Genomic DNA, 72,089 nt, shown 5'->3' with positions numbered 1-72,089 from the left:
GTTGATTTCGGGTGGTTAACGGATCATTTTGGACTTAGGAGAGATTGCAGATTTCTGGTGTTCTTCAGTTCTGATTTCCTTCTTCGCATTCACGAGGAGAGTCTCGCGTTCGCAAAGAGGAATTGGAGGCATGAGAGATTTTGTGCTTCGCGTTCGCGATGCATTGAGGTACTTGATCTACGCGTTCGCGATTAAGGTCCCGCGTTCGCGTAGAGGTATTGGCCAACTGGGTCCCTAGGACCTTTTAGCCTACGCGTTCGCGACGTTGGTCCCGTGTTCGCGTAGGGTCGAGCTAAGTGGTCTTCACTTTCGCGACAAGGGCATCGCGTTTGCGATGAAGGATTTTGGACTGAAGCAATTTTATGCTTCACGAATGTGAGGGTGTCGCCGCATTCTCGAAGAAGGGATGTTTGGGCAGTATTAACGTTTCCAAAAACGAGGGTTGGCCATTTTTATCAAAACTTGAGATAGGGAGCTTGGATTTGGACGAGATTTTGAGGGATTTTCAGAGACATCGATTGGGTAATGATTCTTCACTTGTTTTTGGTTATATCCCACTAATCTATCATTAATTCCATCCTTTAATTTCGGATTTGGGTTGAAAAATGGGAGAAGTTCTTCAACTAAGTTTTTGAGTTTTGATTGGGATTTTATTATCGGATTTGGATAATTTTGGTACGAGTGAACTCGTGAGTGAATGGTGTTCATATTTTGTGACTTTTACCCGATTCTGAGATGTGGGCCCGGGGTGGCATTTTGGGATGATTTTCTAATTTCTTGCTTTAGCTTAGATTTCATTAATTAGATTAGATTCTTATTGTTGTATTTATGGTATGTAATTAATTTTGGCTAGATTTGGGCCATTCAGAGTCGGATATTCGTGGAAAAGCATTGTTATCGATTGATTGAGCTTGGTTCGAGGTAAGTGGCTTACCTAACCTTGTGTGGGAAAAATCCCCTTAGGATTTGGTACTTTTGTGATATGTGAGCGCCGTGTACGTGAGGTGACGAGTACGTAAACGGGCTATTTGCTGTAAAACCCGATTTATTTTACTGAGTAGTAATATGTTTTTCCTTTAATTTGAGTTATACCGTTTAAATGAGTATTAGTCTGTTTCCATTCTTCATTGAGCTATTCCAATATGTGTAGTTATCCTGTTTAGTCTAATATCACATGTCTACGTGCTTTAACTACTTATTTGAACTATATGAAGTATGCTTTGTTGTTTTCCTGCTTTTTCTTGTTCTTTATCAGTATAACTGTAGAAATCTTGCTGTTAACTGTTGTAGTTATCGGTTTGAGCTGTGTGTTTACTTTTGAGACTACGAGGCGGTTCCTCGGGAGTTCTCCCTACATATTTACTTTGATACTATGAGGCGGTTCCTCGGGAGTTCTCCCTGCACATTTACTTTTGAGACTACGAGGCGGTACATTGGGAGTTCTCCCTGCACATTTACTTTTGAGATTACGAGGTGGTACATCTGGAGTTCTCCCTGTTTATTTACTTTTGAGACTACGAAGCGGTACCTCGGGAGTTCTCCCTGCACATTTACTTTTGAGATTACGAGGCGGTACCTCGGGAGATCTCTTTGTTTCTTTACTTCGGGACTACGAGACGGTATCTCGGGAGATCCCCTGCTATTTACCCCTGTGTTGTACTGCTATTTTTGTTGTGTTTTCCTTTTGTTAAATTCCAGTATCTTAATATATTGTTATATTCCCCTGCTTTAATTATTATATACCAGTGGGCCTAACCTGACCTCGTCACTACTCGACCGAGGTTAGGCTCGGAACTTACTAGGTACCGTTGTGGTGTACTCATGCTACTCTTCTGCATATGTTTTTGTGTGCAGATCCAGGTACTTCTTATCAGCCCTACTATTAAATGAGAGTTCTTGCTGCTATACAGAGACTTCAAGGTACATCTACCGTATCCGCAGACCTAGAAGTCCCCCTCTATTCTCCCCTATGTCAAACATTTCCTGCATTCTTTTTATTAGACTTTGGTGTATAGAGATGCTATTTTTCTTCTATCGCTTGTCACTTACGATGTTTCGAGTTTTGGGAAGACTGTGTATTTATAGAGTATTGGTTATTGTACATGCCGAGCGACATTGTTACTAGTTATTCAGTTATCCACTATTGTTGGTTGCCAAGTTTTACTTTCGTTTTGTTATTTTCCAAAATTTGTTAAGCTTACCTAGTTGTAGAGACTAGGTGACGTCACGACGTTATATGGAGGGAGTTTGGGTCGTGACAAGTTGGTATCAAAACTCTAGGTTCATAGGTGTCGTGAGTCTCAAGCTGGTTTATTAGAGACTCGCGGATCGGTACGGAGACGTCTGTACTTATCTTCGGGAGGCTATGGAACTGTTAGGAAAAATTACACTTCTTTGATTCCTTGTCGTGCGAAATTTTTGACTTCGAAATTCTAAACTTCTGTATTCTATTCTCTCACAGATGGTGAGGACACATACAAGCGGATCTGATGACCAGGCACCCGCGCCCCTACTAGAGTCGTGAAAGGTCGGGGCCGAGGTAGATGCCGAGGACATCCATGCGGTGCAGCCAGAGCACCCGCACGAGCTGCTACAGAGGAGCCCCCAGTAGCTCCAGCTGGAGGGCAGACACCTGAGATACCTGTTGCTGCACCAGCCCTCCAAAAGACTCTAGCCCAGTTTCTGAGCATGTTCAACACCTTAGTTCAGGTTGGATTGATTCCACTTGCTCCTGCCACATATCAGGCAGGGGAGGTGCACAGACTCCCGTCGCCAGTACCCCAGACTAGCGAGTTCAGGTAGACCAAGATCCAGAGATCATACCAGTACAACCGGTAGCTCCAGTTCAGCTCAAGGTTAGGGCAGTAGTTTCTGAGGCGGAGCAGCTCAGACTTGAGAGGTACAAGAAGTACCACCCTCCTACCTTCAGTGGATTGGCGTCAGAGGATGCCCAGGGTTTTCTGGAGAAGTTTCACCATATTCTCCGTACTATGGGTGTAGCTAAATCAAGTGGGGTTTCCTTTACTGCATTCCAGCTTAGAGGAGCAGCCTATCAGTGGTGGCATGCTTATGAGTTGAGTAGTCCAGCTGAGGCAGCTTCACTTACATGGACTCGATTCTCAGACATGTTTTTGAGAGAGTATGTCCCTCAGAGCCTCAGGGATGCATGACGCGTGGAGTTTGAGCAGCTATGCCAGGGTGCTATGACTACGTCAGAGTATGCACTTCGTTTCAGTGATTTGGCCTGACATGCACCGCCCTTGGTTGCCACAGTTTGAGAGAGGGTTCGTCAGTTTATTGAGGGACTCCACCTCAGTATCAGGATTAGTATGGTTAGGGAGTTGGAGATAGATATTTCTTACCAGCAGGTTGTGAGCATTGCTAGGAGATTGGAGGGCATACTCGCTCGGGATAAAGAGGAGAGGGAGGCTAAGAGGTCTCGAGAGTCTGGCACTTACAGTGCTACTCGTGCCCCAGTTGTAGTTCGCCATGGTAGGGGCTATGGGATTCGCCCCGTTCATTCAGTTCTTCCAGCCGCCAGTGGTATTTTGGTCCCTTATAGGCCCCAAGAGCCTTATTATGCACCGCTAGTGTCTAGTGTGCCTCCTGCACGGGGTGCTTTTAGCGATCAGTCCAGCAGACCTGGCCCGAGCCAGTCACAATAGCCACGCTCTCCAAGAGCTTGTTTTGAGTGTGGCGACACTCGCCATATGGTGAGGGATTGCCCCAGACTTATGAGGGTGCACCTCAACAGACTTCTCAGTCACCACGTGCTCCACCGAGTCATCAGGCTATGATTCCAGCACCAGCTACTGCCCCACCTGCTCAGCCAGCTTGAGGTGGAGGTAGGGGAGGTCGAGGTTGCCCTAGAGGGGGAGGCCAGGCCAGATATTATGCTTTCCCAGCTCGTACAGAGGCAGTTGCTTCTGACTATGTCATTACAGGTATTGTTCTGGTCTGTCATAGAGACGCGTCAGTCTTATTTGATCTAGGCTCTACATATTGCTATGTTTCCTCTTATGTTTCCCCGTATTTGGGCGTATCTCGGGATTCCTTGAGTTCCCATGTTTATGTGTCTACTCCTGTAGGAGATTCTCTTATTGTGGACCGCGTGTATCGGTCGTGTTTTATTGCTCTTAGTGGTTTTGAGACCAGAGTCGATTTATTATTGCTCAGTATGGTAGATTTTGATGTTATCTTGGGCATGGACTGGTTGTCGCCACACTATGCTATTCTTGATTGTCACGCTAAGACCGTGATGATGGCTATGCCAGGTCTACCACAATTAGAGTGGAGAGGTACCTTAGAGTATACTCCCAGCAGAGTTATTTCATTTCTTAAAGATCAACAAATGGTTGAGAAGGGGTGTGACGCGTATCTAGCTTATGTGAGAGATTTCAGTATTGATGCCCCACAGTTGAGTCAGTCCCAGTAGTGAGGGACTTTCCAGATGTGTTTCCATCTAATCTTCCAGGCATGCCGCCCCGCAAAGATATTGATTTTGGCATTGATTTGTTGTCGGGCACTCAACCCATCTATATTCCTCCGCATCGTATGGCTCCTCCTGAGTTGAAGGATCAGTTACAGGAGTTGCTTGATAAGGGCTTCATTCAGCCCAGTGTGTCACCTTAGGGTACTCCTGTCTTGTTTGTGAAGAAGAAGGATGGTTCTATGCGTATGTGCATTGATTATCGCCAGCTGAACAAAGTTACAGTGAAGAACAGGTATCCATTACCTCATATTGATGATTTATTTGATCAGCTACAGGGTGCCAGGGTGTTTTCCATGATTGATTTACGTTCCGGCTATCATCAGTTGAAGATTCGGGAGCCAGATATCACGAAGACTGATTTTAGGACTCGGTATGGTCACTACGAGTTCCTTGTGATATCATTTGGGCTGACCAATACCCCCACAGCTTTTATGCACTTGATGCACAGTGTGTTCTGGCCTTATCTTGACTTTTTTGTCATTGTGTTTATTGACGACATTCTGGTGTACTCCCGGACTCGGGAGGATCATGAGCAGCATCCTGAGGACTGTGCTTCAGACCTTAAGAGAAAAGAAGTTATATGCAAAATTTTCAAATTGTGAGTTTTGGCTAGACTCAGTGGCATTCTTGGGTCATGTAGTATCGAGTGATGGGATCAAGGTGGATCTAAAGAAGGTGGAAGCAGTTCAGAGTTGGCCTAGACTGTCAGCTACAAAGATCCAGAGTTTTCTTGGTTTAGCAGGGTATTACCGTCGTTTTGTAGAGGGATTCCCATCTATTGCAACACCTATGACCAGGCTGACCCATAAGGGTGCTCCATTCAAGTGGATAGATGAGTGTGAAGAGAGCTTTCAGAAGCTCAAGACAACTTTGACTATAGCCCAATATTGGTATTGCCTACAAGTTCGGGGTCTTATACTGTATATTGTGATGCATCGCGGATTGGTCTCGGTGCGGCGTTGATGCAGGATGGTAGGGTGATTGCCTACGCATCCAGACAGCTAAAGGTGCATGAAAAGAACTATCCTGTCCACGACCTTGAGTTAACAGCTATTGTTCATGCCTTGAAGATTTGGCGGCACCATTTGTACAGTGTCCCTTGTGAGATCTACACCGATCACCGGAGTTTGCAGAATCTCTTCAAATAGAAGGATCTTAACTTGCATCAGCGGAGGTGGTGGAAGCTACTTAAGGACTATGATATCACCATTTTGTACTATCCGGGGAAGGCCAATGTGGTGGTCGATGCTTTGAGTCGCAAGGCAGAGAGTTTAGCATATCTACCAGCAGTAGAGAGACCATTGGTGTTGGATATTCAGGCCTTAGCCAGCTAGTTTGTGAGATTGGATATTTCTGAGTCGAGTCGAGTATTGGCTTGTGTGGTCTCTCGGTCTTCTCTTTATGATCGTATCAGGGAGCGTCAGTATGATAACCCCCATCTACTTGTCCTTAAGGACACGGTTCAACATGGTGATGCTAAGAAGGTCACTATTGGGGATGATGGTGCATTGAGGATGCAGGGCAGGCTATGTGTTCCCAATGTAGTTGGGTTGCGTAAGTTGATTCTCCAGGAGGCTCATAGTTCGCGGTACTCCATTCATCCGGGTGCCGCGATAAAGTACTAGGACTTGAGGCAACATTACTGGTGGAGGAGGATGAAAAAGGACATAGTGGAGTATGTAGCTCGGTGTCTAAATAGCCAGCAGGTAAAGTATGAGCATCAACGACCAGGTGGGTTATTTCAGAAGTTAGAGATTCCGGAGTAGAAATAGGAGCGGATCACTATGGATTTCGTGGTTGGACTTCCACGGACCCAGCGGAAGTTTGATGCAGTTTGGGTGATTGTGGATAGGCTGACCAAGTCAGCTCATTTCATTCCTGTGATGACTACCTATTCTTCCGAGCAGCTGGCTCGAATTTATATCCGCGAGATCATCAGGCTTCATGGCGTATCAGTATCTATCATCTCTGACTGGGGTACGCAGTTTACATCACGGTTCTGGAGGGCCATACAACATGAGTTGGGTACTCGAGTGTAGCTGAGCACAACATTTCACCCTCAGATGGACGGACAGTCCGGGCACACTATTCAGATATTAGAGGATATGCTCTATGCGTGTGTGATAGATTTTGGAGGTTCTTGGGATCAGTTCTTGCCACTTGCGGAGTTTGCCTACAATAACAGTTATCAGTCGAGCATCCAGATTGTACCGTATGAGGCTCTGTATGGTAGGCGGTGTCGGTCTCCAGTGGGTTGGTTTGAGCCGGTCGAGGCTAGATTATTGGGTACAGACTTGGTTCAGGATGCCCTGGATAAGGTGAAGGTTATTTAGGATCGACTTCGCACAGCTCAGTCCAGACAGAAGAGCTATGCGGATCGGAAGGTTTGCGATGTTGTATTCATGGTTGGAGAGCGGGTCTTGCTCCGGGTTTCACCTATGAAGAGCGTTATGAAGTTCGGGAAGAAGGGCAAGCCGATCCGAAGGTTTATTGGTTCCTTTGAGGTGTTGCGGCGTGTTGGGGAGGTTGCTTATGAACTTGCCTTACCTCCCAAGCTAGCAGGAGTTCATCCGGTATTCCATATTTCTATGCTCCGGAAGTATCACGGTGATCCGTCTCATGTGCTGGATTTCAGCTCAGTCCAGTTGGACAAGGATCTATCTTATGTTAAGGAGCCAGTGGCTATTTTGGATAGGCAGGTTCGAAAGCTGAGGTCAAAGAGCATTGCTTCCATGAAGGTTCAGTGGAGGGGTCAGCCGGTTGAGGAGGCAACTTGGGAGACCGAGCATGATATGCGCAGCCGCTATCCTCATCTTTTCATCACTGTTGGTATGTCTCTATGCTCGTCCGAGGATGAACGGTTATTTTAAGAGGGGGAGGATGTAACAATCCGGCTGGTCATTTTGAGTGTATTAGCCCCGATCCCCTATTTACTGCTTTTCCCGTATCTTTTTCTGCTTATGTGACTTGCCAGGAGGTTGTTTTTGTGGTTTCAGAGTGAATTGGGACACTTAGTCCCTAAATGGAAGCTTAAGTCTTAGGATTTTGACTGTAGTTGGAACTGTGTAAAGACGACTCCGGAATGGAGTTTCGTTGGTTCCGTTAGCTCCGTTGGGTGATTTTGGACTTAGGAGCGTGTTCGGATTGTGTTTTGGGCGTCTGTAGCTAAAATAGGCTTAAAATGGCGAAAGTTGAATTTTTGGGAAGTTTAACCGGAAGTGGACTTTTTGATATCGGGGTCGGATTCCGATTCTGGAAGTTGGAGTAGGTCCGTAATGTCAATTATGACTTGTGTGAAAAATTTGAGGTCAATCGGACGTGATTTGATATGCTTCGGCATCGGTTGCAGAAGTTTGAAGTTTCAAAGTTCATTAAGTTTGAATTGGAGGGTGATTCATATTTTTATTGTTGTTTGATGTGATTTGAAGGCTCGACTAAGTTCATATGGTATTTTAGGACTTGTAGGTATGTTTGGTTGAGGTCCCGGGGGCCCCGGGTTGATTTCGGGTGGTTAACGGATCATTTTAGACTTAGGAAAGATTGTAGATTTCTGGTGTTCTTCAGTTCTGGTTTCCTTCTTCACGTTCGCGAGGAGAGTCTCGCATTCGCGAAGAGGAACTGGAGGCAGGCGAGATTTTGTACTTCGCGTTGGTGATAGAGGTTCCGCGTTCGCAAAGCACTGAGGTACTTGGTCTACGCGTTCGCGATGGAGGTCTCGCATTCGCGTAGAGGTATTGGCCAACTGGGTCCCCAGGCCCTTTTTGCCTATGCGTTTGCGACGTTGGTCCCACATTTGCGTAGGGTCGAGCTGAGTGGTCTTTGCGTTCGCGACAAGGGCATCGCATTCGCGATGAAGGATTTTGGACTGAAGCAATTTTGTGCTTCACAAACGCGAGGGTGTAGTCGTGTTCGCGAAGAAGGGATGTCTGGGCAGTATTAAAGTTTCCAAAAACGAGGGTTGGCCCTTTTTTTTTTATCAAAACTTGAGATAGGGGGCTCGAATGTGGACGAGATTTTGAGGGATTTTCAGAGACATCGATTGGGTAATGATTCTTCACTTGTTTTTGGTTATATCCCACTAATCTATCATTAATTCCATCCTTTAATTTTGGATTTGGGTTGTAAAATGGGAGAAGTTCTTCAACTAAGTTTTTGAGTTTTGATTGAAATTTTGATATCGGATTTGGATAATTTTGGTACGAGTGAACTCGTGAGTGAATGGGTGTTCATATTTTGTGACTTTTACCCGATTCTGTGACGTGGGCCCGGGGAGGCTTTTTGGGGCGATTTTCTAATTTCATGTTTTAGCTTTGATTTCATTAATTAGATTAGTTTCTTATAGTTGTATTTATGGTATGTAATTGATTTTGGCTAGATTTGGGCCATTCAGAGTCGGATATTCATGGAAAAGGCATTGTTACCGATTGATTAAGCTTGGTTCGAGGTAAGTGGCTTGCCTAACCTTGTGTGGGGGAAATCCCCTTAGGATTTGATACTGTTGTGATATGTAAGCGCCGTGTACGTGAGGTGACGAGTACGTACACGGGCTATTTTTTGTAAAACCCGATTTATTTTATTGAGTAGTAATCTATTTTTCCTTTAATTTGAGTTATACCATTTAAATGATTATTAGTTTGTTTTCATTCTTAATTGAGCTATTCCAATATGTGTAGTTATCCTGTTTAGTCTAATATCACATGTCTACGTGCTTTAACTGCTTATTTGAACTCTGTGAAGCATGCCTAGTTGTTTTTCTGCTTTTCCTTGTTCTTTATCAGTATAACTGTAGAAATCTTGCTGTTAATTGTTGTATTTATCGGTTTGAGCTGTGTGTTTACTTTTGAGACTATGAGGCAGTTCCTCGGGAGTTCTCCCTGCACATATACTTTTGAGACTACGAGGTGGCACCTTGGGAGTTCTCCCTGCACATTTACTTTTGAGACTACGAGGTGGTACCTTGGGAGTTCTCCCTGCACATTTACTTTTGAGACTACGAGGCAGTACCTCGGGAGTTCTCCATGCATATTTACTTTTGAGACTACGAGGCGGTACCTCGGGAGTTCTCCCTGCACATTTACTTTTGAGATTAAAAGGTGGTACCTTGAGAGATCTCTTTGCTTCTTTACTTCAGGACTACGAGACGGTATCTCGGGAGATCCCCTGTTGTTTACCCCTGTGTTGTACTGTTATTTTTGTTGTGTTTTCCTTTGGTTAAATTCTAGTCTCTTAATATACTGTTATATTCCCCTGCTTTAATTATTATATACCAATGGGCCTGACCTAACCTCATCACTACTCGACCAAGGCTAGGCTTGGCACTTACTGAGTACCGTTGTGGTGTACTCGTGCTACTCTTCTACATATATTTTTGTGTGCAGATCCAGATACTTCTTATCAGCCCCGCTATTAGCTGAGAGTGCTTGCTATTGTACGGAGATTTCAAGGTATATCTGCCGCATCCGTAGACCTAGGAGTCCCCCTCGATTCTCCTTTATGTCAAACACTTCATGTATTCCTTTTATTAGACTCTGGTGTATAGAGATGCTATTTTCCTTCTGTAGCTTGTGACTTACGATGTTCCAGGTTTTGGGAAGACTGTGTATTTATAGAGTATTGGTTATTGTACATGCCGAGCGACATTGTTACTAGTTATTCAGTTATCCACTGCTGTTGGTTGCCAAGTTTTACTTTCGTTTTGTTATTTTTCGAAATTTGTTAGGCTTACCTAGTCGTAGAGACTAGGTGCCGTCACGACGTTATACAAAGTGAGTTTGGGTAGCAACAAAGTCAACTTATGGTCAAACTTAGGAATTCTTTAAACCTTTAGATTTCTAGTTTTCAACAAATTGCGTTAATTCAAGTTAGGGGCTTTCGAATTTGATTCTGGGCATACGCCCAAGTCCGAAATCACGATATGGACCCACCGGGACCGTCAAAACTCTGATCCAGGTCCGTTTACACAAAACATTGACGGTAGTCAAGTCAAATGAGTTTTAAAGGAACGATTTCACATTTTCATCAATTTTCTCATTAAAACCTTCCAGAAAAAGGACACGAACTACACATGCAAATCGAGGAAGGCTAAACGGATCTATCCGAGGTCTCGGAGCACAGAAATGAAGTGTAAAACTATAAATGACCTATCGGATCATCACACACCTTGTCTATCAGAGATGTGTTTGTCATGTACTGTCTTGTGAATGGAAAGGCAATTAACTGGTTTGCTTGGGTACGTCAACACATGCTTGAAAGCATCATGGATGTTTCCTCTTCTGCTAACAACTTGCCTTGTGGTTTATTAATCTCTCATATTTTGCAAGTTATGAAAGAAGATTTGTCTCCCTATGCCCCTAAGACTATCTGCAGTGCCTATGACAAGACTGCCTTTGCTATGATGGGGTACACTCTGGTTGAGGGAGCTTGGTTCAAGAAGGACAAGATACCAAAATTCACTCCTCAACAAGGCACTTGAGGCATTAAGTCTGAAGTAAGCAAATCCTCTTCCTTAGACCAATTGCTACTGATGCAGAAAAATATTGTAGGTATCAAGGAATTGCTAACTTCTATGCAGGAATATGTGGTCAAGATTAGGGAAGTGACAAAGGAAGCTGGAGCAGATGTGGCCAGATTAAGGATCACCCTTCAAGCCACAAAGAGGCAAGGGATCCGGGATGTGCAGGATGTCACTGAGAAGCTGGCCAAAGTCACCAAGGAGATTGATGCCTCTTATGATAGCTTCTTCACCAAAGTGATCAACACTTTGAAGTATTTCCTTCGGAGGAACTAGTTGTCTAGGCTGTTTAAATGATCTTTTCTTTATTTTTTGATGTTTGATAAAACTTTTCTTTTGGTCGTGTTTGGATGGGCATACAGTCGACTATACCCACTTTTGCCTGCTATAATTGTTAGATGTATATAATTATGCATGCTTTATTATTAACTATTATTATTAGCTGTTATCCTCTGTATCTCTTCTTGCTCTTTTTGATTGATGTCAAAGAGAGAGAATAAAAATAGTATAAAGACACGGGGAGAGTGCAAACAAGGGCACAAAGACAGGGGAAGCAGACGTACACATTTTGAAAGGGAAGTGTCCCCTAAATTAGTCAAACTCTTTTTGGTTTATTGTCATCATCAAAAAGGGGGAGATTGTTAGGTTTAGAATTTTAATGATGATCAATAACAAAAAACCTTGACTAATGCAATTCCACTTGTGTGCAGATTCGCAACGGCTTTGAAGAATGCAAGGAAGGAAACAAAATCTTCTAAGCACATCAAAGGGAGCCAACAACTATGATATTCAAACTCTATATCAAATGGATACCAGGATGGAAAGAGAATCAATTAAACAAGAAACAAGGAAGGAAAGAAAATCAAACAACCAAAGGATTCTCGAGCATACTAGGAAGGAAAGAAAACTAATCAAGAGAAATCCGCGGAAGTACTTAAGAGATGTTTATTAGAAAGATGAAGGAGACAAACTACAATTAAGAATGAATCTGGCCATACCTCACACACTAGATTCATGAGGTCATCTTTAGGTCCTACTGTTAGAAGATTATGCCTCACAAGGAAAAGTCCTCCAATCAATGATCTTCCGCAATCCCAGAAAAGAGGATTCAGAAGCTTTATCGAGCACTATTAAAGAAGAGGAGGAAGGACAAGAAAGTTCACGCAACTTAACACCTGTTTTTATACATTTCTAGTTTTTAGTACAAACACTATATTCATGAGTTTACAAGTGTCACAGAATATAGGAAGAGTTAGAAAACAAAACAAGAGTTGTATCAAGTTTAGACAAACACTATTGCTGAATATCGTTGGTGGTGAACGAACTAGAATCACTACTGTTGTAACGACTTACTGAAGCTCTAAGAGAACCCTTGTGACCTAAGGAAACTGGATGTAGGTACCACACCGGTACTGAACCAATATAAAACTCATGTGCCTTCATTATTTTTATTCTGCACAATTTACTTTTGCTGCAAATCGAACCTGCTGGAAAAGTTTAGTCGACTAATTCCTTTCTTAGTCAACTAAGTTTTTAAATTGGTTACAATTCATCCCCTCTTGTACTTTCAATACACCTATTAAGTTTTTGATATATAAACGTAGTGCTGGTAAATAATTATAGTATTGATATAATGCATCGCGCCGTTAACAAGCGGCAGGGGCCCATATCGTATAAACTTTTAGAAGTCGGAAATATCTATAAACCCGTTGCCGACGGAGGGGATCAGAGATTTGGTGTGCTTATAACGCCTCAATCATGAATAGATAATTTTTTATCTAGGGTTTTGATGGAACCTTTTGTAAGATAAATTCTCGTTATTTTTTTTATATAATTGAACCGTTAGATTTCTCTATTTGTTCAACTACGTGTTTACTGCTGTTGATTGAATGGCCATCTATTGACTGTGCCTATTTAGTATGTATTGCTTGAGAGAGGGTACATATTTAGGTAGTTGTTGAACAACATTACTCCTAACATATGTGAGAGATCAATACGGAGAGGTTAAAGGCGGGATTAGAGATAACAAAATCTTGGTGCAATCGTAGTGAGAGGGAATTAGTGCCAGCTAGCATAGTTCAAAAGAATATGTCTAGTAAATTGTGGTAGTTTCTCAAGAGAGAATTACGATACCCGAAGTACTCACGATCGGTAGAGAATACTTAGGAGAAATTATAAAAGACGTAGCGGGAAGGATTCCGACAATTGGGAAATCATAACTCTAGACCTCCTTAATCTTTTCTCCAACTCGTAGTATCTTTAGTTGTTAATCTACTACTTAAATTTGTTAGTTAATTAGATATAAGAATCTTAATATTTATAACTTAGGAATTGTTCGAGCTTGTCTTCTGTGTGATATTGAACAGTTATAGTGAAACCTTAGTTCTTTGTGGGATTCGACTCCAGACTTTTAGACCGGGTTATATTTGCAGCGACCGCTTATCCTTTGTAGGACTATAGTTGGGCATGATCAAATTTTGGTGTCGTTGCCGGGGAACTAACGATGTAGTTGTAGTTGTATATATTGCTAGGTTTCAAGTTTGAACTTTTATTTTGTTCTGTTTTGTTTTGTTTTTTTAATTTTATTTTATTTGACTTGTTGATTTGAGAGACATGACATCTTGAAATTATGAGAGTTTTTTTGTTGGTAATTCTACTTTTGATCCTCCTTATGCATTTTGTGGAGGAAACCACCCATGACAAAATTATCAAAATATTTCCGAGAGCGAGTTATATGCACCAACTCAATCTTATGTGTGGAATGTGTGTGATATGTGTGGTGGTCAAGATGGTCACTTTAATGGTTTTACTTATATTTCTTATCCTCCCCCCACTTCTTATTATGATGGCTCTACTTGTGAAGTTAATAGGAACAAAGAACCTAGGGATGCGGACTTGAAGGAGATCAAGGATATGTTAAAGTGCCTTCTGGAACAAAATAATGAGAAACAACTGCAGATAGAAAGGCAAGAGGCAACTACTCGCAACTTGGTGGCTCAAGTGAGTCAAGTTGTCGAAGCTTTTAATGCTCAACAAGCCAATATTGGTGATAATATCCAAGAAAAGCGTAAATTCGAGGTGCTATTGGAGGAGGTCAGAGTAGAACATCAACAACCTAGCAAAATACAATTTGAGGATGTCGATGTTGAAGACGTGAGACTAGAGTCAGCCAAGGACATTGCGGATATAAATTTTATTGACTCTAGTATCATTGATATTGAGGATGTTGAAAGTCCTGAAGTTCATGTGTTTGAGCGCATTGGTACTCACTCCAAACAGTTTTCCACATTGTGTTTGGATGATGATATGGAAATAGAGTCATCCGAGTCGATGGGGGAGTCAAGGAATGAGGAACAAGATGCCTACATTCTGAGATTTTTCTTGCTAGAAAGACAGGACTATATACCTTATCTAAAATCCAAGAAGTGTAGAATAGTACAATGGTTGCTTAGACCAATTAGATTTGTACCGTCCTAGGAGCATAATCATAAGCTTGAATCAAAACTTGGGGTTCAATTCATAAGCTCGAGGTGGAGGCAAAAAGTAGTTCACTTCGTGCCGCGACGTTAAATCAGGCGCTTGTTGGGAGGCAACTCAACTTTACATCTTTCTTTTATTTTTATTTTTTTTACTTTATTATTTATGTAGTGTCATTTTTATTTTGTAGGAGCATGAAATGCAAAGCCATTGGAAGGATGGAACAACAAGACAAATGGTTAGAACTAAGTGTGGGGTGCCCGCACAAAGAAAAATACCCGGGGAGAAGTCTGAGTACCCCATGAGCTGCTAGTGATTCGGCCTTTGGCCTACCTAGGAGTTTCTTTTACACTCTTATTATTTATGTCATGCATTGGGACAATGCATAATTTTAAGTATGGGGTGAGAAGATTGTCTGGGTGACTTTCTATACTATTTTAGTTATGCTAGTTTAATTGATAATTTTTTTAGAAATATTTTTTGGACTTTTCCCAATGATAGATCTCCTAGACAGTTTTCTTGAGGGATTTAAGTCTAAATAAAAAATACAAAAAAATAGAAAAAAAAATACAAAAAACATGTCTTTTATTTTCCTTAGGTAGTAATAATCACCCGTGATTTTTCTTAGTGGCTCAGTTCTTTTCCATGAGATGTAACTTGAACCGGGTAGTAGTTTTAATTTTTATTTTATTATTTTTACTTGTAGAGTAGTATGTAGGAAATAAAGGAGAAGAACCGATGTGATTTGCATCCTTTGACTTGTTTGATGGTTATATACTTAGGTTCTGGCATGCGTTTCACCTTCATTTAGTTTTAAATATATGATGATGCCTTGGTAAAAATGAATAGCACGTGGTATAACTCCTATGTCTCGGTTGCTTGACTTGTGTTCACTTTGTGCTTTATGCTTAATATATTTCTTGGCTTTGTGAATACTTGTTTGAGTGAGAGTCCGAATGAAACCGTCCTTAGTGAGTCATGTGCCATGTGTGAAGTGAGTTCTTTGTATAGTCCATGTTATTTTATTTGAGTCTAGAACTTGCCCGGAATATTAATTAAAGCAAAATCCTAAGTGTTGCTCGGTTTGAAAAGTGATATTAGGCTTTCCTTGATCTTTTTGAGTTTTGTTGCTTATCACAAATAAAATCACCCCTAGTTACCCTTTTGAGCCTATAAACCTTTCTTTTGGCACCCGCATTACAAGCCTATTCCCTTTTATTATTAATTGAATCATCTTGATCCTTAGACCTCTTAAAGTACTTGAATTGCAAAGAGAGCGCTAGAATGAGGAAACTTGGGGTAGCTTTTGAGTGGAACCAATAGAAGGAAGAAATGTGCACTTGTGCTTTAAATAAAATCCACTAGCGGCAAGGCAAAAATACAAAAAAAAAAAGAAAAAAAGAAAGAAAAAAAAGAGAAGAATAATTGAATAAATAAAGGCTTCTTATTTTTGCTAGTGGATGTGATATGAAGCCGTGCGTAAAGAAAAAGAAAAAATATTCTGGGGTGAGCTATCTTGTGATGATTGAAGTGGATTGAAGGAATTTTGCGCTTAAAGTTGAATACGTGATGTGTTAAAGTGCTTAGGAGGGTTAGCCACTATATCCTAAATATATCCTACCCGTTCCTTATCTCATATTATAACCATAATAAAGTCCTAGTTGATTTCGGACCGAGCAGGCCTACATTAGTAGAGGTTTACATAATGGGCAAGCCTATTGTACCTTTTGCGTGCAAGTGACTTCTTTGAGAGAGTGAGTGATTTCTCTTCATAAGTGTGAGTCCTTAAAATATATTCGATTATGTGATTTGGATGTGTGGACTGCTTACTCTTTGTTTTATTATGAGGGCATATGGTTTCGCAAAGGGTTAGGTAACATTATTAGATCTCTATGTTAGATTAAGTATTCAAGCCTCAGGTGCATTGTGACATTGAGTTAGTTTCGAGGATAGGATTGTTATACTCGTGTTGTTCACATGTTAGATATGTTAAAATTGGGCATAAGTATGGAAAGTGTGTTTGACTACATATGCTAGAGCTTAATTATTGCTATCAACCATGGTCATAGGTGTAATGTGTTGTGAATGTGTAACGACCCGGCCGGTTGTTTTGAGTATTACAGCCTCGTTTTCCCATTTACTGCTACATTTATGGTTTACAGTTGTTGTATGACTTGCCGGGGTAATAGGTTCGGGTCCGGTGAGGTTTTGAAATGAATTGAAACATTTAGTCTCCAAGATGAAAACTTAAGTTGAAAAGATTGACCGCATGTTGACTTATGTGTAAACGACCCCGAAATAGAGTTTTGATGATTCCAATAGCTCCGCATGGTGATTTTGGACTTAGGAGCGTGTACGAAAAATTATTTGGAAGTCCGTAGTTAAATTAGGCTTGAAATGGCTAAAATAAAATTTAAGCTTGGAAGTTTGACCGGGGAGTTGACTTTTTGATATCGGAGTCGGAATCTGATTTTGAAAATTTCAATAGGTCTGTTATGTCATTTATGACTTGTGTGAAAAAATTTGAGGTCAATCGGATATGATTTGATAGGTGTCGGCATCGAATGTAGAAGTTGAAAAATTCAAAGTTCATTAAGCTTGAATTGGGGTATGATTCGTGGTTTTAGCGTTGTTTGATGTGATTTGAGGCCTCGACTAAGTTCGTATAATATTTTAGGACTTTTTGGTATATTTGGTTGAGGTCCCTGGGGCCTCGGGTGAGTTTTGGATGATGAACAGATCAAATTTGAACTTGAGGAAATGTTGGAATTTTTCTGTTGCTAGTGTCTTCGCACTTGCGCATGAGGGACCGCAGGTGCGAGCTCGCAGAAGCGAGCTTGGGAGCGCAGAAGCAGAAAAGGGAGAGTGGGCAGTGGCCATAGGTACGAGGGAGAATTTCTGCAAAAGCGAGTCTGCAGAAGCGGAAGCACATTCGAAGAAGCGGGAGGCAGTGGAGCCTTGGCAAACTGCAGAAGCGGTAGATTCTACGCAAAAGTAGAACCGCAAATGCGGTTAAATGTCCCGTAGAAGCGAGAACACTGGACATGCTACAAAAATAGAAGGGTCCGACATTTTTGTCATTTGGGAGTTCAAACACACGGTTTGGGGTGATTTGTCAGAGGGATTTCATGGGAAAACTTGAGGTAAGTCACTTGTGATCATTGTTAGTCAATAATATTGGATTATCATTGAGTATTTCGAATAAATTACGTATTTTTGAGGTGAAATTAGAGGATTTGAGATTAGGGATTTGAAAATGAGATCTAGGGATTTTAAGGTCAAGTTCTCAGAATTTGGTAAATTTGGTATGGTTGGACTCGTGGTTGAAGGGGAGTTCATATTTTATAACTTTTATCGGGTTCCGAGTCGTGGGCTCCACTGGCAATTTTGAGTGTAACTTCTGATTTTTGTGGGAAAAAAATTAGTATTTTGATATGGAATTAATTCCTATAATTTGTGTGGACTGAATCAAATTAATTGTGACTAGATTCGACCCGTTCAGAAGTTGATACGCGCATAATGGAATTTCTAGGGCATTGTTTAGCTTGCTTGACATTGGATTCGTCTTGTTCGAGGTAAGTAACTCTTCTAATCTTGGAGCTGAGGGTATGAACCCTGACTATACGTGTTATGTGTTTGGTGTTGAGGTGACGCACATGCTAGGTGACGGGCATGTGGGTGTGCACCGTGTGAATTGTGACTCTGTTACTTCTGTGGTACTGTGTAGTTACCTGAACCTATCTGAAATCATGAAATCTCTACGTACTAGAGTTATCGAGCTGTGATTCATATTAGAAACCATATCTAGGCTACATGCTTATTCTGTTGGGACCTACTGAGGTCATTACTGTTGTTGAGTTATTTGCTTACATTGCAATGTCATACTCAGTCATATTCATTCATTGCATATCATATCTCAGTCTCTGTTGTTATTTATTGATACATCATATCATCATTTTTGGGCTAATTCATGTCATTGTGAGCCCGAGAGAATGGAGAGGTTGATGACTGAGTGAAGCCAAGGGCCTGATTTTGAGATATTGATACTATAGCACGTGAGTTGTCTGTGCGGATTTTTAGCGCTTGGGCTGAAGGAGCCCCCCCGGAGTCTGCACACACCCCCATTGTGCGCAATTGATTTATATTGAGGGATGGATCTTCCCTGGACATGGATCTTATCCGAAGCATTTATACTTGGGGATGGATCTTCCCCACGGGCTGGATTAGCCCTACTTAGTATTGAGTGACTGATGGTCAGTTTATATATATATTCCGGGATGGATCTTCCCTGGGCCGGATTGGCCATATACAGTACTGAGTGATTGAGCATGATGAGTTGGATGTGTGAGACAGTGAGATTGAGTACTTTGAGAGTGTAAGTACATGAGTTCATCTCTGAGATACATTGCATTGGCATGCACACATGACATACAGGCATAGAGATGTATCTTCCTCATGTTGTACGGTATCACGTTATTCATGACTTCTCACACTTATTAGCATATGGATATAGTGATGCATTTTACACTGGCTATCTGGAAAGAAAATGAAACATCTTATTTATTGTTGAAAGGAATTTTGGAAAAATTACTGTTTTCAAACTTACCCATATTTTTGGCAACTTCGATAAACGATTTGAGTTTTTACTGATATACTTGAAAGGCAGAACTATTTTCATAAATCATGATTTAGCTGAGCATTCTATCTCTAAGTTAGTTCTATATTTCCTTGCTTTACGTTGTTATGGAGTTTTGTTGGCTATTGGTGTTGGACCCGACCTTTGTTCCAGCTCGTCATTACTTTCAACCTAAGGTTAGGTTTGTTAAATGAGTTGTATTTTTTCGACGATAAAATGGCAATTCTTAAAGGCTGAATCAGTTGTTAGCAAATGTATACAGGTTCTGAGTTCTTCATCTGAAGTTACAAGCATCCCTTTTCTTGTATTTAGTTTGATATCAACCCATATTTTTAGTGAATATTTGGTTGAATCAAAATCTGTAACTACACTAATTTTTTTCAGAAAAGTATTGAATGATACTTGTTTATTAAGCAGAACAAGTTTTGTATCATGATCCAAGTATTTGTAATCAAAAATCCACCTCCTATTGAAAGTAATAACAAGGCAAATCGAACTCATCCTGCAGAATGAAAACTTCATCATGTTTAGTGTCAAGTATTAGGAAAATAAACAAAATAACTTCAGCAAAAGTTTTAGCAAATGAACTAAATAACTTCAGCATGCATTAAATAAAATTCATTAGAGAATTACATACTGTAGCACAAAAATTTCAGCACGTTTGTCCTAAAATTATAGCAAATGAACTAAACAATTTCAGCATTTTTCCGCTGAAATTTCGGAAAAAGCTCATGAAAAAACTGTTGAATGAACTAAATAACCTCAGCATATGTTGGTATGAAGTTTTAGAAAATGAACTAAATAACTTCAGCATGCATTAAATAAAATTCATTAGAAAATTACATACTGCAGGACAAAAACTTCAGCACGTTCGTCCTGAAATTTTAGCAAATAAACTAAACAACTTCAGCATTTTTTCGCTGAAGTTTCGGAAAAAGCTCATGACAAAACTGTTGAATGAACTAAATAACCTCAGCATATTTTGGTATGAAGTTTTAGAAAATGAACTAAATAACTTCAGCAAGAATTAAATAAAATTCATTAGAAAATTACATACTGCAGGACAAAATCCTCAGCACGTTCGTCCTGAAGTTTTAGCAAATGAACTAAACAATTTCAGTATTTCTCCGCTAAAGTTTCGGAAAAAGCTCATGACAAAACTGTAATTTTTTCCATAATACTACAAAACTTCAGCATTATTGATATAAAGTTTTAGCAAGTGAACTAATTAACTTCAGCATCCACTATCATAAATATTTAGCTTCAACGTGAAACAACTTCACGCTAAATTAGGTTTAACATGAAAAATCTTCATGCTACAGTAGTATGAAATTTTAGCTTGTATTTGATTGAAACTTTTGAATTCAACGTGAAACAACTTTATTCTATATCTTTCATGCAAAGTTTTTGAAGATCTACAAGCGAAAACTTCATGTTTCATTCGTCAAACAACTTCATGCAATCGTGATTAAATTAGCATAAGTGAAAAAATCTATATGCGTTGATAGAATTAAAACTTAAAAAGCATGATGAATTACAAAAATAATTGCAGAAACGTATCATGAAGATCAATCAGTTTCAAAAACTAATTTGAATTCTGAAGATGAATTGCAATACTTACAATGTATTTTGTAATTTTGAATTCGGAATTTGAATCTGGTTCAACTTTCTGGTTATGACAGAGATCGTGATTATGGTAGATGTGAGAAGAGATCTGAGGAGGAACGGAGTGATGGAGGAGAACGGTAAATCGATTAATGCGTGATTCGTCTTTTATATCTTTTGTCAGGAGTATAATTGTCATATTATTACAGATTTTTTGTCAGCTGGCTACCAAATCAATAATTTTTAAAAATAGGGTACATGTTAAAAGGTGACACAAATATAAATACGGCTGCAAATCCCCCTCAGATTTCTCTCTCTACTTCTTTGTCATACTCCTTGAAAAGCCTTGCCCTTGAAGCATGCATCGTCATTCGCTCCATTATAATTGGCATAAGCTCTTCAAAGCTCAAATAATCTTAAACAAACTGATTTAGTTTGATCCGAATCTGGGCAAAAGGACCGCCTATATAACCAGTGTGCTTTTCAGTTACAAGTTAATTAGTTAATTACTCCTTTTTATATTCCATAACTGAAATCTCTATGTAAACCTCATTTGTTTTCCTTTAGTTCACTTTCCTATGCAGTAAATGAGTTATTAAAATGAGAGAAAAAATCTTTAAAAAGCAGAAAAAAGATAAATAAGATCCTTGGCCAAAGAGATGTGCCAAGTCATCTTTTCTATTCCCTCATATATATATATATATATATATATATATATATATATATATATATATATATATATATATATATATATATAGATTGGGTACCAAGTATTGAATGCTCTTTCGGAGTACCTTCTAATCATCAACACTTCCAATAGGTTAGGCATCCCGGTGTCATTGTGAAACACATCGAAAGTTCTAAAGTATCATTTCACTGTGCGTATGCTGACGATTCTTCCATAAATTACAAGAATCAAAAGGAAGAATTAGAAAGCTTAATCAAGATTATGCAAGGCTTAATATTTGTGACTTGACTTGTTCCCCTTCCCTAGTTACTAGGAGTTGGAATCAAGGGTCAACATACCTTATCAAAAAAGAGGGTCAAATAACTGCCACCCAAAACCAGAGGTTCATGCAATTCCTATATTGTGTAGAACTAAGAGTATCAAAGAAAAGTGTGGAACAGGAATTTTTAATAGTGTGAAACATAAAAAGGAAAGCAAAAGCACATCCTTGGCACAGAAAATCAGGCTGTATATACTCAAGGGAAGAACGTCTGCAGGACATCAAACTCAAGTTTCTAGCAAAAAAGCTAATGATTCAGATACTTGCATTGCAGATTGCAGCATAATGTTATACACCTGAAATAATTGGCAATTCTCCTATATAGATGGATTGAAGCACTAAAATATGAACAAGCAAGAGAAACTTCAATACAGTAATCTAAAAGAACTACTCCACACATTCATAAGAAAGTGCACGATTTCTAATTTGGCCTGCAATGGATGCCTTTTACAATGATAAATATTCTGCATTTCACACCCAAGGAACTAAGAAGTATGCTAAAAACTGCCAAAAAGGAATCTGCAATGCTAGTAAAAAGGAGAAGGCCCAGCAACCTCCTTCAACGATATAAAGCACAATTCACATGTTAGGTCACTCATTCTCCAGAAATATCTTTCTCTACAATCTAAGGAAATATACTGAAGTCAAGAAGGATGTCTCATGCAACTAACAAGCAAAATGAAGCAACTGTAAGTGCAAAAAGATTGGGCTCATGTATGTTCATCAAGGCATAACAATGAATTTATCTACTTGACAATATCAACGATATACAAATCAATCAAATCTTGTTACAGGACGAAGTACAAAAACAAAATTGAGATCATCTAAAATTGCATATTGAACATATTGTTTTACACTTGTTATTTCTTCATAAACCAGTGAATTGAAAATGAAATGAAGTATGAGGAGTGGAAGTCCTCAAAGATACTTACAGGGGCATCAACTCAAAGGACTAAACCTTGTACTGCAGCAGGCTTGGAAGACTGATGCTCCGTGAAATTAGAAGCTTTTGGAGAATCAGATAAATGAACCTGTGCAAAATCAGTGACCATTTTCTGTCTCTGCTCATCCTCAGTCATTCCCACTTTCTCTTTTGTCTTCTGGCCCACTTCCCCTGCTGTTTTAGCAACTTTACTAAAAGCGCATGTTACCCAAGTAGCCCCAGTGAGAACATACCGGTTTTTCGTAATGGCCGATCCAGCGCTACTAACGTTTTGCTCTACTACAGCAAATGCTGATTTTGCTTTTTCAGAAACCTGGAGTTTCTGATCCACTTCTCGGACTTTCTCATTAACAATGGAAGTACCAATGCTTATCTTCTCAGTGAGACCAATTTTTTGGTTTAAAGAGGCCACTTTAGCACTTGCACTTGAAGTCAACTGGTGCTTCTCATCAAAAGACTTTGCTTTGCCCACAGCATCTTTACCTAAGATATAACCTTTTGCGAGCATGCTGCTAACATCTTCTGCTTTCTGAAAAGCAGATTCTGAATCACCAGCAGTTTTCTTTCCTGTTGGCTGCAGAGGGTCGTCATCATATAAGAAAAGTGTGTGTTTTCATGTTCAAAGACATTGCAATATGTATGATTCTTTTTACCGGGGGCGCTGTAGCAGCACCAGGAGAAAGCTGGTAAACTGGATCCAAAGTCACTGTAACAGACATATCAACTATTGTTGCTCCCTGAAATAAATACGAAGACGCTAGTGAGAACTCTTTCATGTTTCTATATTTACAGACATTCAATGCCTACAAGAATGAGCACATTAAAAGGGGAATATGATAGTCATAAGGACTAGAATTCTTTTCTCATTAACTCACCACAGAAACTCTCTTTCTTTGCTTCAAGTAGAGTTTATGCCATATCAGAAATTTGGAGCCCTTATAAAGGAATTTGCAGGAAAAGATTTGAAAGGAAATGAAATCAGCCAATCTGAAGAAAACATGTTTTATCGCATGAGAATTACATCATAACTGTCGATACCCTCTTTAAGAAGAGTTTTTGACATATAAACTTCAAATATTATAAGGTAAAGGTCAACATTGAGGATACATGGCAATGTTCTGAAATAAAGTACCTTTGACATAATTAATGGAGTACTTCATTTGCATCGTAGTCATATAATATTGTAATTCAAAGAAATTATTTTCGTTTTAGCAAAACTACCAAAGGTATTCCCAAGTGATCAACGAAGCAGGACCGGAAGTCGTGATAGACCAGTATTCGTATTCCACGAAAGGCAAAGAAGTTAATTGATTTCTTTCAATCCGCCTAAACTTTTGTATGCAAAGTTACCCAATACTTGTAAAGGTACCTAGTGTAATCGAGGTGTACCCAGCCACTAGTGGTCAATGAAGTGGGTTGAGAACCATGATGTCTCAGGTTCAAATCTCAACGGAGGCAAAAATACTAGGTGATTTCTTCCCATCTGTTCAAGCCTTGGTGGACAAAATTACCTGGTGCTTGTTGCTAGTGGGATGTCAGTTGGTCCGGAAACCACAGTTAGCAAAAAATAAAAAAAATAATAATAGAAGCCAGCTTGGAAACCGGCAAGTTTCTTAGTTTCCAAATAAGTGATACCCTTTCTTTAGAGTCCGCTAGGTCAATTAAGTTGCCTAAATCTCTTCCTTATCTGCTGCTCTTTATCTGCCTTGCTTCATCTTCGGCTTATTGCAATGTTACATTCAATACCTTCTGATCCTAGATAGTCCAACCTAACCTAGAAAGGGAATAAACATGACATGGCCTTTCATTTTACCATGCATACCTGTATGGACTCTAAGCTGACTTGACAGTTAAAACCAAGGGCGGATCCAATCCTTTGGTACCGGGTTCATCTGAACCCAATACTTTCGACGTGGCACATAAATTTATGTGTAAAAATTTACTAAAATTGCAACAAATAGTAGATATGAACCCATAACTTTAAAATATAATAAGTTCAATGCTAAAAATCTTAAAGGTTGAACACATAGAGTTTAAATCCTGAATCCATCTCTGGTTAAACGTCCAGCTTATTGTTCAATCTATTTTTGCCTAAGTGCTAGTTCATGTTTAGCCCTCTCAGTATCTTCCCTAGAACTACAAAGGATAGAGAAATTTTTGCAAGTATCTGACATCTTCTAGTGATCACCTGATGGTGAGACATCATAAGAACCCAAACTATGATTCTTTGATATCAAGATAGATCATGAATGATTTTAATAGACTACCGCCGTCTTATAAATTTACTTTTCAGCCTTTGCAACTTCAGCCTTATATCTAACATATTTAAACAATACTATACACAGACTTCCAACAGCCTGTGACAAAGTTTCATTTCCCCTATCTCCAATAACACTTACATGATAAGTTTTCTTGGGAACACTAATATGATGAGTTAGCCAAACTCACTCCTAGAGTCTTTCAATGGAGAGTTTGCACTAAAATCATCTGCCCTATCAATCAAACTATCATTCTTAAATAAGCCCTAAGGGAGCACCTGAACTTCTGCAGTGAAAAGTGAAATGCTACATCAATGCCCGGTTATATACTAGCATGAATTTCAAGATTTTAAATTAACTTGATAAATGAAAAAAATTAAAATTTTCCTCATAAAAAACATATACATACAATAAGCTCAATCACATAAAAAAAGTTTCTAATAATTGCGTTAGCTAGAGTTGTTCCATAAAATCTTAATATAGTCAAAACAATGTAACAAAAGTGGTCAGCAAACAGCATATGAACAAGAGTAAGCAAGAGACTATAATGAAGGTTTGTTACTAGTAATGAACTGTTTTTGCAGTAAAAAGTACCATCTCAGTCACATGCTCAAATGACAGTAATATGCCGGGACAATACAGTAAAGAAGATAAACATGAATGCTACAACAACAACTATGCCTCAATACTACTTGATATAAATTAATATAGAAGGCAACATTGTTGCAACCATTAATATCAGATTTCAGATTATCAGTTCAATATCCCAGGCCCACATAAGCATAGTCCAAAGAGTAAGGGAAACAAATTGAAAATTTTGACAGATTAGAGAACGAGGATAACTGAAAGAAGAACTGCAGTGTCAGCTCCCTGAGAATCCTTGAATGTAACATATGCAGTTTGGCTTCGTTCAATATCACTACAAAGTAAAAAGTTGGGGTTAATGACAAACTGAAAGAATTAGCTCAAAGAAAATGGTAAACAATCTCAAGGGCTAACCTTTGCATCTCAACATATTCAATATCACCAGAGAACGAAAAGAATTCCTTGATATCCCACTCTGATGCTCCTAAGGAGACATTGCTAACTTTAACAGTTTTCACCTGCTCAGGAACAAGCAAGCTGTCAAGCGTTTGGGAAGACAGTACCATTTTCACCATTTCAGTTAAACCTCATTATCAAGAAGGCATACTTGGACAACATCTTATCATCATTTAAAACAAATAAAAAGAGCAACATCTTAAATATCAAAGGATCATGCAAAGATGCGTACGGATTAATTTCAAATAGATTTGAGACACATGTTCCATTAGGAATGAGATATAATTAGAGAGGCAACAACTCGAAACTTATCGAAAATGTTTGAGCCATTTAAATTTGGTTAATTTGATTCTAATTCAATTATAAGTTTTAGGCCCTGTTATTTTGACCCCTTTTTGGTAAATTATTTATCATTGTACTATCCCAACTCCACTGCTCCAGTTCAATATTTATCTGTCCTTATCCATTTTTCTTTTTTGAGAAACTATCCTGATCCATATATTTTCTGCTTGACATAGTTAGAAATATAATTCAGTGATAGTTTACGCTCTTTCACACCAAAAGGAAAAGTAATGTTTGCTGAAGGAGTTATTCTACAAGAATGTTATGAAATTGCAATTAGATTATCAAATCAGCCTTTTTTTAACAGGATTATAAGATCAACTTCTCTTCAGTATCCTACATGTGAAGATGCCCTTGAACTAAAAGATGTTGTATATCCACTCATGATGTAGCATGGAGATTTTGCTTCAGAAGATATTCTAAAGTAAGTTCACTCCCCGGGGATCTAGTGGCTTCCAGCTTCTTTTAGTCCCCTTAGTCACAAAACTTCACATAATTGATGCGAAAATCTAGAAAATTTATATGAAAGTCGCAAAGTCTGTATCATACTACGCTATCTCAGATCTAAAGATTGATCCTCTTATCCACTCCCCCCCCCCCCCCGAAGAAAAAAAAAGGAACACATATATTTATACCAGATTCCTCGTAATAACATAAAGAGCACTGATTTGGTCTTAAAGCAACCAAGTTATCCCCAGTTGGAACAAGAAAATGCTCATCACCATATTCTTAATCCAAACAATAATTTGTTTTTATGCAAGTTCAATTGTTATGAGCAAGAATTATTGCTTTTCATGATTTCTTAATTAGAGGATTCATCAAATTATAACAATTTTTTATGCGAGCCGAATGTCAAAAAATAAATTATATACAAGTACTGGAATGACAGAGCCTCAAATAGAGTTGAATGGGGTGTGGGTGTGTGGGGGTGTGTATATATATATATATATACAGAGAGAGAGAGAGCCGACTCGAGCCGAGGGTCTGCCGGAAATAGCCTCTCCTCTGCCTTCTTAAAGGTAAGGGTAAGGTCTGCGTACACACTACCTTCCCCAGACCCCGCTTGTGGGATTGCACTGGGTTTATTATTGTAGTTGTTGTATATTTAGTCGACTCCAATAGTTTGAGATTCATGCTTAATCAATTAATTGATATGATTCCTCAATTAATAAAACACAAAATGTGGCGCATATAATCCACAAGTCGGATAGTAAACAAAATTTGTTCAAATTCATAGTCCATAAGACTAGCATTTGACAGATAAAATTATTCAATTAGTCAACCTTTTAATTAACCACAAATTTTATACGTTTTATACCTATAACAGCAAAACCGCCAACAATACGTTTATACTCCATTTGATCACTTCATCGAAGATGAAGTCACACAAATCAATTAAAACATGAATAAAAATGAATAAATATCAAGAGAAAGGTAAATCAGTTAAATGAACCTACAATTCAAGTAAATTCAAGTTGATTATTTAGCTAGTCAACTTTTTGAATGAAATCACAAACTTTTACACCTATTACAGCAAAAATGTCAGACAATGACGTTGTAATCCTTTCGATCTCTTCATTCATGGAGACTTCAAAACAAATCAAGAACAATAAGCGAATAGCTTAAATATCAAAGAAAGGTAAAACAGTTAAATTGGCCTATAATTCAAGCAAAATGATATATCAAAAATACTCAAACTCAGAGCTCAAAGATCATTACTCATAGCTGAATTTCAACAGGATCAATCAATAGAAAAAAACATTGAAATCTATCAAATCAGAGGAATAAACAACAGAAATTCAATTCAAAACTTCGAAAAAATCCGCAAGTGAAATGCTCAAAATGTAGCTTCTACTCACCGACATTGCAAACGTTCGAAGAGAGGTCGAAAAAATCAGACGGCGAAGAGAATGAATTGCAACTGAGCAAAGAGAAGAGAGGATTTTGGAATTGAGGGTTGACAGGGTTTACAAAATGGAGAGCCGGCGATAATTTACGGCGTTGACGGAGTTATTATGTGTACTGTGTACATAATTCGACCAGTAGCATGTATTTGCTGACATAATGCTGATTTCCGATTTGTTTATTTATTTTTACTTTTTTTCTAGAATTGTGATTTTTTTTGTCATTACAGGTCGACACGTAAATATTGGGCGGTAACCTTGTTCAAATTTGACGCCACGACTTTAACTTTACGGGAATGCGAAGGAATTATTTTGACTACTATTTTCGGCTCATTTTAGCTGTTCGGACACCTTTAGAGAAAAAAATTAGAATAATTTTACGGGGGGAAAACATAACTATGACATATTCACATAGTTTCAGAGAATTGATCAAGGCACATAGCGATTATAGTAAGAATGTGCTTTCAAGGATTCAAGCTGATCAACTAAAAAAATATGTTCTAGAAGATGAAACTGTCGAAATTCTTTAGTTATTTAGGTTGAGTCAATTGTTTATTAATTGTAATCCAATTTGCTTTTGAAAGGTGTATTGCTAGGTTATCAAATCTGAAGAGTTTGTTTAGTTTTCTAGACTATGGTTTATAATCTTGGAAGGGTAGCTACAATAGGATTACTTGTAGGTAGTGGTGGCAAAGTGGATAAAAAAATAGTTATTTATCCATATTATTTACTAAAAAAAGGGTTGGATAATGAACTTTTTAAAATTGGATCAAATTTGGATAAGAACCATATTATCCAGTTAAAAAATAAATTATCAATAGATAACCAATGAGTTTAACTTTTACATTTGCAAAGACTCAAATTTGATGTTTCTCAAGTTTGAAAGACTAGGAATTCTTCCAAAATTGATCATATTCAAGAATCCATGGATAATATAAATATTCATATTATCCGCCGGTTAACCCATTTTCTATCCATATCAAATATGGGTCGGGTCGAATATTTTATCCGCTTTTGCATTACTCATTTTTTGTTCGACGATATCCGATCCGACCCGCCCATTTAGTACCCCTACTTATAGGGGTTAAGGTACTAGAGTTAGTCCCTTTTGATTATTAAATTGTAACCTAAAACAACTCTCTTAACTTATTAAAGTTTTGAGGCAAATCTTACGAGGGTAAATTGTGATTTTTACTCCCTCGAGCAAGGAGGTTTTTCACGTAAAATTGCTTATGTACCTTAAATTTTGTATTGAATAGTTAAGTCAAAGAACTAAATTTCTGAAAGAACCAAATTTTTTGACACGCAAAAATCCGGAAAGACACAGTTCACTCTCCCTTCCCCTAGTCTAGGTACGTCAAAAAATAACAAGCCCCCATCCCCCTTATGAAATTAGAAAACTCAATATTTAATTTTAGATGCAAAGTGTATTTGTAAAATTAATTATTTTTTTTAAAAAAATTAATGAGATGTTTCAACGAATTATCAATTCTCAAAAGTATTACCATATCCATGTGCAATATAATTAAATTAATAGTATATCAATGATAGTTATCTTCCAAAAACGCACACTAGTTCTGCAAAAAACTAAATTAATACTGAGTAATTTGAAGTTGACAGAACGTTTTGGGCCCATTGCCCCATTTTACAGTTAAATAAAGGGCCATTATTTCTCCAAAACAGAATGTTCCTTATCACATTATCATTTTCAAAATTCTTTTGAAGTATTTGCATAAGTCATAAATTCTTTTTCCTATTTTCATTTCAATTTTCAAAATCTTCTCTCGTATTTTCAAGTGCACTCATGTAAAAAGAGTAATAGAAAAGGTCCATTCCATCCTAAGTTGAAGTGACTGCCTCAAGAACATAAAACCTTCAAGAACATATTTGTCATGACCCAAAATCCCGCCTTAAGATCGGGATGACGCCTAGCCGCGCCATACATGCTAAGCAAGCCAACCACATTCCACAAAAAGTATAGCCAAATTTCTTTAATTAACAAAGTTATATTATAACTAAAGAAAGAAATAGTCTCAAAGCAGTAACAATAACACGACCAATACAATACAACCACCAAAACTAGGTGGCACAAGTACACGAGCAACTACAATAATAGAACGAGTATGTATACGTAATAAAGTTGTCTGAAATACAAATAGACAGGAAATAATAAAAGAACAGGGCTCGGGCACTGCAAAATGAACCCATGAAGTGTAGCTCACCTTGAGTCTCCGTGATAAAACCTAAGCTCAGCTGGAGGCTCCGCTAGCACCAACCTGAGGATCTGCACAAAAGATGTGCAGAAATATAGTATGAGTATATCATAATCGGTACCCAGTAAGTATCAAGTCTAACCTCGAAGAAGTAGTGGCAAGGCTAGATGCATGAGAATACTTACAACACAAATAATAGAACTTAGAACTAAAATAATAGATAATGTCACGAATAACAAGAATCAAGGATTTCAACAGTCGAAGAGTATAAAGCATGCTTTTCCAGTGCAATAAATAATCATAACACGGCTCAAATATGATATTAACATATAACATGATCAAATAACGGAGCCGAGGCTCCCAGGTAGCATATAGAGATATCATGCAACAATTAGCAGCTAAATGAATACTTGTGAATGTGTCAAATATATCTATGCATACTCAAGCGGTACAAGATATATGTACCACGATACAAAATTCATATATCATCATAACCCGCTACAAAATCCATGTATCGACCACGCTCACAGGACCCAAAGTAATATAGATAATAACCTGACTTCGAAGGGACGGATCTAAATCCAAGCGCAAAGAGGAGCCTATAGCTCACTCATAATCAAGTATTCAATCATCATGTTTTGTGTGCAATGACTGTATCTCACCCACAAGCCTTACCCTTCGTGCCAAAATTATCAATCCAGCTCAAGTATCCATAAAAAGAAATATATGCATGCATTCAAGGATTATAGATAAACGATGCACAAGGACTTAATAAACATTATACGGATATGTGCTCATGTAATTTCTATATGACTATAGATGGTTTAAGCAATTCAACATGTCAAGAATAAGTTCTCATACCTTCACAAATAATCATAAACCTAGGCATGATCTCTAACATGAATAAAAGTGTGAACATAGTCATATAAGCTAAACAAAACCATGAATCAAATAGCACATAATCAAAACAAGGCATAAAGTATTCCAATTCTACCCGGGTCATGATGTAAATATGGTAAGTGTAAATACACTCGCCACCACGTATATATACCACCCCAATATCTTAAACACATAATATTCAAGTTAAATCCTAGGGATTTCCCTCTTAACAAGGTTAGCCAAGAGACTTACCTCTACCCGGTAGGCTTTAACCTTCCAAAGTAGCCTTCCCTCTCAAATCAACCACTGAACGAGTCAAAACTAATCAAATACAACTGAATAGTGTCAAACAAAGACATTCGAACCAAACAATAAAGTTTGGATATTTAATCAAATTCCCAAAAGTTAACAAAAGTCAACCGATCCCACATGGTCAAAACCCAAGTCAAGGGGTAGATATCAGCTACCCACAACCCCACGAGTCCAAATATGTGATTAGATTTCAAAACCGAATCCAAATCGACTCCCAAATCTCCAATTTATACTCTCCAAAATTGTAGTAAACCCCCCCAAGTTTCACGTTCAAATCCCATAATTTATGTGTAGTAATCCATAGGGAAACGCGATATAATATCACAATCAAGTAGAAATCACTTACCCTTAAAGAGGTGACGAAATTCTCCCCAAATATCGCCTCTAGCGGAGCTCCTAAACTCAAAATAGTGAAAATAACTCATACCCTTGAAAAATAACTTCCGCCCAGCGACTTCCGTATCTGCGGATAAAACAGTTGCTTCTGTGACGTCGCATTAGCGGCAAAACCATCGCAGATGCGAAACTCACTTAAACAACTGCACCTCCTCTTCTCTGATACTTCTCCGCATCTGTGGTCTCGTTGGTGCCCTCCCCATGTGCATTTGCGCTACTAAGTCCGCATCTACGGACTCCCCTGCCCAGGCCAACTTGCGCTTCTGCGCACTACTCGCCGCATCTGCGACCTCGCACCTGCGCCCAATTTTCCGCAGGTACGACACACCAAAACTCTGCCAAAAACCAACAATGCCAAAAATAAGGGAAAATGGTCTGAAACCACCCTGAATAACACCTCGAGCCCCCTGGGACCCTGTCTAATTATGCCAAAAAGTTCCAATACCTAATCCAAACTTGTCTAAGGGATCGAAACACCACAAATAACATTCAAACCAAGAATCGATGATCAAAATCACTCTCTTAAAATCAAGAGCTTCCAACTTGCAACCAAGCGTCCTATTCAAGTCTAACCAATCCGGATTCCAACTAAACTTTGCACACACGTTCTAAATAACATAACTAACATATTCCAATCCTTAGTCAACTCTTACAACTTAAACTTTCAAAATGAAACTAAGTGTCTCAATTCACTCGCAAACCTTCCTGAAGCCAAACTAACCACCCCAAGCCACAAAATCACAAACACACATACATAAAGCATCAAATAAGGAAACGAGGCTCAAATACAACAAAATGACCGCCCGAGTCATTACATTCTACCCCTCTTAAGCAAATGTCCATTCTCGACAGATTTTCGAAACATACTCGGAGTGCCAAAAAGATGAGAATATCTGCTCCGTATATCATGCTTGATATCTTAAGTCGCTTCCTCAACTGACTGACCTCTCCACTGAACCTTTACCGATGTAATATCTTTCGACCGTAACTTCTGAACCTGCCTATCTAAAGTGGCCACTGGTTCCTCCTCATAAGCCAAGTTTTCATTCAACCGAACCGAACAGAAATCTAACACATATGATTGATCCTCATGATACTTTCGAAGCATGAAAATATAAAACATCGGATGAACTCCTGATCATACTACACTTCTGCACATTGCGTGCAGATATTGGATGTTGATGTTGCGGAGACTGACGGGAGTTGGATTTGAAGATGTACCCATGTTCCGGTTGTAGCTGCCTCTTGTTCATGGTAGCCTTAGATTATAAAGATCTGTATATGTATATTTCGAACAGATGATGTATTTATTTCATACTTGCTTTGTGAATTCTAATCTTAGAAGCGCATGATTTGTACTACCAGTCCTTGGGGAATGTATAAGATTTAGATATTTTCTTTTACTTAATTGTCTTGTTAAATTTCATTGAAATTGGATAGTTGATAACTGGCTTACCTAGCGGGTTGGGTTAGGTTCCATCACGACTAATTGGATTTTATGTCGTGACAAGGTGGTATTAGAGCTCTAGGTTTATAGGTTCTACAAGTCATGAGCAAGTGTCTAGTAGAGTCTTGCGAATCGGTATGATGACGTCCATACTTATCTTCGAGAGGCTACAGGGCATTTAGGATAATCTCCCATCTTTCTTTCCTTATCGTGCGGCATTGATTCAGCTTTAAACATAACTCTTTGGATTCTTTCCACCCATTCGTATGTACATATGAGTGCTCAGTATCAGTTATGCATCGACAACTTGCAATTCCATGGACGAGGTGCGAGATATGATTTTTGTGTTTATGATACGCCAATATGGAGGACTTGAGACCGGATTATGACTGTGGCTTGAGCACGGGGATTTCGATTGTGTGAGCACGTGTTTCTGGACTTTTAAGTCCGGTAATGTCCTTATGAGTGGAATTTGTGGCTCGATGAGCAGTGGAATGGCTTTGTGATGAGTATGATATGACCGCAGGATGCGTTAAGATGATTTGAATGTGGCGAGAAGTGTTTCCTTGAAATGTAAAGAAGGGTTCATTGGGTGCTTGATTTTTGTTTTGATGTGACGTACAGTCTGGAGTATGAATGTTTTGAAGGATCTTTCACGTTGTTAAATTTTGGGACAAATTAAATTCTTATGTCTTGTTAATGAGTTTCGACTCAGAAAGATTAAGTAATTGCATAGTAATTGTGACTGCGAAAAGGTATAACAAGATACAATTTGAGGCTAAACAGGTGGGTTATCCCCTGCGGAGTAATCTACGTAGGTGTTCCTTATAATGTGAGTGGAGAGTTTCTTTTCTGCCAGCGAGGCGTATGTGTTGAGATTTGAATTTGAAGCTGGTTGAGAAAATTGACTTGAGTGTCAAGAGAATGAATGCGAGCTTAGCGGACGATTGAAGTATTTTTATGGCTAGTGTTGTATGAGTTTGAGAAGAATTTTTGTTGAACTGATTGCGGTATTATGGCAGTAATAGAGTATGGGTATTGTGAGTTATCAAGTGCTTTAATCTATGGCTTTGAGCCAAGTGGGGGAGCCTGCTATTGACTCCTCAATTCATGGTTATATGTTAAATTTTTGTTTTGGTCTGAGGCATACTTGTGAATTAGTTATGACTTGCAGAGGTTGAGATCGAGGATGATTCGAGTACTGAAATTCCTAAATATGGGTTATATTGCACTTTATGAGTATATGAAAATCATGGGATGAGTGAGTTGTTATTTGTTAATGATGTAGTGCGCACGGAGTATGAATTTGATCGGTGGTGTTAAGGCAGGGTCACCTCTTTGGGTGTTGATGTGCTAATGGGGCACGTGTCTTTAAGCCCGTTTGGGCGGTACAATTTAGATTTGAGCAAAGTGGGTGACTCTCGATAAGGTGCTAATGGATTCAGAAATGTATAAGTGACAATTGAAATTTTTTTGGATTCGTATATCGCTAGAATCGGTTATTTACATTGGATGGTGTCGGGACTTGCGGTAATTCTATATGACTATGGGTTCTACATTCCAGTATAAGAAAGGTAAACGAATAATTTTAAATTCACATACGGTATTTTCAGAGTGGGCGTTTCGGTTGTGGTACTTATGGGGGTGCTTAAGAAGAATACAGTAACTTATGGGCCTTAAAGCGATGTGATTTTTATGTTAGGATATCTTGTAGTGAGCTTTGGGTAAGGATCGTAGTGTTCTGACAAGGAAAAGTGTCAACTTGAGGGTAATTCAGAAGAAACTCAGAGAAAATAGGACAACTGGGTAGTAGGCTAGACCAGTATGGTAATGGAATGATCGGTTATTTTGGGCAATTATTATGTGTTGAGGCTCTACAGATGTTGTGGTGACCTGCGTGGCTTGGTAGAGATAGGGAGATTCAGCTCTAATAGCTGGGTTATGTACAAATGGGTTTTGAAGAGTTCTTGATGGTTTCTATCATGGCTCGAACCAGATATTTTTCTAACTAACTGGGTATGTAATTTATTGGTGACTCAGAGTTGATAATGAGATTCTCGTACTTTTCACATGATGCCATGATAGAGGTAGTGTGTTGTGCGGGGTTAAGCTTTACATGTACAAGATGGCAGTTCAGTCTTGAAGGGAAGGTCACGAAGCTTGGGCAGAATGGTCAGTTTTAGTTATTTAGACGAATGTTATAATTGCTCGGTAATTTTGGAGAAGGGTGCGCATTTCAGAAGGGGCATTGTGTTTTGACTTACGGATGTTCATAGGTATTGCAGTACTCACATGGTTGATAGACTGCTGATATTCAAATTATTGCTATGTGGCACGGAATAATTATGGAAGTATTCCTCGTGGGATGATCGTGCATGAAAGATGTGTTAGTCATTAGAATGCTAGAATTGGGATCAGTTATGATGATTCATGTGTCCTATGAATTTGGAAACTGGGAGTTCTCAGAAGCATATTGTTTCAGGGTTGCGACTTGTTTGAGGTGAGTATTTTATTTAAACTCAGTGGAGGCACTAGTTGCGTTAATTATTTGTGATAGCTACGCGCTATGAGTGTGTATATAGGTGAGGTGTGAGCCTATGTGCGGGCATTGGGGCAAGTATTCATACTCGGAAGAATGCTTAGGCTATGATATGCCTACAGTTGACTGTTAAGCATAAAGTTATAATGTTTCTCGTATTCGTACCTTTGTGGAGAACTATCTGGGCTATACTTGAGGTTATAAAGAAGCTAATTCCCTGAGATAACTTGGTAGTTACTATTTCTGCGTTAACTTGCCGATTTGAGTTGTGATAGAAGACTTTGCATATGCCTATACTATGGCGTGTTATTTATACCAGTCCAGGATAATGAGACTCTTATTTCATTATCATATACATGTGTACTTGTTTAATTGTTCCTATATGATATGCTGGGACTGGAGGACTATCACCATACCGTGCGGTTGATGTTAATGTGAGCTCTAGAAAAGTTGGTTACTGTTGTTAGATTCATGTGTCTTGGTTCTACTATATATGATGAGCTTATAGCATTGCAGTTATGGTGGTGCTTGATGAACTTGCAATACGGTTCTCTTCTTTGAGACATTTTCCATTTTTGGGTACCCGGATTGTGCAGTTGTGGCTTGAGTTATATTGGTGTGGCGTGTCTGTGGGATAGTTGTGTTTAATAATATATGGTCATTGAAGCTAGAATGGGTACTATCAGGTTTGGTTACAGTATATTTGGGAGGATGACATTGAAAGTCGGCTAAGAAAGTGACTATGGTTCTGGTTGGGGCGAGAGAGCTCCATGACTTGTTGATCTAATAAGGGGTTATGAGATTTCCGTGTGTTTCTTTTATTATCAACAGTGTACGGAGGTTTTGGAACGAGGTTTGGCTTGATATGTGGTTTAATACTAGTACCAGATTAGTTTGGAGTAGTTACTGTGATCGAGAATGGTGTTGCGAGCATGCGAGTTATGTAGTATGTTATGTGATAATATTTGGGGTTGTGGTTATGGCTTGGTACCACTTGTTCAAACTCATACAGCGTGTAGATGTAAGATTCGTGTCTTGAAAAGAAATTCTAAATGTTGGAAATTGAATTCCAAGGTTTATGGGCTAAGGTTAAATTAATGACTTTCAATTATGTTATGTTGTTAGGCCTATACAAGTTACACAGAATAGGGTGGCATGGGATCACCCCCGGGTACGTGCGTGGTAAGATGGAATAGAGATTTGATGGCTTGGAAACAACTCTTGGCACGTTCGAGGACGAACGTATGTTTAAGTGGGGGAGAATGTAACGACCCGACCGGTTGTTTTGTGTATTACAGCCCCGTTCCCCCATTTACTCCTCAATTTATGCTTTACATTTGTTGTATGACTTGTCGGGGTAATAGGTTCGGGTCCGGTGAGGTTTTGAAATGAATTGAGATACTTAGTCTCCAAGATGAAAACTTAAGTCGAAAAGATTGACCGAATGTTGACTTATGTGTAAATGACCCTGGAATAGAGTTTTGATGATTCCAATAGCTCTGCATGGTGATTTTGGACTTAGGAGCGTGTCCGAAAAATTATTTGGAAGTTCGTAGTTAAATTAGGCTTGAAATGGCTAAAATAAAAATTTAAGCTTGGAAGTTTGACTGGGGAGTTAACTTTTTGATATCAGGGTCGGAATCTGATTCTAGAAATTTGAATAGGTCTGTTATGTCGTTTATGACTTGTGCGTAAAATTTGAGGTCAATCGGACATGATTTGATAGGTTTCGGTATCGAATGTAGAAGTTGAAAAGTTCAAAGTTCATTAAGCTTGAATTGGGTTATGATTCGTGGTTTTAGAGTTGTTTGATGTGATTTGAGGCCTCGACTAAGTTCGTATAACATTTTAGGACTTATTGGTATATTTGGTTGAGGTCCCGGGGGCCTCGGGTGAGTTACAGATGATTAACGGATCAAATTCGGACTTGAGGAAATGCTGGAATTTTTTTGTTACTGGTGTCTTCGCACCTGCGCATGAGGGACCGCAGGTGCGAGTTCGCAAAAGCGAGCCTGAGAGAGCAGAAGCGGAAAAGGGAGAGTGGGCAGTGGCTGCAGGTGCGAGGGAAAATTTCCTCACCTGCATGATCGCAGATGCGGACGAGAAGTCACAGGAGCGCTGGTGACCGCAGAAGAAGACTGCTTCTCGCAAAAGTGAGTCAGCAGAAGCGGGAGGTAGTGGAGCCTTGGCAAACCACAGAAGCGGTAGATTCTCCACAAAAGCGGAACCACAAATGCAGTTAAATGTACTGCAGAAACGAGAACACTGGACAGGCTACAAAAACAGAAGGGTCCGACGTTTTTGTCATTTTCGAGTTCATACACATGGTTTGGGGTGATTTGTCAGAGGGATTTCATGAGAAAACTTGAGGTAAGTCACTTATGATCATTTAGTCAATAATATTGGATTATCATTGAGTATTTCGAATAGATTACGTGTTTTTGAGGTGAAATTAGAGGATTTGAGACTAGGGATTTGAAAATGAGATCTAGGGATTTTAAGGTCAAATTCTCAGAATTTGGTAAATTTGGTATGGTTGGACTCGTGGTTGAAGGGGAGTTCATATTTTGTAACTTTTATTGGGTTCCGAGTCGTGGGCTCCACTGGCGATTTTGAGTGTAACTTCTGATTTTTGTTGGAAAAAATTAGTATTTTAATATGGAATTAATTCCTATAATTTTTGTGGACTGAATCAAATTAATTGTGACTAGATTCGAGCCGTTCAGAAGTTGATACGTGCAGAATGGAATTTCTGGGGCATTGTTTAGCTTGCTCGACATTGGATTCGGCTTGTTTGAGGTAAATAACTCTTCTAATCTTGGAGCTGAGGGTATGAACCCTGACTATACGTGTTATGTGTTTGGTGTTGAGGTGACGCATATGCTAGGTGACGGGCGTGTGGGCGTGCACTGTGTGAATTGTGACTCCGTTACTTCTGTGGTACTGTGTAGTTACCTGAACCTATCTGAAATCATGAAATCTCTACGTATTAGAGTTATCGAGCTGTGATTCATATTAGAAACCATATCTAGGCTACATGCTTATTCTGTTGGGACCTACTGAGGTCATTACTGTTGTTGAGTTATTTGCTTACATTGCAATGTCATACTCAGTCATATTCATTCATTGCATATCATATCTCAGTCTCTGTTGTTATTTATTGATACATCATATCATCATTTTTGGGCTAATTCATTTCATTGTGAGCCCGAGAGACTGGAGAGGTTGATGACTGATTGAGGCTGAGGGCCTGATTTTGAGATATTGATACTATAGCACGTGAGTTGTCCGTACGAATTTTTAGCACTTGGGCTGAAGGAGCCCCTCCGGAGTCTGCACACACCCCTAGTGAGCGCGATTGATTTATATTGAGGGATGGATCTTCCCTGGACATGGATCTTGTCCGAAGCATTTATACCTAGGGATGGATCTTCCCCACGGGCTAGATTGGCCATACTCAATACTAAGTGACTGATGGTCAGTTGATGTATATATTCCGAGATGGATCTTCCCTTGGCCGAATTGGCCATATACAGTACTGAGTGATTGAGCATGATGAGTTGGAAGTGTGAGACAGTGATAGTGAGTACTCTAAGAGTGTGAGTACACGAGTTCATCTCTGAGATATATTGCATTGACATGCACACATGACATACAAGCATAAAGATGTATCTTCCCCATGTTGTACGGTTTCACGTTATTCATGATTTCTCACACTTATTGGCATATGGACATAGTGATGCATTTTACACTGGCTATCTGGAAAAAAAATGGAACATCTTATTTATTGTTGAAAGGATTTTTGGAAAAATTACTGTTTTCAAACTTAGTCATATTTTTGGCAACTTCGGTAAACGATTTGGGTTTTTACTGATATACTTGAAAGGCAGAACTATTTTCAGAAATCATGATTTAGCTGAGCATTCTATATCTAGGTTACTTCTTTATTTCCTTGCTTTACGTTGTTATGGACTGTTGTTGGCTATTTGTGTTAGACCTGACCTTTGTTCCAACTCGTCACTACTTTCAACCTAAGGTTATGTTTGTTACTTATTGAGTACATGGGGTAGGTTATACTCATACTACACTTCTGCACCTTGCGTGCAGATGTTGGCTGCTGATGTTGCTGTGTTACCGACGGGAGATGGATTTGAAGATGTACCTGCGTTTCGGTTGTAGCTGCCTCTTGTTCATGGTAGCCTTAGATTATAAAGATCTGCTTATGTACATTTCGAATAGATAATGTATTTATTTCATACTAGTTTTGTGAATTCTAATCTTAGAAGCTCATGATTTGTACTACCAGTCCTTGGGGAATGTATAAGATTTAGATATTTTCTTTTACTTAATTGTCTTGTTAAATATCATTGGAATTGGATAGTTGATAACTGACTTACCTAGCAGGTTGGATTAGATGCCATCACGACTAGTTGGATTTTGGGTCGTGACAGAATGCATGGCTTGTTGGGTCCTTGAAGAGGAAGTGTTTAGTTGGTTGACTCGATGGCGAGAAACATTTAAGTGTGGGGTATTGATGTGCTATAATTCCATATATTTTGATGTTATTTACCCTACTTGCTTGTTGTTTGGATGATAATTTGTGCGACAATAGAGCTTAATAGAGCTTATTTTACGTGTAGGAATGCTTGGACATGAATTGGAGAAAAGTTGCACGAAATGGTACCTCACAGCTACAAAATAGATCAATAAAAGAAGACGTGCAAGGCAATGAAAAGTCATGGCCATAGACAGTACAAGGCATTGTCTAGGGCACTGTCATTGGCGCCCCAGACAGTGCCTTACACAGAAACATTAGCGCCATAGACAGTGCCTCGCGCATAAATATTGGTGCCCCAGACAGTGCCTCGCGCCGACGATGCTATCCGAGCCAATTTTATTTCCTCTTTAGTTTTGATTGTGGACACGTTAACCCTGCCTTATAAATACCTCTTAAAGTTATTTTTTAGAGAAGAGGACGTTTTTAGAGAGGGGATTCGATCCAAGGAGGCAAGAACACGCTAGGAGCAAGGAGGAGAATTCTTCTACGAATTTTTCACTTCCTTCTTCCTATTTTCATTATTGGTTATATGAACTATAATATTGTAATTTTGCATTCTATTATGAATAGCTAATTTTTTATATAGGGTTTTGATGGAACCTTTTGTAAGATAAATTCTTGTTATGTTTTTATATAATTGAACTGTTAGATTTCTCTACTTGTTCAACTACGTGTTTCCTGCTATTGATTGAATGGCCATCAATTGACTGTGCCTATTTAGTGATTGCTTGAGAGAGGGTACTTATTTAGGTAGTTTTTGAACAATATCACTCCTAAGTATGTGAGAGGTCAATACAGAGAGTTTAAAGGCGGGATTAGAGATAACAAAACCTTAGTGCAATCGTAGTGAGCGGTGAATTAGTGCCAGCTAGTGTAGTTCGAGAGAATATGTCTAGTAAATTGTGATAGTTACTCGATAGAGAATAACAACACCCGAAGTACTCACGATCGGTAGAGAATACTTAGGAGAAATTATAAAAGACATAGCGGGAAGGATTCCGACAATTACGAAAATCATAACTCTAGACCTCCTTAATCTTTTTTCCAACTCGTAATATCTTTAGTTGTTAATCTACTACTTTAATTTATTAGTTAATGTAGTATCTTTAGTTGTTAATCTACTACTTTAATTTGTTAGGTAATTAGATATAAGAATCTTAATATTTATAACTTAGGAATTGTTCGAGCTTGTCTTCTGAGTGATATTGAACAGTTATAGTGAAACCGTAGTTCTCTGTGAGATTTGAATCCGGACTTTTAGACTGGATTATATTTGCAGCGACCGCTTATCCTTTTTAGGACTAGAGTTGGGCATGATCAAATAATAATCAAAACAAAACCCATGGATTGATAGAACATATTCTTGAATAATAACCATTGTTTATACATGGTTATACAAAGCGGATACATCATTAATTTTACATTATAAATATAATGTATATGTAATGTATAACAGTGTATAAAAGTCTATATATATAGTGTATAAGTTTATAAAAGTGTATACATACTTTTATACATCATATTATATAGATTTTAAAAATGAAGTACAAAAATTGAAGAGGGGTTCTATGGTAGCTCGGGGAAGAAAGTAAAACAATAACATTGAAAGGCATTTGAATTCATGAAATTCAATGTAAACATATGTTGACTATTCTAGATGTAAAAATTTATTGGGCTATATATGCTCAGGATAAACTTTTTGTTTGGGATATACATATGGGTAAGTAGCCCTATTTGGTCTTCCCCATTTAATTTGTACCCACTTTTTATAAAATGTTTAATTGGTATCTAAAATACAGACAACTTTACGTCTTTTTCCTTTTCTCCTCCTCCTCCTCCTCCTCCTTCTTCTTAGTGGCTGTGAAAACAAAGGTGACAGTGAATATATGTGGTGTTTGTGAGCAGGTTTTAAGGTGGTTTATAATTCTTTACAATAATGAGTTGTTGTGGTGCTAGGGTTTCTTCTTATTCATGTCTTTTCCTTTTCCTCCTCCTCCTCCTCCTCCTCCTTTTTCTTCTTCTTCTTCTTCTTCTTAGTGGCTGTAAAAACAAAGGAGACAATGAATATATGTGGTGTCTGTAAGCAGGTTTTAAGGTGGGTTATGATTCTTTACAATAATGAGTTGTTGTGGTGCTAGAGTTTTTAATTCTTCTTCTTCCTCCTCCTCCTCCTCCTCCTCTTCCTCTTCCTCTTCCTCTTCCTCTTCCTCTTCCTCTTCTTCTTCTTCTTCTTCTTCTTCTTCTTCTTCTTCTTCTTCTTCTTCTTCTTCTTCTTAACAAAGGTGACAGTGAATATATGTGGTGTTTGTGAGCAGGTTTTAAGGTGGTTTATGATTCTTTACAATAATGAGTTGTTGTGGTGCTAGGGTTTCTTCTTATTCACATCTTTTCCTTTTCCTCCTCCTCCTCCTTCTTCTTCTTCTTCTTCTTAGTGGCTGTGAAAACAAAGGTGACAGTGAATATATGCGGTGTCTGTAAGCAGGTTTTAAGGTGGTTTATGATTCTTTACAATAATGAGTTGTTGTGGTGCTAGGGTTTCTTCTTCCTCCTCTTCTTCTTCTTCTTCTTTTTCTTTTTCTTTTTCTTTTTCCTCTTCCTCTTCCTCTTCCTCTTCCTCTTCGTCTTCTTCTTCTTCTTCTTCTTCTACTTCCTTCTCCTCTTCCCCCTCTTCCTCTTCCTCTTTTTCTTCCTCTTCTTCTTCTTCTTCTTTTTCTTCTTCTTCTTCTTCTTCTTCTTCCCCCTCCTCATCCTCTTCATCTTCCTCCTCCTCCTCCTCCTTCTTCTTCTTCTTCTTCTTCTTCTTCTTCTTCTTCTTCTTCTTCTTCTTCTTCTTCTTCTTCTTCTTCTCCCCCTCCTTCTCCTCCTCCCCCTCCTTCTTCTTCTCCTTCTTCGTCTTCTTCTTCTTCTTCGCAAAATGGGTTTTGTTAGATTTGTTGTTTTATGGATAAATTGATGATTGAGGTTTGTTGTTTATAGTACTTGGAGGTTATGTTTTAAATTAAGCTCATTTGGAGCATATTTAAGTGTTGAATCGTGCATTGGTTGAAATTCGAAGAACACGTTTATGTTTCTGGGCAATTTGTACTTTAGACCTATTTGTCCGTAAGTGTATGAAAATATTGGTTATACTTCAAACCTATTTGGCCTTAAGTATATTTTTTTCACTTTAAACCTATTTGGCCTCAAGTGCATGAAAATATTTATTGCACTTCAGACCTATTTGGCCTTAAGTGCATTTTAAGTGCATTTTTTTTTATACTTTAGACTTAATTGGTGTTAAGTGAATTACACTTGAGATCCAACAAGTCTAATGTTGATACTAAAGTAGGTAGACTTGCAAATTTTTGTGCAAAGTGGGTATAACTTCAATAGTCCAAAATCAGGTATAGAAGCACACTACTAAAAATCTGCTAAAAACCGACCAACTATTTCCGACCAACGTTGGTCGGTCAAAAAATGCGACCAAAAACCGTCCAGGTTGGACGCAAACTGGGAAAAAAAACATTTATATTTTTTTTAAACAAAATACCGACCAACGTTGGTCGGTAAATTGGTCAATAGCTGGTCAGACAAGAAAATTTTGGATTACCGACCAACGTTGGTCGGTAATTTGGATCCAATTTTTTAAATTTTAATAATTATTTTATTATTCTTAAATATTTTATAATATTTAAGAATTTATATTTAAAATTACCGACCAACGTTGGTCGGTTAAAGATTTTAAATTTTTTTTTAAAAAAAACCGACCAAAGTTGGTCGGTTTTTGGTCAAACGGTCAGCACTTAATGTACCGACCAAAATTACCGACCAACTTTGGTCGGTAATTCTAAAATCAGAGAAGTGAAAAACAGGGGAAACCCCCATTTCTCTAAATTTTTTCCCTCTTCTTCCTTCCCTTCTCTCCTTCTCCCAGCCCCTCCCCCTCACCGTCCAGGCCTCCCCTCGCCGTCCAGCCCTCACCCTCGCCGTCGCCGTCGCCTCTGCCACTGCCACTGCCGCCCCTCGATCTCCTTCTCCATCTCCTACAAATTCTAGGTTTGAATTACAACCCATTTATTTATTATTTCTAGGTTTTGTTAATTAGTTATGAATTAGTTTCAATTGATTAGTGTTTTAATTATTTGAACATTGCATTTTATTGAGGATTAGGGTTTAGGTCTTTTTTTAATTAGTTTTATTAACTAATTAGTTTTGTTAATTAGTCAATTATTTATGAATTAGTTTAGTTTAGGGTATGGGTTGAATTTCTTTAGTTTAGTTAGTTTATGTTTAAACTCGTAGGATATGAATTAAAATTTTAGTTTTTAGGATTTGTTCTTGTGAATTAAACTTTTAGGATATGATTTGAACTTTTAAGATATGAATTGGACCTTTTGGATATGAATTGAACTTTTAGGATATAAATTGGTGTAATTAGAAAAAAATAATTATCTTGAATTAACTAAAAAAGATATAATTAATTTATAATTGTAGAATAAATTAATTTGTTCTTGTGAATCGAACTTTTAGGGTATGGGTTGAATTTCTTTAGTTTAGTTAGTTTATGTTTAAACTCGTAGGATATGAATTGAAATTTTAGTTTTTAGGATTTGTTCTTGTGAATTGAACTTTTAGGATATGATTTGAACTTTTAAGATATGAATTGGACCTTTTGGATATGAATTGAACTTTTAGGATATAAATTGGTGTAATTAGGAAAAAATAATTATCTTGAATTAACTAAAAAAGATATAATTAATTTATAATTGTAGAATAAATTAATTTATTCTTGTTTTATTTGTATAGATGGAACATCGTACTTGGATGTACAATAGAAATTATCCTAATCGGCGGGGATTGCGGGAGGATTTTATAGAAGGGGTTGATGACTTTATTAGACATGCAATGTCACTTCCACCATACCAAAGTGAAGGAGTAATTAGGTGCCCTTGTGTCAGGTGCGATTGTATGAAGTTTAAAAAATCGGAGGAAGTTAAGCTTCATCTTTATAGGAAGGGGTTTATAGAGAATTACTTTGTGTGGACTAATCATGGAGAGATCGATGGTAGCCGTGGAATATTTAATAACATGGTTGTTGGTGAAAGTAGTAGGTCGGTGGAGAATACAAATCTTGATTCTAGAATTCAGGATGTGGTTGCGGATACTTTTAGGGGTGAGCCCAATGAAAATGTTGAACAAACTCCTAATGATGACACAAAACGTTTTTATGAACAGTTAGAGGAAGCTAGTCGTCCACTACGTGAAGGAAGTCCGCACTCTGAGCTGTCTGTTGTAGTTAGATTACTAAGTATCAAATCTAATTGGAATATTTCTCAAGCAGCCATGGACTATTTCATTGACCTTATGAGTGAACTAGTTGACCCTAATATCAACTTACCTGGTGATTTCTATAAGGCGAAGAGATTGGTTTCTATGTTAGGACTTTCGTCAATGAGAATTGATTGTTGTGAAGATGGTTGCATGTTATATTATAAAGATGATGCAACTTTATACAGTTGTAAATTTTGCGAAAAGCCTCGTTTCAAGAGGCTTTCCAGCAGGAATATGGTCGCTGTCAAGGCAATGCATTATTTACCTCTTATACCTAGGTTAAAGAGGCTATATGCGTCGATGAGTTCTGCTCCTCATATGAGATGGCATTTTGAAAATAGAAGACCACCTGGTGTTATGTGTCATCCTTCAGATGGAGAAGCTTGGAAGCACTTTGATAGGACATATCCAGATTTTGCTAGTGAACCAAGGAACATTCGGTTAGGTCTGTGTGCCGATGGCTTCACGCCTTTTTCTATATCTGCGACACCATATTCATGTTGGCCTGTCTTTCTTACACCTTATAATCTACCACCTGAGTTGTGTATGACTAGTCCATATATATTCTTAAATTGTATTATCCCCGGTCCACGTAATCCAAAAAGTTTGATTGATGTATATTTGCAACCTTTGATTGATGAGCTAAAACAATTGTGGTATGATGGTGTTGAAACATATGACATATCAACCAAGCAGAATTTTAATATGCGTGCTAATTTAATGTGGACTATTAATGATTTTCCTGCGTATGGAATGTTGTCTGGGTGGATGACTGCTGGGAAGCTAGCTTGTCCTTACTGCATGAAAAATAGTAAAGCGTTCACTTTGAAACATGGCCGAAAGCAATCATGGTTTGATTGTCACCGTCAATTCTTGCCTGATGATCATGAGTTTAGAAGGATGAAAAATGCATTCAAAAAGAATAAAGTGGAATATGATTCTCCACCTCCGATACTTTCAGGTGAGGAAATTTGGGAGAGGGTCCAGAACTTCAGTAAAGTTACTGAGGCTCCACCTTATAGATTTCCCGGATATGGTGTTAATCATAATTGGACGAAACAGAGTATATTTTGGGAGTTGCCTTATTGGAAGGATAATCTTCTCCGACACAACCTTGATGTCATGTATATTGAGAAGAATTATTTTGATAATTTGTTCAACACAGTGATGGATGTTAAAGGTAAGACAAAAGATAACCCGAAGGCTAGAATGGACTTACAAGAATATTGCAGGCGGCCTGAATTATACTTGCAGACAGCAAACAATGGTAAGGTGTTCAAGCCCAAAGCAAGTTACACATTCACTTTGGAGGAAAGACGACAAATTTGTGATTGGGTTATGAAATTAAAGATGCCTGAGGGTTATGCGTCGAATCTTGGAAAAAAAAGTAGATATGGAGGTAGGGAAGTTGAGCCATTTGAAAAGTCATGACTGCCATGTTTTCATGGAGACCTTAGTGCCTATTGCATTTTGTGGTTTGCCTGAAAGAATCTGGAAACCCATCACAGAGATTAGTTTGTTTTTCAAAGACTTGTGTTCTACCACATTAAGGGAAGAAAACCTACTTCGGATGGACCAGAACATCCCTATAATTTCTAGTAAGATAGAAAAAATATTCCCATGTGGTTTCTTTGATGTGATGGAACACCTTCCAATACACCTTGTACACGAGGCACGACTTGGAGGGCCTGTTCAATGCAGATGGATGTATCCCTTTGAGAGGTAATATTATAAGTTTGATGTACTATTCTATTTTATTTGAATGTTATTGGCTAACATGAGATTATGTAGGACAATTGGCAAATGCAAACAAGTTGTTAAGCAGAGGAATAAGATTGAAGGATCTATATGCGAAGCCTATCTTGCAAAGGAAACTGCATATTTTTGTTCTTATTATTTTGAGAGTAACGTGCCATGTTCTAGGAATAGGCCCAATAGGCACACAGTCGAATCTGTGAATGATCCATTATATCCACCAATGTCCATATTCAATCAACCAGGCCGATGTTCTAAGGATGTTAGAAAGAGAAGTTTGAGTGATATGGAGTACAAGTCAGCTACACTTCATGTGTTGCTAAATTGTCCCGAAGTTGTACCATTTCTCAAGTATTGATTTATTAGTTATCAAAATGTAAAATTTACTGTGACTACATATTGATGCAACTACTAAAAATATTTGATATGTCACAGTCACTTCATGGGTCAATTTGGCTATGATGCTGTATATACGAGATTTGATACGTGATTCAAACAGTTTGTAAGTGATTTGATACGTGGTTCAAACAGCTTGTAAGTGTGTGTGTATATATATATATACATATGTAGTGAATGTATAAAAATTGATTCATAAGTTGTGCTAACTTATGACTTTTTTTAACTCTATGTAGGTAAATAATCCAAATAATGGTGTAAATCAATTTTTGAAAGATATATCTTGGGGACCTGGGCTTCAGGTCACAACAATGTCTAAGTACGTAGTGAATGGTTATAAGTTTCATACAGAGGATTGCTCTAAAAATAAAAATAGCAACAACAGTGGGGTGTGGGTTCTAGGTGGTGATGGCAACCAAGTTGGAGATATTGATTATTATGGTGTGGTCAAAGAAATATTACAACTAGAATATACAGGTTGGCCATATAAGAAATTGATACTCTTTAGATGCAAGTGGTTTGACCCAAATCCAACAAGAGGTACAAGAGTACACAACCAATACAACATAATTGAGGTTAATCATACGAGGGAGTATGATCGCTATGATCTTTTCATAATTGCACATAACGTTAGGCAAGTGTATTATGCTCCTTATCCATTGCGGCGGAATAAGTCCGATTGGTGGGTTGTAATAAAAACTAAGCCTGTAGGTAGGGTGGAAGTCGAGAATGTGTTAGATGTTGCATATCAAAACGATATCTCCAATGTTCACCAAATAGTGGACGATCAGTTAGAAAATGATTTGGAACATCCTGAACGCATATTGGAAGAAGTTGATATAAATGAAGTAACAATTATAGAAAATGAGGACGAGGAATCAACTGATGAAGCTCAAACAAGTGAGGACGAAGAATTCTCGGACGAGGAACAATACGTCGATGAGGATTAAAAAGTTGGTTTTTTAAAGCACTCTCGTTTTATAGCTAGTTTCTTATATGTTTCAATCTAAATGTGTATTATATTATGCAGATGGCAGGCAAGGGTCAAGGTAACAATGACCCTACTAGTTCTCGGGGTCGAGAAAAGGGTAGGAAGGGAAAGAGGAGGGTAGAAAATAATACTCCCTCTTGTCCACCTTTTTCAGAGATGCCTATGTCTTATCCTCCACCACACGGCTATACTGAGCTGCCACAGCATCACGAGCCGTACACCTTCATTCAGACACCCAGTCTTCCATCACAGGGCCACAGGACTATACGTCCGACATACAGTCCAGCTGCCTCACAGCCATCTGCATCACATCCACATGGATCACATCCCTACATATCACAGCCACATGGATCGCATCCACCCATGTCACAGCCACTCGGGTCACAGCCACTCGGGTCACAGCCATCGGTATCACATCCACTTGGGTCGCATCCAGCTATGTCGCAGTCACAGGGATCGCAACCATCTTCATCATCGACTCCATCTATTGCAGGCCTTCGCCTGGGAGGCATTAGCTCTGACCCGCCTACACCGTCTTCACATGCCTCTGATACACATGCTTCGGATGGTGATGACGAGGTAGTGCATTATGATCGATATGGCAGGATCATCATAGTCCCTGAGGGTGATGGGTAAGTGTTATTCATTATTTTTTCGTCTATTGATTTGTAACATTTTTACTAAGATATTAATGTATTTTTATTATTAAATTGCAGGTTCAGGCCGGGTAATAAAACTACGAGGATAATCACCAATGCCATCAGAAAGCTTTATGATGGCCCTTATGCGACTTGGACTGATTGCCCATTCTCACTGAAGGAGCAAATTTTCAATCAATTTAAGGTATAAATATTCTTTTAAACAGTTTAATAATTTATATTTATGATGTTTCCATCTAATATTTAACTTTTGAAATACAGAGCAAGTGTGTATGGGAAGACCGCTATAGCGCGGAAGTGGCTACAAATTTTCATCATAAAGCTCGCAAGAGATTGGCGGATGATTTTTCGGATGCTAGAAAGAAGAACAAGAGGCCTGGCTGGTTACTTGAGAATTTGTGGAATGATTTGCAAAGGCAATGGCTTACCGCAGAGTTCTTAGAGAGGAGCGAAAAAGGAAAGAAAGTTTGCGCATCCGAGAAGGGAGGCTCCTTGCACACTGGAGGTGTGATCAGCCTAGGGACAATAAAAAGAAGATTGGTACGTAATTGCTTAAATTATTTTACTTTTCTAAGTATATCTATTCTGTTTATTAACTAAATTAATTTGTTTTCAGGAAAAGAAGTATGGGCATCTAATGAGTCATGATGAGCTATTCAAGGAGACACATGTTGTGAAGAAGAAGAAAGAGGGGGATCAAGATAGGTGGGTTGAGGACCGGGCCTCGACTGCATATGTAAGCTTTCAATTTTATTTAAGTATTATAATTTACTTTTATAAACAACTTAAAATACTAATTTAATTTAAAATAATATAGGGTCGCTACCAAAGTAACGTGGAGAAATTCATCCGTAGTCATCCAGCTGGTGAATCGGGTGAGCCAACCCAACCTTCGGACGGGGATGCTGAAAGAATATGGTTGGAGTCTGTTGGCGGTCCAAAATGGGGGAAGGTATACGGGCTTCCTACTAAAAACTTCCATCGCTATAAGTGTGAAATGCGAGAAATAGGGACTTTCTCGCATGGCGAGCAACTTAATAGGGAGAGCCTCTCCGCTATGCGGGAGACAGTGACAAAGCTCACATCAGAGCTAGAAGCGGCCAAGGAAAGAGAAAGGCTTAGAGATGCTCAATTCCTTGGCATGCAAGCTCAGATCAGAACTCTCCTATCTAGTGGAGCTTTTCCGTTGCCCCGATCTCGTGAGTCATCTCCAGAGGGTCGACCTCCACGTGATCGTTCCTCCCGCCCTGCTCGTGATCGTTCCTCCCGTCCTCTCCGTGATCGTGCTTCCCGTCCTCCACAAGACCGTTCTCTATATCGTCTTGTAGATGAAAGTTCATCAGACGGTGATGATGATGTTGTACAAAATACCCCTTGACTTTTATATACTTTGAACTAGACAAATAGAACCAGTTTTGAACTAGTTGTAATTAGTTTTAACTTGGTTTTGGATTTTTATGTTCAATTGAACTTTAATTTGTTAGTTTTAAAGTATTTATTGAATGTTTTGGTTGTTGTTGTTGTGTTGTTGTTGTTGTTGTTGTGTTGTTGTTGTTGTGTTTTTGTTGTTGTTGTTGTTGTTGTTGTTGTTGGTTGTTGTTGTTGTGTTGTTGTTGTTGTGTTTTTGTTGTTGTTGTTGTTGTTGTTGTGTTGTTGTTGTTGTTATTGTGTTGTTGTATTGGTATGCTGGCAGGTGGTTTAGCTGCCAAAACAGGCATTTTATGTCAAAATTAATCACAGAAAAACCGACCAACGTTGGTCAGTTTTTAATAAAAAAAATAAATTATTCCAAAATACCGACCAAAGTTGGTCGGTTAATGAACATTGAATTCCCAGAATTCAAGAATACCGTCCAACTTTGGTCGGTATTTTGCTTGCATTGTTGAGATTACCGACCATAGTTGGTCGGTAATGTTTAATTTTAATTAGTTTTAAAAAATATATATTTTCAATTACCGACCAAAGTTGGTCGGTTTTTTTTAATTTTAATAATTAATAAAAAAATATAATTTAGTTAAACCGACCAACTTTGGTCGGTAAAATTAAATTAATAAAATATGTTTCCGACCAAAGTTGGTCGGTAAGTAATTAAACTTGTCAGATGGTCGTTTTAATATACCGACCAAAGTTGGTCGGTAATTTCCGACCAACTTTGGTCGGTAAGCCATTCCGACCATCAAAACACCGTCCACACCGTAATGGTCGCGTTTTGGTCGGTAATTTGCCATAACCGACCAACGTTGGTCGGTATTTTTGATCGATTTTTAGCGAATTTCTAGTAGTGGCAAATGCCTCTCTATCTCCATTTCTTTTGGTCATTGTCGATTATAAAACTTGTCGGTGCATCTGAATGACAGTGCTTAAGAAAAACGTGGAGGGACAATAAACAAAATTGAAGTTACTTTTCATTTTGTCTTCGTTTGACCTTGATAAAATGTGCAGCGTAATATACTATTTATAATTCATTTTAATATCAGATATTGAAAGATACTTAGCCTGGAATGGTGGAGCTATTCAATTGTCCATATGGGTTGCTTAAAATTGCATTATTCAAGGATATTATAATAAATTGAAAGTCAGCACGTTGAAAGAATAAAAAATATAGAAGGGTTCCATCCAAGAAACTTCTCCATTGGAAAGGCCTACAATTTATGAAAATTCCCTCAGATAAATGTCTCTAATATCAAACAGCTTGAAAATGTCACCTATTTATGGGTTGGCTAACTTCCTTAAACAAGCTATAAATAGATGCATACGATAGTAAAATATTTCACACAACAGTGTGGTTGCAAGCTTTCCTTTATACTAAAATTAGTTAATTTATCCGCGCTTCGCGCGGGATATGATAACACAAATAAGATTAATTCATGTATCAATATCATGAGTTTCTTTGTTACTATAAGTTAAACTTCTTCCAACTACGCCAAAAAGTACCAATAAATAAATAAATTCAGAAGGCGAGACACTCAAAAGAAAAACACAACAATATATTACAAGTTAATTAAGTTCACCAGTTTAGTCTTTTCAAAATCTACCTTGAAACTGTGCTATAGCACATGAATGGAAAAAATGATGGGGAAAAAGCAAAAAAAATAAATTAAATAATATAGTTAATCAAATACAAACATTACTACCTTAGATAAAGAGCAAAAACTAATATGCATCTATCCTGGAGAAACCCAAAAAGGCAAATAAATAACTTGTGTATGAATGGAGCAAGAGAAGTCCCGAGATTTCGATTTTTAAATCGAGATCCAGTGGCAATGACATTAACATTATGCTCTGGCCTCTGGTGTTCTCCAACATGAGGACTCTTGAAAAACCGCTAGCTCATTCAACACTTAGTATTACCTTGTCAAAAAGTACATGGGAAGTAATCCCAACACTATGAGTTTCTTTTGCTAAACAGCTAGAGGTAGTTTTATGACTCATAGTCCAGTTGATGTCTTGCAGTTCTATAATTAAAACTAATATCCCATAGTAACAAACAACAATCAGCAATTGAGAAATCATATTAGTAATATTTGTGAGATTTCAGCAATCGAAAAATCATACTATCTTTTTTTTTTCCTTTACCAGCCTGAGCTTGAGTTATTTCCCGAAATTAATACATTTACAAATTGGTCATCACTCCCGAAAGTTTTTTTCATGTTTAAGATCTTTACGTATTCCGAGTTAATCCCTACATTTAACTTAATTTTATCAAGAAAATGACAATTTTTACCATATAAACATAAAAGCCATAGATATACAGGAAAAAAGAAGATTTTCTTTCTTCCTAAGAAGTTGGTATGGTACAAAATAGGGCTAAGATGCTGAAAATACAAAGAAAAGGGAAAATAAAAGGGAATAAGAACAAACCATGTGTTTGTTAGCCTCAAACATCTTCCTGTGTGAATAGGCGAATCAAAAGTTAAGAAGATCAAAATCCCAAAAAGTTACAACCCATAAACATTAAATTTGCATGGAACATATAGTATTAAAGTACCAAACACAACATATGATCTTACAAATTTGATCATAACATAATCTATCGCATTGGATCACTCCTCAGATTGGATGGAAAAAGCACAGGCTTTCTGATGTTGAAACATGATCAAGCCAATCTCTATCTTTGTGTCTATGGATCATAATTTCAAACAACTTCTTCACTACAAGTATATATATCTTCTTATCGCTTTACAATTCTCTTTTTCTGACCCTATTAACTCTGTAACTTGCTTGTCATCATTTCAACAAATGGAACATGTTTTTCTCTCCTGTTCTTTGCCTTCAGAGTCATTGATTATTTTGTCCTTTCATCTCCTAAGTTCGTTCTTTTATTTTGGCAACATGAGCAGCAGTAATTTATCTGGAAAAGGAAAAAAAATGAAGGGCATATAGAATATCTCTGCAAATCTGCAATCTATGTGTTCGCCTTTTTTCCATATAAAATTCTGAAGCAGGAAGAGAGTTAGAAAGGGATTCCAAGTAGCCCATTTGTGTATAGAAAATTAAATTTGATAGAATGCGATTACCAACACAGATTTTTGGGGCTGAAATCTTTAGCAGCTACTTGTTCCCGGCAACTCTGACGCATTTCATTGAAGAGCTACAATAAAAAAAATTCCAAACAAAAGTGTAACACACTCTAGCAAAGTCAACATTCAAAGGCCATGAATTGCTATGAAAATTAATACCAGGGGCATCAACTTTCACCGATATTCTTAACTGGTGTTATAAGTAATCGTAAAGCCATCTTACCGTTTTAACCCCTATACAACAATTAGTATGAGACATTTTTCGCCATTTAAGGAAATCAAATTCTGATTGAAGTGATAGTTTAGGATAATTCAACTTAATTTAAGAGGGCAACATACTGCACATAAGCCGCTGGAATATTGCAAATGTCCACTTTATCCTCCCCTTTTCACAAGAAGTTTTATATAAGTTTTGATGCGCTAATATTTAGAGGTAGTTTTACGTGTTAGGACAACTTGAAAGTTAAATGAAATAAACTCAATAAGTTGAAAATCAAGTCATAATTAAAGGGTTACATATGAAATTGTGCCCCAACACGAAAGTAAAGAAAGACAATTAATATTTAAAATATATTGTAACACGTTTATATGTGTATATTGATATCTTTTTCGACCTTTTGAATAACATCAAGTGTACGGGTATTTAATATTTATAGGGACAAGGAACATAACATCTGAGATAAAATCTTAGCCAACTCAAAAAGATATAGACATGGGACCATCTTAAAGGCTTTTAAAGAACTTCTTGAACAATTCCTTGCAACTCATGCTCCTTCTCTTAAAATTTAGCTATTGAGTAATGCCCTTCTGACCTGCCAATATTTATAATGTTCAATATTATAGTAGACTCTGTTGATGGATCTAAAACTTTCACTCTTTATAGCATCAGCAGGGGAAAAAATAACAACAGAAAAAGATAAGAAAAGAGAAATCTTGATGACTCTGGAATTAGACATTATCATAAGAATTCCACCGATAAAATCCTTTGAGTGGTGTATATTTGAAGAATTCCCATATTGAAGAGTTGCTAGTTGTGCATATAAATCTTATGGAGGCAACTTTTCACCTACACCAAGGAAATAGAGTAGAAGAATATAATACCTCAAGATAAATGAACCATTGGAAGTTTCTAGAGTGACCTTTTAGGCCCTTATTCTACACTCCTCCACAACCCTGTTACAAAGCTATAAATAATCATAATAGAAGAGGGAATAGTGAATTATTCAACACGGTAACAACAAATAAGTGAAGTGTATCACCAAATAAGTTAATCACAAATTTAAGAAGAGCAGTTAAAATCAGAAAGCACAAATGGGTAAGATTACCTTTGGTCACAATTGTTGAAGGAGAAAACCCAGACTTGATCGTAGAGAGCGTTTGTTAAAACCTGGAAAAGACGCTTCAAGCACTGAATTAGCCAATAAGTGCATGTATTAATCAAATCAGTTAGACAAACTTGAACAACAAAGTTGCATTAGAAAGCTAAAATATTAACAAAATAATTATCGACAACATCTAACTTCCTTCAGTGCTTTATAAAGCTAAAATATTAACAAAGTTGCGGAACAATGGGAGCAAAAAAGGACAATTAGATGGAACTCTCAAATGGAAAAGGAAAAAGGATAAATTAGGAGAATAAAAAGCAGTAGGGGGAGATAAAAGGGATTACCAATTTCTTTTTAGTTCTTGTACTCTATTGTAGATTCAACTTAGAATGTTGTTTCTATGCTAATTTTGCACTGTTATAATTACGAGATAGGTAATAAAAAAAAAGCAGTTCTTTAGCAATGGAGGAGAGGAAACTGATATCATCGGTTTCAATTGTGGGTGAGAGAGATTCTGGAACAAGGAAGGTAGGTTATTGAAACGGACGCCTCTTTTTTGCTGGCAGTTACAGAAGTGTAAGAAGCGTCGGTTGGAATGACACATATTTTTTCTCATTTTTAGCGGTGTAGGAGTAGAATGAAGGAGATTTTTTTCTTTTAATAAAAAAAGAAGAGAAAATAGATAAATATGGATGCTGGTATCTGGATGCGCCACATCACCGGGTCTATACCTCTCTTTTATATATATATAGATCTTTCAAATTCTGATGTCGTCCGCCAGCTGTTATCTCTTCCACTTTTATTTCCTTGTCATTATATCCACATGTTTAGCAAAAACCAATTTTCAGCCTAAAATGTTATTTCTTGCAGTGAAAAAGACCCTTTCACCTTACAATACATTACAGTAATTCAGCAAAGAACACCTCTTGTCCCCCTTAAACCCTCCGTCCATCTTGGTAGTTAAATCGTATGGGTGGATTGTGAAAAAGGCTTCAAAAGTTCCACTTACAAGTATGCTCATTGCAATTCAAGGCAATGTAATCTTGCTAGGTCAACAACTTGCGGAGATTGTAAAACAGAAAATAAGTTATGACCAGGCTGCAACAACAACGCATGCTATAACATTGTGTCAAACCCAGCTATGAAAACTTTCTTTGATGGTGGTGAAATCGCCGAGGATGTTTTGTCAATCCAATCCATTAACAGATCCATTCCAGGTCCTGCTGTAACTGTACCAAACTTTATCTTCAACTGCTCTCCATCATTTTTAACTAAAAAACTTGGTGAAGATGTTAAGGGAATGGTTGGATTTGGACAGCAGAGTCCAGTATCGCTTGCTACTCAACTTGCAACAACTTTTAGATTCAGGAGACAATTTGCCATTTGCTTGAGCGCATCAACTGATCAAAATGGTGTAATCTTCATTGGACACAAACCTTATCTCTTTGCCCTTAGTTTTGATGCCTCTTCAGATCTTATTTACACTCCCATTATTACCCACCCTAATATTTTTCACAATAATCGGGCTTCACCGGAGTATTATATTCAAGTTTCTTCCATTCGCATCAATGGGAAATCTTTGCCACTAAATAGAACATTGCTCGCCTTTGATGAAAATGATGACGGTGGGACAAGAATCAGCACTGCCATTCCTTGCCCTGTATTGGAGCCTTCTATTTACAGTTCTGTGAGCAAAGCTTTCGTTAACGAGATGCCGAAAGATGTGAAGACGGTCTCCCCAGTGCATCCTTTTAAAACTTGCTTTAACTCTTCATTTATTGGTATGTCGCGCCTTGGCTACAATGCTCCAAAAATTTATCTCGTTCTCCACAAGCCAAATGTGTATTGGACAATTACTGGAACAAACTCATCGGTAAATGTTAGCGAGAGTGTCGTATGCCTAGCCTTTGTTGAACGAAGCCAAACATGGGGACATGCAATTGTCATTGGTGGGTATCAAATGCAAGCCAACCTTGTGGAATTTGATCTTTCCAGAAAACGAATAGGTTTCAGTAACTCACTCCTTTCGTCAAACAATATGCGCAAATCAGTTCTATACCATGTTCCAGTAATAGGCTTACGGGCCAGGGAAAGGGGTAATTTTATCTTTATAGATTTTCTACTTCAATAATGCACGCAGCCCACGGCGCTAAACTCCGGCAAGCCAGAAATATTTTTAAGGGTGTTTAGACTTGAAAGAATTAGAAAATAAATGACGACAAAGGGTGTTTAATATATGCTTTATACATTTAAAATCAATATTTTACTTATATACACAATCTAATTTTTCGTAATATTTTACTTAGCAAAAGGTGGCTTCGCCCTTACTCTAGCTATGCGCGGGCCCGGGGAAGAACTGGACCACAAGGGTCTATTGTACGCAGTCTTGCCCTATATTTCCATTTCAATAATCTTCGTTCTATAATTTGATTATCTTTAAAATCATGACTTAGGGTTGCAATATTGAAAAGATATGAAGATCTATTCGTCAAATAAGTTATTAGTATTATAATCTAGTGTCTTCCATGTGAAGCTGACTAACATCTTCATATTCTTACCAAAGAAATTAGCTGCATTGATCTTCTTCTATTAGTTCCAATATAAAATAATACAATGAGATATATGTAATGCTTTTCAATGCAGCCAATCATGCCATCATTTTTATATTGTTTCTATTTTCTCATATAGTTATCTCAAAATTTAGATCTCCAGTTCATGTGAATACTTTACTAATATCTCCAAAACAATTTTACGAATGTATAACTGCAAAATAAAATAAATGAAAGTAAAATTAGATATTTTCAATCGACTGATTAAAGTCCTAATTACATATGCTTAATTATATGTGCTAAAGTTGCCCAAGTAACGTTGGCCCTTTTTCTCCTTTAAGTGCCACTAGCTTATGCTATCATAGTAGAATGAAATTCTTCAATATAAAATAACAATAGGGGCTTGTATAAAACTTGTCGGTATATCTGAATGTGCAAGAGAAAAATGTGAAAAGAATAAAAGTTTCTAATTTGGTAGCAAATTTTCTTCAAGCAAAGGAGCTGAAGAAAATAACAAACTATTACTTCCAAACAACGATTATCCCAGTCCCAACAGTCATCAACCACCAAGTCTACTACAACCAGATGAGTTAATACATGTATGGTCTAATGAATCAACAGTGGACTCCAGCTCACTAGCTTCCACAGGATCCAAACAACCACCATATGCCTGCACATCAGGAAGCGGTAATGTGACTGGCACCAAACAACAGGCGGCCCTGATCTTGGAGACAATGCAAGAGCTGATTCAAATGATAGAGCAGGGCCTCTACACCAACGAACAAGCCACATCGGCCCTACAATCCCTATACACCCAGGAGATTGTCGCTATGGATCTTCTCCAACAACTAAACAATCACAATGCACAACAACAGCAGGAGTCCCCACCTTCTCAAATGAACCAGAAGGAGACTGCATCCCCACAAGCCAACTGGTTGCTCTTGTCGCCAGAACAAGTCCTTTTGGAGAATCTGGACATTGAGGACCACTTAACACCACTAGAGCCATTATCCCCTTTGAACATGGAGGAGGTAGTGGCTATGCTGCTAGAGCCAGAACAGCAGGTGCAAAACATCCTCGATCAAAATTTCCCGAACATCACACTGCAAGAATCACTGTCCATGACACTCCATGAAAACAGAGAAAAAGGTGCTTCATAACTGTCCCGACAAACGTTCTGAGGATTGCGATGAACATCCGCTCCTATCCATTATCAATCCTACACAAATATGATGTTCAAATAATTCCAACACTGACGGAGGAAGACATCCCGATGAACACTGGAGTGGATCACCCACTGATCTCTCACTTGCGCATGTCACTAGCTCCGGGTGGGAGATCGAGGATCGTCAATGAACCAAAGATGAAGATACTCCTTTGGAACTTCAGAGGGTGCAACAACCCTGAATTCAGGCATAGCTTCAAGGACCTAGTATACTGGAACAACCCCTCCATCATCTGCCTCATAGAGACAAAAATGCAGAGTCACTACAATCTCATGAAGTTTGTTAATTTCACTGATCTATTTGAACTTAGTGCAGATGGTTACTCTGGAGGCGCTTCCCTGATGTGAAAGTAGGAAGAGCTTGAGGCAGACCCAGTCACCACTACTGACCAGGAGATCCATGTCAACATTCTAGTTAGAGGAACATTACACCGTTGGCTCTTATCTTTAGTTATGCAAGTACAAACTTAGCTAATAGAAGAATATTATGGAATAACCTAGAAACTATAACAAGGAGCCATACTATGCCATGGCTTCTATGTGGGGACTTTAAAAGTAACATCTACTTCCGAAAAGTTTGGAGTAAGACCAATAAATAATACTAGAACAGCCGCCTTCCTACAGTGTCTAGATAATATAAATATGATTGACCTGGGTTTCACGGGGCCCAAGTTTACATGGACAAATAAAAGAAAAAAAGGGGCCACCAAATCCTAGAACGGTTATACCGCTTCCTTGCCAACCCAGACCAGGTGGGGATATAGCCAGATGCAACTGTGGCACATTTTCCATTCACGCACTCTGACCATTGTCTCGTCATTTTAAACTTAACAAAACCTATGAATAGACCCGCCCACATATTCCGCTTTGAAACAATGTGGCTAAACCATCCTGATTTTAATAATATAGTCAACTACCATTTGTCAACTAACATATGCTACAGGAATGCCATATCATCCTTTACGGAACATGCGGAGACATGGAACAAGAGCACTTTTGAAAATATCTTCAAAAAGAAAAAACAACACAAAATTGAATACTAGGTATCCAAAATATGCATCCTACCCATAAAAAATAATTCCACTTAGACCTTGAGGAACAACTCATTTGCGCATAAAATGGAGTCCTAAAAATGATGAGGATTTCTGAAAATTAAAATCTAGAGTCCAATGGCTAAATGGTGGAGATGCTAATACTAAATTCTTCCATATTTCAGCTATCCAACGTAGCAGGAAAAATAGATTCCTAGGTCTTAATGATTTCGTAGGCAACTGGACCTTTGACCTGCAGAATATACGAAGAATAATCTTAAATTATTTTATCGATATTTACACTACTAAATTATCCTCTTGTTCTAGTCATGTTATCCAAAACCCAAGAACTCTCAATATATTTAGTGACCGAGATAAAGAATTCCTAATTAGAGACTTAAACACCCTAGAAATCAACAAGGCTATTAAATCCTTTAAGCCGCTCAAAGCTCCCGGCCCAGATGGTATTCACCTAATCTTTTTCCAGAAACATTGGGCAGACACAAGTCCCGCGATCATCCACACTTGCTCACAAGCTTTCCAAACTCTTACAATTGACCTTGAGATAAATAAGACATATGTATCCCTCATCCCTAAGATAAAAAACCCACAAAACATCTCTCACTACAGACCTATTAGCCTTTGCAACACAATTTACAAGACAATTAGAAAAACTATTGTTAACCAGATTTGCCCCTTCCTTAACAAAATCGTTAGTCCAAATCAGTGCAGTTTCATTCCAAGAAGGTGTGCAGTCGAAAATGCCATTATAGTTCTGGAAGTTATTCACTCCTCCAAAAAGAATTGAGGAGGCAAAGGGAAAATGATGCTTAAGCTAGATTTAGAAAAATTCTTTGATCACCTGGAATGATATTTTATCCGAAACACCCTACATGCCCTCAACTTTCCCGCCAGATTAATCACCCTAATTATGAACTGCATCTCGACATCATCTACATCTATCATTTCTAATGGTCAACCGACAGATTTCTTTGAGCCATCTCGAGGCATACGACAGGGGGACCCATTATCACCATATCTCTTCATCATCTGTATGCAATCAATTACTAGATGCATTGACCACCTAGTGGACATTTGTCAATGGATACCGATAAAAATTAGTCGATCCGGCCCCCCATATCCCATCTCCTATTTGCAGATACCCTCATCCTCTTTTCTGAGGCAAACACAACTAGTGCTGCCTCCATTATAAATATCTTCAACTCAATTACTCAACAATCTGATCAGCGGATCAATTTTGCAAAATAAAAAATCCTATTCTCAAAGAATGTGGACTGTCACACCAAGAGCACAGTCTCCACTATGCTAAACATTAATTCAACAAACCATGTAGAAAAATACCTTGGCTTCCCAATTATCAACCTCCAACAAAAAAGCTCTGACTATCAATTTATCCTTGACAGAATGAATACAAGACTTAAAGGATGGAAAGCAAAGCTCCAAACACAAGCAGGAAGAACCACCCTTATTCAGTCAGTCCTTGCAGCTATACCAACCCACTCAATGCAACTCAACTACCTGCCTACTTCAACTCGAAGGCATATAGACCGCATTCAACAGGACTTCCTATGGGGATCAACTGTAGAAAAAAGAAGGATTCACATGGTTAATTGGGATACTGTTACATCCCCAATATAAGAGGGAGGCCTGGGCCTTGCCAGCTCCAAGAGCAAAACCTCGCTCTTCTTTGTAATATCATTTGGCGCCTCTACTACAACCCAAAAAACTTATGGGCACAAGTGGTAGGCCAAAAATACCTGGCAAGATAGGAACATAAGGACTTCACCTCAAATATAACTGACTCCTATGTGTGGAAAAGCCTTGCTAAAGCTCACCTGTTTTTTGCGAAAGGACTAGCTTGAAATGTGGCGAATGGCAGCCACATTAACCTTTGGAAAGACAACTGGGTCATCACGCAGCTTCCACTAAGGGCTCTCATCCAAGGACCTCTAACAAACGCAGATTTGGGGAAAACCACTCACACATACTATACTCCAACTCTTGGGACTTAAGCCAGCTATCCTTTGAACTTCCTACAGATATCCAGTCACTAATCCAGAGTACTTATCTACCTTTCTCTGACTCTGCTACAGATAACTTCTTTTGGAAACCCACTCATGATGGCTCCTTCACTACCAAGTCAGCTTATTCTTTGATCAGGCGCTGCCTATCGCCACAAATACCAAGGAATTTCGAACACTCTTGAATATGGAAATCTAACTGCCATAATAAACTCAAACACTTTCTATGGCTCTTAAACATAAAACGACTCCCTGCAAGATCCATGTTATACCACAGGAAAATAATTTCTTCCCCCATTTGTCCTCACTGTAATGTTATGGAAGATACTCAGCACATCTTCCTCCATTGCCCACGAAATAACACCATCTAGAACACTCTTCATATTGACTTTGAACCACCTAATTTCATTACGTGGGTTAAAGAATTATGTACATCCAATGGCTCAACAACTATACCCAACCAGATTCAAGTTCCATTGTCCATTATCACCCCATTACACTATGGGATATTTGGCTAAACCCAAAAAATATTTGTTCAAAAAAATCTCAGTAACAATCACTAGCAACACACCAATTGCCCAAGCAATCGAATACCTCTGCCTCACTAACTAAAAAGCTTCCCAGCAGCAACCCACAAGAATTCAAAGTGGGAACCACCACTACCAAACATCTATAAACTCAATATAGATGGTTCATACAGAAAAAACTCCAACTATGGAGGAGCATGAAGAATCATTAGGGATTCCCATGGAAGCTGGATAACAGGATTTTCCAGCCGTATTGTGGCCGCTACGCCACTCCAAGATGAAATTACAGCCCTACTCAAGGGATTGGAGCTTGCTTTTACTAAGAACTTAGTTCCACTGATAGTGAAAACTGATTGTCAGGTACTGTCCATACTTATAAAACCTCCTATGATCAATGATGCTTACACAAATTTACTATATGATTGTAGGTTCCTCACCGCAACCATGGACCAGCCGCCAGTCAGGCACATATACCGTGAAGCCAACTCAATTGCCCACGTTCTAGCAAACTATGCAAGTACACGAATACTGGAAGGGAGTGCTGAACCTTAAGACCTATTTTGGGGCACAATGCCTTTATTTGCTTTCTTTAGTTATCGCAAAGACTTGTTAGGAACTGTGTCGTTAAGATCTATTCCATGTAGTAATAAGTCTCTTTAAATTCCCGCTTTAATAAAATCTCGGCGTTACCAGCAAAAAAAAGACCTTATTAATAAAGTAGACAATGCGTGCATGTGTCATCATTTAAAAATCATATATTTAGATATGGAAAAGATGCTTTGCCTTGGAAAGAGGAAGCTATATATTCAAATATCCACATGGGATGTAAAACTGGTATTACTCAAATACTCCATCTTACTCCATAAAATTGATGAGATTGACAAAATAGAAAGAACAAAAACATATTTATATTTATATAATTAAAGGGTTTCATAGCCAACAAACTTCTGATCAATTTAAGCGACTCATTAGTACTTTGTCGTTGAGGTTTTTAAGCAAATTATTGCTTGAGTTCATGAAGTAACTTGTAACACTTTTAGTTTATCAAGCGGAACTCCCGGAGGTTCTCTTTCCATTTCTGGCTAACTGATTGTCATATCTGAAAGAATTGAATCCATGCCATAAGTATGTAGCTCAATAGGTATTTTATTGTGATTTTATGATTTATCTAGAAAATAGTTTAGGTTACTTGAAAGTTGATTGAACGTAAATATTTTATAAACTTATTAAGTATAAGTTGGTATTTAGAAAACCTATGAAGTTGAAAACTTTTATTTTATTCATATTTTTCTCTTGCACATTCAGATGTACTAACAAGTTTTGTACAAATTTTCAGATGTGAGAAACTAGGGATTATGCATATTTGTTTTGCAGATGATTTGTTATGCTTTGTAAAGCTAATATTGTCTCTGTTAAACTACTGCAACAAATATTCAAGAAGTTTTCACTTGCCTCTAGATTACAAGCTAATGTTTATAAAAGTTCATTTTCTATGGCTGACATTTCACTTGACACAATGCAGGTGATAGTAAGAGCTAAGATTTGTTGAAGGATCATTTCCTTTTAAATACCTAGGTGTTTCTGCAAAGAAACTATCTGTTAGTCAATGATGGCCTTGAGTGGAGAAGATCACTGCTAGGATAAATTGCTAGTGTCACGATCGAAAATTCAACTAGTTGTGATGATACCTAAACCAACCCGCTATGTAAGCCAAATAACATTCAACACAGCTCAAATAGAATAATTGGAATCAATGAGTAAAAATAACTAAATTTCTATAAAAATCCCAAGGATTGGTAATACAAATCACGAGCTTCTAAAACTTAGAATTTACAAGCTGGTATGAAATAAATACATCATTTGTTCGAAGTATACATAAATAGATTTGCAAATCTAAATCTACCAAGGATAAGTGGCAGCTATATCCGAAAAGCAGGTACATCTTCAATGCCAGCTTCCTCCATACACCGCAACATCAGCTCCAAGATCTGCACGCAAGGTGCAGAAGTGTAGTATGAGTACAACCGGCCCCATGTACTCAATAAGTAATAAACCTAACCTCAGGTTGAAAATAGTGATGAGCTCGGAAGATGGTCAGACTCCAACATCGATAACCAATAACAACACAAGATATAATACTGATAGTAACAGTAAATAACTCAAAGGAATTATCATATTTAGCTCATTCACAAATACGAAAAATTTGACATGCTCTACTAGTTTAACAATTAATGCTTGGATTTTTCACCGAAACCACTAAAATATGTGTTTACCAAAGAACCGTGACTTTTCCAAACTTTCAACATCAGATAAGACATTTCATTTATCAACTAACATAAGAAAAATACATCTCTATGCCTACATGTCAAGTATACATGTCAAGTCTGTTGTATGTTGTACCCTATTTTGCATGAGTCAAAACAAGATTCAACTAGTAGTTTCTCTGTTGATGATCAAAGAGAGTCGCCACCTAATATTTAAAGGTATACTGGGGTACCTATTTAATTACTAAGATTATTTCTTTATTAGTCTGCTAACCGGTGAGATGTTAGGTAAGGGTTCTTGCTCTTCTAAGGTGAAGGTGTAAGGCACCCCTTAAAATATACCTGAGGTAGCTCCATAAGATTTAGACTAGGTTTAAAGGATTAGTTGTCTATACTCTGCTTAATTAGTGCTAAAGTATGGTATATTGTATATCTAGTTAAAGCCTATTACTTGAAAAGTGATATATGTAATTTTGAAAAGAGGGTATTTATAAAGAAATCTTTAAGAAAATATTAGTATCTATATAATTGAAAGAGTTTTGAAGTATGTATATAATGTTTGTATTTGCAAGAAAAAAACTTGTGAGATAAGGCTAAGTTTTAAAACACTTGTCTTTTAAAAATGATGCGGCTATTTGTACAACTCTTGCAAAGTAAAGCTTGTTTAAAGAGATGGCCTTAAAGATTAGTTTTCAAACCTCATATTCCTTTTGAAGAAACCGTATGAAAAATCTTGACTTTGCAACAGTGTTTGTTCGATTTTTCTTTGTAGAAAAGCTCAGTTTTAGAATACCAGTTTTGGATTTCGTTTCTGGTTTATTAAAGAGGAGACTGTCATCCTTCGCTAAGACTGTTTTGGTTTCAAAAGACATCATAAAATTCGTCAGTAAAAGGTTAAGAGACGAATAGTATAAGAGATTAACGAATTAGAATTATCTATTACTAGGTCTAATACTTATTTTAATCCTATGTCTTTTAGGGCTTACCTAGATTGTTCACATGATTCAAAGATATTGTAAGTGTCATATACATGTGTCAAATAAAGACAGTAAACTTGAATAAAGCAATAGAGGAGAGGAATGGACTCTAGTTTGTGCCTGAAGGAAAGAAGGCCCAACAGTTACCCAAGGCGGACAATAGCAGCTTCAGACTCCAAAGGTTCAGGTGCAGAACTTGGGCCTGAGTTCTTTGAGAACTCAGCAGTTCAGTTTTAAATAAATGTATAAAAAGACAAGAAAGTCATTAAGTATGCTACTCAATGTACATAATTACGCATAAATAAAACTAATATGGGCCCAAGACAAATTATAATAATTAATAATAATCCAAAATATGAAAATTAGTGTGTGGTCACAGATGATAAAGTAATTTACAATGACAACCTTTGTTTTCATTAAACACTAAAACTAAATGGACTAATAAGTGTCAATAGATTAGAGGCTATGGGTAGAATTCCTTTCATGGCCAAGGTACACTTTGGATCCCTGACACTTTAAAGTTCCCAAGGGTCTCAAGGCCTAGAGCAGTGCTTGTGTTAGGGAGAGTAGCTCAATCAAGAACTAAACTCTACTCCCAAATACCCCTAACTACTCACACTTACTCTTTTCTACATGTTTATGTGCTAATGAGACACTCAATGTAGCTCCCAATACCACAGTGATACCAAACCACAAGAATATATACATTTCTCATAACAGCTATACAGTATACCACAGGATCATAAGACAACCAATTCACATTGTTGTAACCACAATTCAAACATAAGTATATGATTCACTGTGAACATCATAACATGTTAGGCATGCTCAAAGAAATTAACTTCAGGCACACACAGGGAAAATAGTACTAGCATATTACTTTAGAAACCCAGACACCTGAATCATGTATCTTAAGAGTAGATAAGGTACATAGTTAAAACTTATAATTGTCCCTGTTCATGACTAGATCCTCTTAACAGCCTTTGATTGAATTTGTCAAGGATTTGTCTTAACTAAATCTTAACTTCTGGCATACACACAGGTTAACAACTTCAATTGAAACTTCTAAAGAGTATTAGTAGAGATACAAATTAACAGTCCAATTTAATTCTAAGCAAATGACATGATCACTTCATTCTTAAAAAAATCTCTTAGCTTCATACTAACCTCATTGGAGAATAAAGCATACCACTATACCTAAACATATCATAAGATTCATCTTAGGTTCATAAATTAAACCTAGTTCATTTAAGTGAGCTTAGTGAAGTTTAGGGATAGTGAAAGGCATGTACATGGTCATGAAAGACAAGTAGAATTGTTGAAGAACAAGATAAGTGCAAGGTATCCAAAGAGGGCACCCACAGGGGATATTTAGCAGGAGTTATACCATGATAAGGTGATAACATAATCAAACTAACAGTGTCATTTCATGAGTTTCAGAGAAAGGGTAGTGATAACTTTATATTAAGGATCTGTTATGCAGATCAAGTATGGGAACTCAGATATGATGAAGCTTAATTTCAGTACCCTTACACAACAGATGAGACATTCAAACAACATAGACCTATCTTAATCAAGCTTCACAACTTAAGCTAAATGTATTGTAACTATCAGAATACACACAATGGTAGTACAAGAATTCAATTAGTGTAGGATATGTTTGTATAGTGATCACACTGTCATGAGGTTTAACAGAGAATCAACGACCCACCAAGAGTTAATAGAATCACAGAGATACATCAGAAAGAAGAAATTAGTTTAAAGGTCATGAGCTGGTGTACCCAAACTAAGATGACAATCTTGTCTTTACCACTAAACAAGTTCACATTCATTTAAGTCTAGTTTATAAGGTGAATCACTATATACCCAAATAATACCCAAGGCAGGTTAGTATAGCAATCATGATAGTTCTAATAGAACATCAGGGAGGTCTGAAGCTAGCTATTAGAATTGTTTGAGAGTTCTTTGGTTGTTCTCCGAAATTTAATAGTGGATATAAGTTATCAGATGTTTATTAGGATTAGCTAATCATTACATAGTTCTAATTTCAACACCTTAAGGAACTTGTGATTCTATTAATCAGCCATATATCAATAACAAACACATAAAAAAATAGTCAATCATAGCATATTATCAATAATATCATTTAGTATAAGATAACAGAAAAATCAAGCTTCAAATTCAAACGATTAAAAGAGGAGGGTTGATGTTTTACTGATCTCCTTTAAGGCAGAAAACCAAACAAAGACTAGTTTAGCCGTTTAGAAGCCAAAGACTCAAACTCTCAATCAGTAGGTAAACTTAGAATCGGAAAGAGAGGGAAATCAGAAATCAAGTAAGAACTCAGACATTAATTGAAAATCTCTAAACGATACTGTATTATGTATTGATTTCTTCCGATTATTAGGTGTTGTTAGGTGAGAGCCATTAAGGCTTGTATTTATAGTGCCTCAAGGTTTAGGGTTCCGACATGTTAAAATTGGATAGTGGAAGATGACAATAGGTTGATGATGCGAGCAAATCAAGTGAAAATCAAAGAAACAAAGGTGAAAACAGAGATGTATTTTACCTGAGTAATGAGAGGTTGGCTACTGAAGATGAAGACCATAGGACAAACTCTATTTTTGACCTCTGGGTTATGAATTCTCATGATGAAGACTCTGCAAAGCTCCATACATGCCCGATTTGAAAGGTCATAGAGAAAATCAGACGAGCTCAAGTTTCATATTTCGGTATGTGACTCCATGATTAGGGTTTTTGAATTTCATCGGTGGAATAGAAAGAAAACAACAGACTTCACAGTCTAGGGACATGATGAGTGGTTGTACATTTTTGATTTGATAGAACAAGGAAGAAATCGGATCATGGCATTTTGAGCTTAGGGTTTCAGATTTGGGCGTTACAAATCTAGTGATGAAAAAGAAAAGTGAGGAGCAAGATTCGCGGATAGGGAGGCAGATTGAGTGTTTGGGGTTTGATTTGTGTGACCTTGAACAAATTTATGCAAGGATTTGGCATTGATGGGCAAGAGACAGATGAGAGAAAAGAGAGAGTTTAGGGAAAGAGGGGAGGCGGTGTCAAGAGGAAAATGTTAGGGTTTCTGTGGTTTAGGAGACCGTCTCTAGGGATAAGGTTAGGGGAAGGGATCTGGGACGTTGACCTTTTAGATCAACAGTCTTGATATTTTGGATTTAAATAATTTTATGGAAGAAATATGAAGGCCGTTTAGATCTCTTGGTTTCAACGGCCAAGATTAAGCCTGTCACGACCCTAGTTTCCCTCCGTAGGATGTCGTGATGTCACCTAGTCTTTAAGACTAGGTAAGCCTAACACTTACTGAATTAATTGCAAAATTCAACTAACAACTATTAAATATAAAACCGAAATTTCTATACAAAGCCAACAATCCTAAAATCGGTAGTACAAGTCACAAGCTCTACTAAGTTCACTAAAAAAATCTCTAAGTACAACAGTTCCAGAATAGAATTAAACTGTACAAAAATAACTTACGAAGGTGACTCCGAGGCCTGCGAACACGACGACAGGTAAACCTTGAAGTCTCCACAGCAATATCTGGTCCGCTTTCTAACAATCAATAGACTCCGAGTAACTAAATCTGCACAAAAATGTGCAGAAGTATAGTATGAGTACACTACGATCGGTACCCAGTAAGTATCAAAACAAACCTCGGTGGAGTAGTGATGAGGTATAGGTCAAGACACTCACTAGACAAGATATCATGTGCAGTATAGAGGTATAAAGCAAATAATGGAAGGAAAAAAATCAGTAAATGGCAACAAAATCAACATGTGATATAAGCAGTAAAGCAACAAGAACACGGTGAAGTATCATTGAACCCAAATAAGGAATACAAAGAACAATCAATTAATCAAGCTGTTCTAATACACGATTCACAACGAAATCACCTTATGATACCTCTTCTCATAGTCAGAAGTCACGGGTCTCAACCCATACTTATGTACTCACGGCACCTCGTGCCCACATCTAGAATCATAATTGCACGGACAACTTACGTGCCAATATCTCAATCCGTCCTGCATGATCACGGGCTCATAATCACAATCCGCCCGGCATGATCACATGCTGACAATCATAATCCGCCCGGCATCAGGCTCAGAATCACAATCCGTACGGCATGGTCACAGGCTCACAATCACAATATGTCCGGCATGATCACATGCTCTCAATCACAATCCACCCGGCATGATCACGGGCTCGCAATCACAATCCGCCCGGCATGGTCACGGGATCACAATCACAATCCGCCTGACATGGTCACAGGCTCAATATCAGCATAGAAGCATACAATACAAGAACACATGGGCATGATCAATAAATGTCAAATTTCATACTCCTAAGCTAGTATAAGTGGCATGCTACGGTGTATGCTTGTGTGAGTATACTATTGCAACACAAGTCAACAAGTAATATCAAAGACAATGAGTAGCTCATTGAAACAACAAAGCAAGTTACGTAAGGTGTATGAAAAACACAAGAAAAAGCACACCATCACACAAAGATCACCAGCACAATGTCTCCAAACCATCACACATCATCTCTGACATTGCCACCCTTATCTCTCCGATAGCCACCCGTATCACTCCGTGTAATAGACACTCTTATCACTTTTCCCTGACAATAACATTTACCACCCTTATCTCTCAGATAGTCACCGGTATTGTCACGCCCTGACCTCGGGGAGCGCGACCGCCGCTCAACCGAGATACCCCGGTTAAGGCAAGCCTGTTAGATGCCTTCTACCCAATATTGCCCATTAACAATATAAGAACCAGTACATGTGATAGACATGAGAAATATCAAGTGTTCTACAATCTTTTCCATTACTAAAGGATATTCATTTTTGATTTCCAAATACCAACACTTACTAGTTTAAATCCCAACATCATACCTCACCCACAACCTGTCTACGGAGCCTCTAAGTACAACAGAAGAGAAGAATTGAAGTGCCGGCGACAAGGCCCCGGCTATACCTCAAAACATAAAGTACAACGTCAAATGACATGAAGCCCGGAACATAGTAGGGCTCACCAAAATCTGCTGAATAGAGAGTAAATGCTAACGATGATCAAAACGGCCCGCTGGCAAATCCACCTGCATCTATTGAAGATGCAGCACCCCCAGCAAAAGGGACGTTAGTACATATGGAATAGTACTGGTATGTAAAGCTAAATGTCCTCTTTCAAAATAGAATGCCAATATAAGAAAGGTAAAACCATAGAAAAGCAAGTCATAATTAACAATATCCAAATGCCCAGTTAAAACATAAAAACGTTCAAAATACGAAAACAATATATATATATTTTTGGTTGGGAGATCATTAGCACCAATATACCACCGTGTTTTTAGCATGGAGTTCAATCACGCCCGATCGGCTAGGCCATCTCCCCACGAACAATGTGGTTTGACATGTGGTGCGAAAGAAAGGTGTTACCAAGAGTAGTACCACCATGTGTGCAACATGGCATCCGATCTCTACCTGATCGGCAAGGCCGCCTTCCCACATATGCCATGTGGGTTGACTTTCCAATTCACAGCTAATATCAACCTCATCCCAATTAAGGGGAATAACCACAATCACATCAATATCTTAATCTCATCCCAAATAAGGGGAATAATCACAATCCACCCTACACCGACACGTGTAGTTTCGGGTAAGGGCCTTATGACCCACCCTTCCTCGGTTTGCTAATGATACTCTCAAAAATATTTTTGGTTTTCACACAAGGGAAACAAAAGCATAAATATATTTTATATTCACCTCATTACCTTTCACACTATATATAGCCTCGTTAGTAACTTCAACCATTCATAACATCATTATAATTTCACTGGCTCTCTTGGCCATACTTATGATTCCTCATCCCAAGGCACGGTGGCCGTATCTTATATTCCACACTTTCATTTCTTTACTTTCAA

At 38.0% G+C, this 72,089-nt stretch overlaps 2 protein-coding genes and 1 long non-coding RNA gene across 5 annotated transcripts; 1 reads left to right on the top strand and 2 right to left on the bottom strand.

Annotated features, from left to right (window-relative positions):
* Positions 1-22,445: 22,445 nt before the first annotated feature.
* LOC107830645 (binding partner of ACD11 1) lies at positions 22,446-28,359 on the bottom strand. Of its 3 annotated transcripts, none has more exons than XM_016658270.2 (6): positions 28,172-28,359; positions 25,929-26,032; positions 25,773-25,848; positions 23,547-23,658; positions 23,325-23,408; positions 22,446-23,245 (listed from the first exon to the last, which is right to left on the bottom strand). In XM_016658270.2, the coding sequence occupies exons 2-6, from the start codon at positions 25,942-25,944 to the stop codon at positions 22,673-22,675; spliced, it is 861 nt and encodes a 286-aa protein (XP_016513756.1). In that variant the 5' UTR covers positions 25,945-26,032; positions 28,172-28,359; the 3' UTR covers positions 22,446-22,672. The 3 variants fall into 3 exon arrangements, with proteins under 3 accessions (XP_016513756.1, XP_016513755.1, XP_016513757.1); XM_016658269.2 differs by having other exon boundaries at positions 23,547-23,606; positions 28,172-28,358; XM_016658271.2 differs by lacking the exon at positions 23,547-23,658 and having other exon boundaries at positions 28,172-28,355.
* Positions 28,360-53,621: 25,262 nt separating this feature from the next.
* LOC107810455 (uncharacterized) lies at positions 53,622-56,080 on the bottom strand. Its single transcript, XR_012706072.1, has 5 exons — positions 55,861-56,080; positions 55,517-55,578; positions 55,293-55,364; positions 54,189-54,262; positions 53,622-54,022 (listed from the first exon to the last, which is right to left on the bottom strand). It is a non-coding gene; the product is annotated as an uncharacterized LOC107810455 (long non-coding RNA).
* Positions 56,081-56,313: 233 nt separating this feature from the next.
* On the top strand, positions 56,314-57,728 carry LOC107791156 (putative aspartic proteinase GIP2). The gene has a single exon (XM_075246789.1). It carries the CDS (start codon positions 56,658-56,660, stop codon positions 57,645-57,647), a length of 990 nt encoding a protein of 329 aa, XP_075102890.1. The 5' UTR covers positions 56,314-56,657; the 3' UTR covers positions 57,648-57,728.
* The last annotated feature ends 14,361 nt before the right edge of the window (positions 57,729-72,089 follow it).

Source organism: Nicotiana tabacum, chromosome 23 (assembly GCF_000715075.1).
Source record: "Nicotiana tabacum cultivar K326 chromosome 23, ASM71507v2, whole genome shotgun sequence".
In the NCBI taxonomy this organism is placed as follows: Eukaryota; Viridiplantae; Streptophyta; class Magnoliopsida; order Solanales; family Solanaceae; genus Nicotiana; species Nicotiana tabacum.
This window is presented reverse-complemented; position numbering and strand designations above follow the sequence as displayed.

Bases quoted from the DNA above. Each gene is read 5' to 3' on its own strand.
- LOC107830645 (XM_016658269.2), bottom strand. The intron at 25,849-25,928 runs GTTAGCCCTTGA...TTTACTTTGTAG, and splicing joins GAATATGTTGAGATGCAAAG to TGATATTGAACGAAGCCAAA. The intron at 23,246-23,324 runs GTAAAAAGAATC...GACCCTCTGCAG, and splicing joins GTGCTGCTACAGCGCCCCCG to CCAACAGGAAAGAAAACTGC.
- LOC107791156 (XM_075246789.1), top strand. From the start codon at position 56,658: ATGAAAACTTTCTTTGATGGTGGTGAAATCGCCGAGGATGTTTTGTCA.